Source organism: Lepisosteus platostomus, chromosome 13 (genome assembly GCF_059453375.1).
Source record: "Lepisosteus platostomus isolate fLepPlt1 chromosome 13, fLepPlt1.hap1, whole genome shotgun sequence".
Classification (NCBI taxonomy): domain Eukaryota; kingdom Metazoa; phylum Chordata; class Actinopteri; order Semionotiformes; family Lepisosteidae; genus Lepisosteus; species Lepisosteus platostomus.
In genome coordinates this window covers 25,346,744-25,418,832 of record NC_142623.1, presented here as the reverse complement: position 1 = coordinate 25,418,832, position 72,089 = coordinate 25,346,744, and the positions used below count along the sequence as shown (strand labels likewise).

At 40.6% G+C, this 72,089-nt stretch overlaps 2 protein-coding genes across 2 annotated transcripts; one reads left to right on the top strand and one right to left on the bottom strand.

Annotated features, from left to right (window-relative positions):
• The first annotated feature begins 21,011 nt into the window (after window positions 1-21,011).
• On the top strand, window positions 21,012-55,609 carry LOC148650239 (uncharacterized). The gene is made up of 7 exons (XM_088603833.1): window positions 21,012-21,665; window positions 27,539-27,618; window positions 53,972-54,101; window positions 54,285-54,335; window positions 54,442-54,588; window positions 54,717-54,803; window positions 55,197-55,609. The coding sequence occupies exons 3-7, from the start codon at window positions 53,999-54,001 to the stop codon at window positions 55,607-55,609; spliced, it is 801 nt and encodes a 266-aa protein (XP_088459959.1). The 5' UTR covers window positions 21,012-21,665; window positions 27,539-27,618; window positions 53,972-53,998.
• On the bottom strand, window positions 44,512-55,198 carry LOC148650240 (uncharacterized). The gene is made up of 4 exons (XM_088604926.1): window positions 54,850-55,198; window positions 45,385-45,532; window positions 45,190-45,303; window positions 44,512-45,081 (listed from the first exon to the last, which is right to left on the bottom strand). Exons 2-4 carry the CDS (start codon window positions 45,436-45,438, stop codon window positions 44,512-44,514), a joined length of 738 nt encoding a protein of 245 aa, XP_088461052.1. The 5' UTR covers window positions 45,439-45,532; window positions 54,850-55,198.
• Window positions 55,610-72,089: the final 16,480 nt, after the last annotated feature.

Here is a 72,089-nt window from a genome sequence, read left to right as displayed (position 1 = left end):
TCACGATACCAGGGGGACAGTGGGTGGTCAAGTCTCCCCTAAACAATGGATCTTGTCAGATTATGATGTCAGTGCATTTAATAAATGTTGTTGAACTCTCTTTAGCCCAAATACAGAGGAGCCCAGACCCAGAATGTTACACATACTGACAGAGAGTGATCTCATTATGTGTGTTTGGATTTTAACAACTATTTTTATTGTTTGCTAGAACCAAAACAATCTATGTTAGACATTTTCATCTTCAGCCAAAAATACAAACCTGTGTACGTAGTGTGGTGCAGGTTCTTGTCCCATCCTGCTCTTGGTCCAGGTTGGAGGGTTGCACCGATTCTGAATCTTGTAAGCTGGTATGGATGGGTTTGGGGGTGTTGATACCAGAGTGGTCCAGGAGGGGGATTCAGGTGTCTCGGGGGCATTCTTGTTTTTCTATGAGTTCAGGTTTATTCTGTTGGTTCTGTCATGAATCTCCCTCACGCAGGCAAGCGCTCCCGCATTCCCTCGAGCTCTCCCCATACCAAACGTGCACATGTCAATCAGTCCTCTACTTAAACCCTCATCTGTCCCCTGGTCATTGCTCACGATTGAGATTCTCTCCCGGAGCTTACCTACTAACTACGCCTTTGCCTTACTATGACTTCTCCCCTGGACCTCGACCCCGCTTTTCCGACAACTGCTTTAGCCACTCGATTTTGTACCTTCGCCTGTTTTACGCTTTCTCGGATCCTGACCCCAGCCTGTCTCTTCATTTACGCCTCTGCCTACCGACGCAACTTCTACGCCTTCCCGGACTCCGACCCCTGCCAGTCCCTCGACTACGCCTTCGCCTGTCGATTCTGTGCCTACGCCTGTACTACGCCTTCCCGGACTCGGGCCCCTGCCTGTTTACTCCGACTACGCCTGCGTCTCGCGCCAACCCTACCAAGGGCACCGCATTGGATCCCTATCCTCAGCAGTCAGCCCCTGCGTGACAGGTTCTGAGTGTCTTGGTTACATCCGTTTGTGTGTATAGATGAAAAAGCTATTGAAGAGCACCCCCACACCCCACACCCGTCTCGGTGGAAGTTGCCATGTTCAAAAAATCCTAAAAAGATAATTAAAGTTGCACACAACAAAGCATGACTGTGAAAGGTCAGGAGGCCTGCCTAGTGAGCACAACACTTGATTACAGTCAAAAAAACAATTAAAAAATAAATAAATGTTCCACAACTCAAAGCGAGGTTGTATAAGGTTAGGGGAAATGTCTGGTGTAAAACACCTGGTTGCAGCACTGTGGCTGTTGTGCTTGAAGAGCTATTGACTCATGAATAGCACCCCCCAATCCCCATGTACCGCCTGTCTAATGGTGCCATATTGAAAAACTAAAATTCTTATTAAAAAAATAAAGAAAGGGGCCACAACCACAGAAAGGTTGTATAAGGTTCTGGGGGCTGTCTGGTGTGTAAAACACTTGGTTTCAGCAGTGTGGGTGCTGTATTTGAAATGCTATTGAGCCATGAAGATGACCCACCTGTCCCAGTGTATTACCTGTAGTGTTATCTTCAAAAAATCATAAAAAAATTAAAGAAAGGGGCCACAGCCACAGCAAGGTTGTACGAGGTTCGGGGGCCTGTCTGGTGTGTAAAACACTTGGGTACAGCAGTGTGGGTGCTGTATTTGAAATGCTATTGAGCCATGAAGACGACCCACCTATCCCAGTGTATTACCTGTAGTGTTATCTTCAAAAAATCATAAAAAATTAAAGAAAGGGGCCACAGCCACAGCAAGGTTATATAAAGTTAGGGGGCCTGTCTGGTGTGTAAAACACTTGGTTTCAGCAGTGTGGGTGCTGTATTTGAAATGCTATTGAGCCATGAAGACGACCCACCTATCCCAGTGTATTACCTGTAGTGTTATCTTCAAAAAATCATAAAAAAATTAAAGAAAGGGGCCACAGCCACAGCAAGGTTGTACGAGGTTCGGGGGCCTGTCTGGTGTGTAAAACACTTGGGTACAGCAGTGTGGGTGCTGTATTTGAAATGCTATTGAGCCATGAAGACGACCCACCTATCCCAGTGTATTACCTGTAGTGTTATCTTCAAAAAATCATAAAAAATTAAAGAAAGGGGCCACAGCCACAGCAAGGTTATATAAAGTTAGGGGGCCTGTCTGGTGTGTAAAACACTTGGTTTCAGCAGTGTGGGTGCTGTATTTGAAATGCTGTTGAGCCATGAAGACGACCCACCTATCCCAGTGTATTACCTGTAGTGTTATCTTCAAAAAATCATAAAAAAAATTAAAGAAAGGGGCCACAGCCACAGCAAGGTTGTACGAGGTTCGGGGGCCTGTCTGGTGTGTAAAACACTTGGGTACAGCAGTGTGGGTGCTGTATTTGAAATGCTATTGAGCCATGAAGATGACCCACCTGTCCCAGTGTATTACCTGTAGTGTTATCTTCAGAAAATCCTAAAAAATATAAAGAAAGGTTCCACAACCCAAAACAAAGCTGGGAAAAGTCAGAGGACCTGCATAGTGTGCAAAACACTTGCAGCATTGTGGGTGCTGTGGTTTAAATGCTATTGGTTTGTGAACAGAATACCCCTATCCCAGTGCATTGTGCCACATTAAATAAAAGCAAGAGAAAAAGAGATTCAGAACACAAAGCTGTGTCAGTGTTCTGTGTAAAAAATCGGTTTGAACATCATGGGAGCTGTTTTTAATAAGCTGCTGAGTAAAGAATATTTTAATCTTCCTGCTGTCAGTAGTATTTTCAATATAGTTGACCCTTACCTGAATGAAAACAGGACGTAAAGGAAGGGTTTCAGAAATCAAACAAAGCTTTATTCCCGTGCTTACAGTCTGGGTAATGGGAGACTGCGCTGTTCTGCTTCCTATGGTCATATACGGGTTTTTCGCACGAAGCCGTATTGAACAGTATTTCTCGCATTGTGAACGTGTGCACACAGCGGTCCCCCGGGTTCCAGTTCGTGCGTAATTACGCATCGATGAAAAACCGGAGGTTTAAAAAAAGATAATTAGCTCACTGATAGTTTGATGTAAAGAGTGTGGAAATATCCACAAGTCGTGGTCTTTAAAATGCATTTGGTTTGACGGCGTTCTGTGCTTCCATTGCGAAGATATGGACAGAAGAATATTCGTGCTTGGTCAAAAAAATGTCATAAAAACGAAAAAGTAAAGGCTGAGAAAGCATCCACAATGTATTTTATACACAAAACAAGCATTCTCGCAACTCTAAGAGGTTTCGTGAAAGCGCTACAGGCGTGCCAAAATCGTTTTCGAACTTCGAGCTAACTTTACCCCGGTCAAACAAAACATTCCTGTTAGACAAGAGGAATTAAAAAAAAAAAAAATTTTGTCAATGAAAACCGGTGTGTGTGTCTCTCTCTGCTGGATGTCCCTCTCACAAACTGCTGAATGAATAAAATAATTTTATTGAAAACGCGTTTGCGATTGTCTGGTATTTAATTTGGTCCCTTTTAACTGTTTTTCGATCTACTGTATTGCTTTGAGATGCCACTTTTAAAGGCGATATGTGAAATAAAGTTTTTTATTATTGTTATAGAGAAACATGATCAGATTTTCCCTGGTTCAGAAAAAAGATCTAAAGTGCTACACATAACTTTCTTAATTCGATGTATTTAAAGCAGTGAACTACTGTAGGTGTCACATAACATTCAGAAATACAATCACGTATTTGACAAATAAAAACGATTATAATCTAATCCTTCCACGTTTGATCCCAAAAGAAATATAAATCTTGACGGGTAGAAAGCTATGCTGAAAGTTTATTAAGATACTTAGAAGACAAAGATACTGTATCAATTTATGTTGCATTAGCCTGATTATGATTAAAAAACACATATAATTAAACACGCGTTTGCGATTTAAATCAGAACACGATTTAAATCAATATAAATGTTTATATTGTAACGCATACTGTCCAGCCTCCATTTCTCTATAAAAATTTACTCTGTTGCACACACACACACAATAGAAGCAGGAAGCAGAAGCAGGGACCGTTGTCAAAAATGACTTAGAATCGATCATGTTGCGATATTTTGAAATATAAAAGTCAATTGATTGTCCATAATATCGCTATTCTATTTTTTGGAAGAAATGTTTGTTAAAAGAAAAGTCCAACACCCGCTGGATTCGAACACACAACCTGCTAGTTGGTAGTCACACACGTAGACCAGTAGGCTACAAGACAGCTCGCATGAACAGGCAGGCGAAACAGCCCTACACAGCCCTGTCGCAGCACACGAATATAATCATACAATTATTAAATTCTTTAGATACGCGATTCCATATTATATTAGCAGAAAAGCTTAAAACTACCACTTTTTCACACGCTATTTCACATGCTAGTTAAATACTTCGATGCTTAAAATCGTTAGGGAGAAATGGAATACCGGTGTGTATTTTTCCTTTAAAGTGCCGATTCCTGGAATCTGACTGGCTGACACCCCTCTGAAGTGGTTCCATAAAATCTGGTATACGGAAAAGAAAGCGTTGATAAATACAAGTGTCTTTTAATACACTCTTTGCTGTGCTCTTGAGGATCCTTGTGATATTTTAAGCTCTAGTTGAATGATAAGTGTCGCATTTTAAATCATTTTCGTAGTTAGAAATTATGAAACACCCTGTTAAAAGCAAGGAAGTTTTTATGCCCGTTGAAGTAAAACAAAATGCCTGACAAAGTATGGTTTGGACAGATTCCAAGTGTTTGTACAAATGTGCTAAAGAAATTATACTTTGAGTATACAGCTTGTCCAAAGTCATCCATTATTAATACTATTAGTAATATCATAAATAAAGGCTTTGATGCATAAATATTTCTGATAAAGGTAGGTTGTGTACTTTTGTCCAACTGAGCAATCTTGCTTTCATAAAATATACCAACATTTTAATGACTGATGATTAACATGCTGTAATACACAGTTCAAAATTAAAGGCTCAAATGCTGTACATGAGAGGTTAAGCTCCCCCTGGCGGTTTTACAAGGCGACGCCGGATAGTTTCCGGCAGAGTGTCAAATGACGCGCGATTAACCACGTGACACTGCGTGATACCGCGACACGCCCACCGGGGTATGCCGCGAAATACCTCACCCATTTTGAATGGCTGCATCTGTACATATAATAAATATTATAATAATAAACTTTATTTGATATAGCACCTTTAAAGGTGGCTTCTCAAAGTGTTTTACAGAAAAAAAACATTAACAACAACTAATAAAAAAGCACCATTTCAGTGAGAGAGGTGAGCCTGTTTAGTTGAGCAAAGCAGATGTGAATTAATTTTTCTAGCCTTGATACAATTCACAACAGAGTCTAACAGATTTTAAATCGTCAGGCATTTTCTTGATGGCAAAGCTCTCGTGGTGAATGTTGCAATGCGTATATTAATTTCTGGAGCAACCTCTCTAATTCGTGTAGCTACACCGTTATGTCGGCTTGTCATTGCTCTAGCACCGTCTGTACAAACTCAGACGCATTTTATCCAGTCGAGGCCGTTCTCTTCGATAAATTCATTCAGAAGCTGAAATATGTGCTCTCCAGTAGTTCCTGTTGGTAGCGGTTTACAGAACAGAAAGTCTTCATGGGACATGCCCTCAAACTCGTATCTAACGTAAACGAGCAAATTGGCCAAATCGACTACAGACTCATCTAATTGCAGTGAAAAACATCTGCTCATCTTAACGCGCTCTATCAGTGTACATTTGATATAATCCTTCATTTCAATAATTCTATGAATGACTGTCTTTCAGGGGGAGGGGAGCAGCAGGTCGAGCTGTTAAGCAGCTTTTTCTCTACACATAATATGTGTCAGCTCTTTTGCCAACGGTAAATAAGGTTCTTCAAAAATAGTGTAGCTTACCTGCTTTAGCAATCCGCAAGCTTGCATTTTTCCGCGTTTCCGTTTTTATTTCCGTATTTATTTAAAGTTTTTATTTCATGCGCATGGGAACGAAACACAGAGACGCTCTGTGTAATTTTCTCAAATTAGAACAGTTCTTAAATATTTTTCTGTTATCACGCTTTCGTGTGCTCACAAGATTACCTGCGTTCGTAGCACGTATTTCTATGCATTCCTGTGTTTAGAACGTTGCCATAGTTCCAAAATCACGCACATTCTCCTTTCTCCCTATTTGCTGGAGATACAGTAGCTTTTTTTTAAATACAATTGGTCACTTGCATCCGTAGCACGCATTCCCTATAGAGTGGTATAGAATTTGTGTCCACTGAAGTATTAGCGCGCACTGTATCGTAGTACGTAGGCTGCGTATTTGACACGTATTAAAATACAAAATATGAAAACCTGTCCCGATTTTTCAGCGCACACGACACAGTTCCAGGGTCATTTGGCGTACCACTTGGCGGCACTCCACGTACCACTGCCGGTACGCGTACCACAGTTTGAGAACCACTGCCCTAAGATGTTGAAGGGGACTGAGTGACATCACAACCCTGAAAAAACAAGGTACTATATCTCGGAAATGAAAGCAGCACAACCACTACTTTCAATGGCACAAATTATGAAACCCACCTCATTCGTTAGGGCTACATTTGTGCTGTCTGTAGGGGGACCAACTTAACAGAGCTCTCAAATGCTCTACACGTCCCATAAAGCTTTCTGGTAGCTCCACCTGGCTGTTTTACAAAGAACTGTAGTCACATTACTGAAAATATCTTAAATGCTGAGGACACCCACAGTCTACTGCAACCTCATGCAGTCGCTCAACTGCAAACTACTGCAGTATCCCTTGGATGGCTAACATTGAGACACACAATGGCACATACAGCAGCACCAGCAGCCATAGTTGTAAAACTATGATGTAAGGTGTGAGTGGGCTAGGCTGAAGTAATAGGTTTTTAGTCTGGATTTAAATCCTGAGATTGACTCGGCATCCCATATGTAGACTGGCAGAGTATTACATAAACTAGGGGCCCTGTAGCTAAAGGCTTTAGCACCAGCTGTTTTTTTATTAATATGTGGAATAAGAAGAAGACCTGCGTTCTGTGATCTAAGTGGGCGACTTGGATTGTACACATTAAATAGACAGGTGTCTGACCTCTGAGAGCCTTATAAGTAAGCAAAATAATTTTGAAGTCTGCACTGAACCTAACAGGAAGCCAATGGAGATAGCTAAATATAGGTGTTATGTGGTCGTACTGTACTTTCTACTCCTGGTAACAATTCTAGCTGCCACGTTTTGAATTCACTGTAAGGTGTTGAAGGTGTCATAGGTGCTTCCTGATAGTAGAGCATTACAGTAATCTAACCTGCTATATACAAGAGCGTGTATTAGTTTCACTGTGTCTTGAGTGGAAAGAAAATACCTTAGTTTTGCAATAATTCTTAACTGTAGGAAGCAGGCCTTCGTTACTGCATTAACATGACAGTTAAATGAGAGCCTTGTGTCTAAGATGATGCCTAAGTTATGTGCCAAATCTCTGAGGCAAAATGTTTAACCCTCAGAGTTGAGTGCTGGGGTTATAGCAGTCATATACGCACTGTTGTCTCCATACAACAGAACCTCAGTTTTATCAGAGTTGAGTGACAAAAAGTTTTCACACATCCAAAAACTTTACATCATTAATGCATTTAGCTAAAGTGACAATTGACGGGATGTTGTTAGGTGTAAATGAAATTTATATTTGAGTGTCATCAGCATAGGAATGAAAGTTAATATTATGCTTTCATATTATCCTACCTTCATTTATGTTATTACTTTTCTTATTAATATTATTTAAATATAGGACAAACTGTGATATATAAAATTGATTAAAATGCCAGTGTAGTGTAGGAGTTTTGTGAATTTATTGGGACAATGATTAATTATAACAGTAAATTACATGGTGGTTCTTTTGGCTATTAGGAATCAGTCGTCAGATACACACACACGGGTTCAAATACACCAAATAAATTTATTAGTACATCAAATTGTGTATATAAAACATATAGCAGTCTGCCTGGATACAGATGACAGATATTATTGTGAGGGTTACCAAGATACAGAATATATCACAATCGCGAAGTGATACAAAACAAATAAATATGCATTTAGTATACCATTCTGCTACACTGTCTCATTAATACAGATTCTACATTAGATACTCATAAGTAGATACCTTACTTGTACAGTATGAATTAAATTGATATCAACCTGTGTTTAGATAACACTTGAATTCTCGAGATTGGTAATGTAGAATGTTGGAATTATACTCATCCAGTGTGGATTTCTACCTCCCGGCACGGACAGTGAAGGAAAGCGGTATCCAATCCATGGTCTCCTGGCTCGATGCCCAACCAGTCCTGGCTCAGAGTCATGGTGAAAGTTCCTCTGTTGGCTTTGCGCTGGACAGTTGTTACTCTCCAGGGACCTGCTAGCCTCGGGCTGAACTAGTGAATCTGTGCGCAGAAGTGACTGCACGTCACTCTTTGGCAGGAAGAAACTTGGTTTGCTTCCAGCGTAGCGGCTACCTCTGAATAAAAGTATTCAGATTTCGACAAAAGTCCAACTGTATTGCTCCGTTGATCAGATGGATACGATGGTGCTTGCTAGCAGTTCACAAAGCCTTGCTGCAGTCTTGACCTTGGGCAGAATTCTGTACAGGCTCTCTCTGCATCCCAACACTCAGACTACAGAACCAGGGGCATAGCCGGGAATTGATCTGGGCTCTAACTGACCGTCCTACCTGCATAGGGGCACCCCTTCAATTTACAATCGTATCCTCAAGTGGTATAATCAAACAGCAGAATTAACGGAACCTTGTATATATATCCCACACACACACACACGCACACAGGTTAAGAAACATTTACCTAGGCTGCTGAACGCCAATATGCCATGGTGGACACACACAAAAAACAATCAGTGCCTACCTCTGTTGTGAGGTTTTGGCCTTCTAGACCAGATGCAGGCTTCAGGGTTTGGAATTGAATATGGCAATAATCTTGTCACTGTCTAGAGAGTTGGCAAATTCCAGTTCAAATAAAAGCTAGTTTGCAAAGATCTCTCATATGAGGAGCTAAAGAAAAGCTGCAAGAGTTCATTTTCACAGTTCTAAGTATTTCATATGGCTGCTTTTAGATTGTTCAGTAGTTTTACGAGTTACTCTGAAGTTAATATTTTATTGCAAAACACAATGAACACAACGCAAAACGCAAGATTCAAAATCCATATTAAAATATCATGGAGGGTTTACCTTGCCTTTAAATAATCAGCGGACTTTGGATAACATACCAGAAGAAACTGCACATACAGATGCAGCCATTCAAAATGCGCGGTACAAACCCGCGGTACGGTAACCTACCCACAAGCCACCGCGGGGCACCAGAGGGCACCGCGGTAAGTGATTGGCTGGCCAAAATGACCGACAGGGGCACTTGTGGTGCATTGGTTGGTAGTGAAAAGATTTAATCATTTAATGTCTTTACTGTGCACATTTTTATCCGCTTAGTTTTGAATATTTATATGGAATTTTACCACTAAAGGGAAATTTTAGTAGCTGAGTATAAAAAGAAGAGGAGCATAACGCATCTGAAGGTCATAAACGATATTAATTTAGGAACATAAACATTACTGTATGTACGTAAACTGTACTGTGTATGGCTGGTCTTGGTAGTTTAACGAAAAAATACACACCAGTCTTCCATTTCTCCCTAACATTTTAAGCATGAAAGTACCGCTCTGTCCAGCAAATTAATAATAAACTTTATTTTATATAGCGTTTTAAACGAATAAGTAATTAGATTGCTCATAAACCTAATAACTTATTCTACATAAACACAGCGTAATTGCTGTCTGAAAATGCTTTTTCTTTTTATTTAGGCTCAGATTTCAACTATAGATCGTATTATTATAAACTTTCTTGGAAAAATGTATTTTATGTAAACCATGTTTGCTATTGATTCATTTAGGGCTAGAATATGTTCATTGTCTTCCAATCAAGTCGAGTTGACATTAGAAGCTTGCCACTCCCGGACTGTTACACCAACACATTAGCATGTTAAAGCGATTTCATTGAGGAGCCTAGCTTTCTTAACTAGTAAGTACTGTACTCCTTGGTTTTGGAGGGGGGAGGTGTCTTTCGCTGGAAATCTCGCCCCCTTCTACCTGTGAAACCGGTTTAATTCGTCACAGCCAGCACTCCCGCAGAGAGGGGGGTTGTACTCGTTAATGTCTAAGCCGGAACACATCATTATATCTCATTTTGTATTTCTATAAAAAAATTGTTTGCCCAGCCTAACACTATTGTTCTTATTGTTTTTATACTATAAAGCGCTTTGAGGAGCACAGCTTTCTCACCACTTAGATTACTTTTTGATACCATGCTTACACAAAGCAGAAACTTCTTGTATTTTCCGATGACATACAAGTGGAAAGATTACAGATTTTAATAATCTTTTTTCTGAACCAGGGAAAATCTGATCATGTTTCTCTATAACAATAATAAAAAACTTTATTTTACATATCACCTTTAAAAGTGGCATCTCAAAGCAATACAGTAGATGTAAACCACAGATTACAAAGTAAATACCCAGACAAACGCAAACACGTTTTTAATAAAATGCTTTTATTCATTCAGCAGAGAGAGAGCGTAAAACCTGGGCATAACAGCTGTTCCTTTTTCTGATCACTCGCTCTATGGATAAACGTCTCACCTGTCCTGTTCTTTGTTTTCCTAATTTGCTGATTATGCCTTCTGCGATCCACTCCTTCCCTCACACCTAAAGAAGACTATTTTAAATTTCTTTGCGCGGTCCATTGTGCAATTAACCCTTGTATGTGCTGTCCTTAAGGTGATATCACATAAAGGTGATATGTAAAATAATGTTTTTTATTATTGTTATAGAGAAACATGATCAGATTTTCCCCGGTTCAGAAAAAAAAGATCTAAAGTATACTAGTTTGTCACTAGTATACTTTTAATACAGTCTTTGCTGTGCTCTTGAGATCCTTGTGATATTTCGAGCTCTGGTTGAATGATAAGTGTCGCAGTTTAAATCTCTCTCTCTCTCAGTTCAATTCAAGGTGCTTTATTAGCATGACAGATGGGTACAATCAGTGTTGGGTATTTACTTTGCTTTGAGATGCCACTTTTAAAGGTGATATATAAAATCAAGGCTTTAACTTGCTTAAACTACACAAGTCTGAGTTCTTGTGTCTGTCCTATCCGAACCCGAAAGTATCACAATATGTATCGTTATAGCAGGTGGTGTACAGCTTTTTAGTATAGATTACACTTTTCTACAATGTATTTAAAAAATAAAAATGATTACAATCTAATCTTTCCACGTTTGATCCCAAGATCCCAAGAAAAATAAATCTAAACGGGGAGAAAGCTATGCAGAAAGTTTATTAAGATACTTAGAAGACAAAGATATCAATTTTTGTTGCATTTGTCTGATTGTGAATCAAAAAACACATATTGTAACGCCTAGGTGACTATTCATTGTCATTAAAATGACTTAAATTCAATCATGTTGTGATATTTAGAAATATACATTTGTTTGGTGCGAGTGAAGTTATATTTAATCTCTGAGCCATACTGATTTTTACGGAAGCCAGGGAGTAAAAATAAAACACACTATGGTATTCTCTCCGATGCAGTGCAGTTAAAAACATATCTCTGATGCTGTTCCTAAATGAATATCGTTTATGACCATCAGATGCTTTATGCTCCTTTTCTTTTTTCCAGTGGATTGAACAAGGAGAGCCATTTCATTATGTACTTTTCACTGATGAAACAACAGTGGCTCTGGAACAATTTTCAACCATGTCGTTTTATAAAAAGGGGAGATATGTACGCGTTACTGAAGCTAAAAGTTTAGCCTTTGTCACTAATTTAACCACTAAATAAAGACATATAGAAATCCCTAAGTTACAGACTGTATATGGCTGGTATTGGTAGTTCAAAGAAAAAATACACACCAGTATTCCACTTTCTCCCTAAACATTTTAAGCATCAGAGTCTTACATGTGGTTATTTCGGAAACGTTTGTACGTGCTCCTTCTGACCATGTTACTGTTTACTGTTACTGACCATATTAAGTTTAAGTGCCTGTGGGCTCTTTTCCTGTCCGTGGGGGGTGGACCGTCTTTCATTAGAAGGTTAGTCTGTTCTACTCTGAGAATGTAGAGGGGGTGGAAATAATTCCGTGTCGCATTAACTAACCTCTTCAGTTTATTCCACCAGACAGTACATGAATATAATTATATCGTTATCAATTTGTTTAGATACACAATTCCATATTATATTCCCTTTTAATCAAATTCTAAAAGTATGCATTTGTTAGATAACAAGCAAATTCACAGAAAAGGTTAAAAGACTATCACTTTTCACAAAGTATATAATCCTAATATAAGTCTAAATCCTAATATAAGTCTAAACAGTATCAGCTTTATTTACGGGTTGCAATTTAAAAAAAGTCAAAAACCTCACTCTAAATGCAATTTAGAGCTTTCTGGCAAGAGGAGACACCCAAATTAATAATGTAACATGCCACTGTTTGTGCATGAACAAGGTTATACTTGTTCCCCGGCGGAACACATTCCATAAGAATCAACGCTTTTATATATTGCTTTTAAAGGTGGCTTCTCAAAACGCTTTACAGGATAAAAACAACAATAACAGCAACAACAACAACAACAGTATTGTATTTCATTGCACTTTGACAGATCGTCCTTAAATCAATTGTTGACTTTTCTCTCTTTACTACTGAACTTGTTTGGATTGACTGAGCTCCGTTCTGTACCACACAATGATCCCCCCAGAGTCTCTGCCCCGGGTGATTTGGGTTTTTTTGACAGAGGGTAAAAAACTCTCTCTCTCCCTTGCCCTCCCCCCCATGTATTGTCTGTTTTTTTGTGCTGTCCTTTGACAAAACAAGGCTCACCAGATAATGTGAATCGAAACCTGTTTTTCTAGCTTTTAAAGTCGTGCGATGTGTAAGCGGGAACACATCATTTTATCTTACATATGAAAAATACATAATATAGCTCCCAAACAAACGCAAACGTGTTTTTAATAAAATGCTTTTATTCACTCATAATCTGACAATTTCAGGAAGACTAAGGGAGGACTAAGGGAATTGTCATCTGTTGTTGAATATAGTACTAAAAATAAGATACACTCTACAGACATTCACAACAGCGACTGTCAGAAGATAGGACACAGCGTCTCAGACACCCGCTGAATGGAAAGGGGCACTTTAATGTTCTGTATGGCTAATACTAAAGCCAATACTTTAATATTCTTTTCTGTATGTTTAACAATAGTGGGTACTGGCCTAATTCGGCCCTGCTCCCGTTGTTAGGTGTTAATGTGTTGTTGTTAAGTGTGAATTTGTACCTGTTTCCCTGAGGTCTGGCTTTTTTTCTGGAAAACAATAACTCTGGTCTTGTCCAGATTGACTGTCAGAGCCCAGGTCTGACAGTGCTGCTCCAGCAGTGCCAGGTTCTGCCGCAGCCTCTGTTCTGTGGGCGACAGCAGGACCAGGTCGTTAATTAATGCAGATCAGTAAATCAGGGGACAAAACAATTATTGCGCCCGGCTCCTCAATGGGCTTTGACGTGCTAATGCATTGGTTTAACAGTCCGGGTGTGGCAATGTTTTTTATTATTGTTATAGAGAAACATGATCAGATTTTCCCCGGTTCAGAAAAAAAGATCTAAAGTATACTAGTTTGTCACTCTTCTCATCCCCTCTCTGCTAAATGGCTTTTGAATAGAGTCACATAAAGAGAGAGGTGAAACAGCCCTACACAGCCCTGTCGCAGTACATGAATATAATTATATCTTATTAATTTCTTTAGATACGCGATTCTTTTAATACAGTCTTTGCTGTGCTCTTGGGGATCCTTGTGATATTTCGGGCTCTGGTTGAATGATAAGTGTCGCAGTTTAAATAATTTTAGTAGTTAGAAATTATGGCACGCTCTGTTAAAAGCAAGGGAGTTTTTATCTCCGTTGCAGTAAATGAATATAAATGAAGTACATGAATACAATTATGTCGTTATTAATTTCTTTAGATACGCGATTCCATATTATATTCCCTTTTAATCAAATTCTAAAAGTATGCTTGTTGACTCCGGTATCACGTTAGTTAAAGACTTCGATGCTTAAAATGTTTAGGGAGAAATGGAATACTGGCGTGTATGTTTTCTTTAAAGTACCGAGACCAGCCATATACTGTATGTTTAAGTTCCAAAATTAATATCGTTTATGGCCTTCACACGCGTTACAGTATGCTCCTATTCTTTTTATGCTCAGGTACTAAGATTTCCCTTCAGTGGTAAAATTCCATATAAATATTCAATACTTAAACGGGCACAGTTAAGACATTAAATATACATATACATACTGTATACAGTACAGTTTGCATACGGTAATATGTTTATGTTCCTAAATCAATCTCTTTTATGAGCATGTGAAAGGCATGGTGAATCGATTCTCAAAAATTACTGTACTTTGCATGATTGGAAACAAATGCGTGATTGCGAAAAGTGTTACTTTTACAAAGACGGTCAATGAAAAAAAGAATGTGGACCAGGGCAATACTTTGAGTTTACAGCTTGTCCAAGGTCATTCATTATTAATACTATTAGTAATATCTTCGTTAAAGACTTTGATGGCGACAGCTCAAACATGAGAGGTTGAGCTTTATTAGCTCCATCTTGCGGAAATTCCAGATACTATTATTTTGCTTGCGGTATTATAGGAGAATTTACAGTAACTAGCGGTATTTACTGTGGTAGACTGTGTAAAGCGCACCGCAAAATAATGCGGTATCACCCGCGCATTTTGAATGGCTGCATCTGTACATATGGGTTTCAGAGGTTGGAGTAAATGCATTGCCCCAAGGGTACCATCGAGTGAGGTGACATGAGAATAGAAACTGCGAAGGTATTGAAATACTAAGTTCTGACGATCTTGTTTGATCCTTCATGATGCTTTTAAACTTGTATGAAACCCACAAAATTAGTATTCTATTTTCGATGCCAAAAGACACCTAATTTGGAAATTCATGACTTACTTGACAACTTGACACAGACTTCACACCGAATTGGTATAGTCGCATTACAGTGGTAACCAATTTATCGTACCTTTCATTGCAAGAATGGTCTGCTAATAAATGCGTCAAATTCATACTTTGGGTGTATTTTAGCTCTGTAAACGTCATTCACTTAAAAATACTGCAGGGCATTTAGAGGTGATATGAATAGTTATCTGTAAAATGCACACTCGATCTGTCCATCAATAATATCTTAATGTTATTCATGCATTCCAAAACTTAATTTTTGTAATTTGTAATTTGTTTATAGGATACATTTTAGAACCTCTTCATGCTTAACTCCTACAGGTTGAGCATGTATCTAGCTGCTACAAGCAAACGCGTGCACTGCCCCTTGTGTTCCAGAAACACATGTATTCGGGAAGCTAGGCTGTACTTCTTAAAACCCAAGATGCATGTAGCATCTCATGTGTCTTATTTCTTTTGGGACTGGTTTGGTCATCTACACACGGCTTTTTGAAAAACGTGGATATACAGTATGCGTTTGTTGTGCCATGTTGGCTAATAAACCAAAACCTAGCGCTAGATAGCTTTAAGAGCATCTGACAACAACAATAGCCAATTAGGCTATGGCCAGGCATGCACCGCCCCACCACATTTACATAATTTTCTTATTGGTCACAAAAGATACAGCGAGCTAATAGCAAATTACATACAATGAAAAAATAAAACGCATATCAGTAATATGCAAATCATGTAACACAAACAAGGAAAAAAATCTTAAATTACTTTGGACTGATTGGGTAGGCCTGGGATCAATCAGGGTGCGCCTGAGCACACCCAGGCCAACCCAGGCCCACCTGTGGCTACGCCCCTGTACAGCACTAGCAGTCACATGATTGTCAGACAGCCCAGTTGCTCAAATGAGTCTGAAGGAGTGTGAAGGTGCATGGAGGAGCAATCTCGGAGCTCGGAGCAAAGCCTTTTAACTGGAGGAAAATACGGTTGGTGATTGGTCGAGAGCTTGCTGGGTAGTTGGGGTTTCCACGCCCTGCAGGTTCCTGATTGGTTGGTCAACTTGAGGACAGATTAACCATGACTTCTGACTCTAGAACCATGATCTAGATGTGCTTAGAGTCTCACTAGACAACTAGGCGCCAAGAGTGGGCATCTATCATGATACTGTAGCTAGTTGCATCCCAATCCTGGGAACTGTTCCTTATCAGGAAGACAAACATTCCTAAAAGAGTGCGCCAACATGAATGGCTTCTCTGTGGATCGGATCACAGAGATGGGAGAGAGGGGCCTCACATGTGAGGGAATTTACTAAAAGTTTTTATTAAAAGTTCATATTATATCTTGTTAACTATGTATCTTTATACTTATATTTTAATAAATCCGTCTCAGGATATCTAGTCTCAAAAGATAACATAGCCACATGATGTCTTTACACACAGCTGACATAGTTCTCAGGGAAATGACCAAGTGACATGTCCTGGAATGGTCTATTCAGCAAAAGGGGCTGCTTGTCACGCAAGCCAGCAGTTAAGAATATATACTCTATGTAATGGTCAGCTTTTTAGAATGACCATATATAGCCATAAGGCAAACAGAGAGTCATGTGGGGAGTGTATTGTATTGTTTCTTCACTATATAAAAGAGCACTGTAAACATTGGTTTTTAAGTCTTGTGCCACACAACGCAAGACTCCAATATGCATATGAAATAAAGACGACCTTCAACACACAAACTCTCAGTGAGGGCCTTTTTCTGAGAAAAGCACAGCAACACTTAATTCTGTCTTAATAATATAAATAAGTATTGCCGCTACAGTAGTATACTTATTATTTATTTTATTATTATTATTATAGACTATTATTTTATTATATGAGAAAGAGTCTTATCCCCAAACTCCCCAAAAAAGGCTGGGAATTAAAACTGGACCCCTCAGTGTGGTTGTCGAGAACCACTGAACCAAAGCAACACTCTGCTAGGATGAGCTAAATAACAACTACAAGAGTTGCCTCTTCCATTGCATTTTAAATAAGTATTATACAATATAAATTAAAAAAACAACAATTAAAATGAATGTTGTTATAATTGCTTGCAGATGAAGAAAAACTAAAAGTACAATAATTCATTTTCATTTCCAGGTGTTTTGAAATAAAATCATATGAATAAAAATGCTGAATGAAATCTTATGTGACATTACTAACACACTAAAAATTAGCATATAATAAATCAATAAATACATCATACTTCTTCTTCTTCTTCTTCTTTTTCACAGCCTTAGTCCCAGACTGTCCTGGGGTCAGCTGCTTTGGTTGCTCTTCTCCACTTGTCTCTGTCGAGCACATCTTCCTCACTCACTTCACATACCTCCATATCTTTTCTCACACAATCTATCCATCTCTTTCTAGGCCTGCCTCTTCCTCTGTTACCTTCCACCTCAAATTCCATTACCCTCTTTGTTACTTCCTCAACGTCCCTCCTCATGATATGTCCATACCACCGTAACCTCGCCTCTCGCATCTTCTCAACCACATCCACCACCCTACATCGTCTACGGATTTCTTCATTTCTGATCTTATCCTTCATTGAAATCTGCAGAATCCATCTCAACATCCTCATTTCAGTTCTTCTCATCAAGTTTTCTTCCCTCTTTCCAACTGCCAAGCATTCAGCTCCATATAGTAGTACAGGTCTAATCACAGTCTTGTACATTTTGCACTTTAACTTTCTGGGAATTTTCCTGTCACAGATTATTCCAGTTATCTCTCTCCACTTGTTCCATCCAGCTTTCACTCTTTGTTTTACTGCCTCCAGTGTTTCTCCTCCCTTTACCAGTTTTGATCCAAGGTATTTAAAGTCATCAACTTGTTTCAGTTTTCCTCCATTTTTCTCTTCAACATTGGTCATAGTATCTCCTCTTCTCTCCATTACCATTATTTCAGATTTTCAGTCCACCCTTTTCCAGACTCCTCTGCCATTTGAACACTTTCTCCTGTAGTTCTACTTCTGAGTCTGCCATCAGTGCCACATCATCAGCAAAGATGAGTTCCCAAGGCACTTCTGTTCTTACCTCCTCTGTCAGTGTGTCAATAATGTTTATGAAAAGGAAAGGACTTAGTGCTGATCCTTGGTGTACTCCAACTGTGATTTCAAACTCTTTTGTCTCTCCCTGTTGTGTTATCATCTTCGTAGTTGCATCTCTATAGGTTGCTTGAACTAACTTCACCATGCTTTCTGGTACTCCTTTCTTCCTCAAGCACCAATACACCACCTCTCTGGGCACATGGTCATATGCCTTCTCCAAGTCCAGAAAGGCCACATACAGCTTTTTCCCTTTCTCTAGTGTCTTCTCCTGTAACTGTCTCATCACAAAAATGGCATCTGTTGTGCTTTTCCCCACTGAGAATCCAAATTGTGAGTTGTGGATCCTGATTATCTTCCTGAGTCTCTTGTCCAGAATTTTTTCCAGGATTTTCAATCCATGTTCCAGAAGTTTTATTCCTCTATAGTTTTTACACTCCATTGGGTCTCCTTTCTCCTTGTAGATGGTAACCATACTGCTTTTTGTCCATTCTTCTGGAATTCTCTCTTCCTTTGCAATATTGTTTAGCAATCTCGTCAGCCACTGAATCCCCTCTTCATCGAGGTTCTTAAAGTGTTCTGCTGCTATTCCTGATGGTCCAGTTGCTTTGCCCACTTTCATCTCTTTGATAGCTTCTGTCACTTCCTTTACTGAAATTTCTTGGATTGGTCCACACACTACATCTGCCTCCACTAGGTTCTCCCTCTCATTTTCTACATTTAACAGATTTTTGAAGTACTCCAGCCATCTTTGCTTGATCTGTTCTTCTTTAATCAAGACTCTGCCTTCTCCATCCTTGAGTACCACCACCCGGATAATATCTTTTTTCTGTCTCGCTCTATGTTTAGCAATCTTGTAGATTTGGTCCTCTCCTTCCTTTGTTTCAAGTTTCTCATACCATTCTTTCCAGGCTCTTTCCTTTGCTCTTGCTACACTTCTTTTTGCTACCTTCTTTAGTCTCTTATATTCTTGTAATTCTCCAGTGCCATCTTTCAGTGCCTTGTATGCTTTTTTCTTTTCCTTCAGTTTTTCCTGAACTTCCATATCCCACCACCACTCTTCATTTTCCCTCGGTCTGCCTCCTCTTGTCTTTCCACAAACCCTGGTAGCAGCCTCTTCTAGGATGTGGCTCATCTCAGTCCACTCTTCTTCAACTGAAGGCTCCTCTGTTTCCTCTGTGTTGTTTTTCATTTCTTTCACCAGCCTGTTGAAATCTACTTTGTTTTCTCTCAGTTTCCACACTTTTGTTCGTGCTGGGTGTTTCCTCTGCCTTATTCTTCGCTCCTTCAATATTGTGATGTCCATCACCAGTAGCCTGTGTTGTCTGGTAACAGCCTCATAGGGCAGGACTTTAGCATCTTGGACTTTCGCTCTATCAATTCTTCTCACTAATATGTAATCTATTTGGGTATCATGGCCACCACTCCTGTATGTCACCTTTTGCTCATAATTCTTCGTGAACCCTGGGTTCACTGCAAACAATTCAAGAGCTTGGAGTGTTTCTAGTAGCCTTCCTCCTTCTTCATTTCTCTCTCCTAGCCCTCTCTGACCATGTTCATCTGGATAATCTGGGCATTTCTCTCCTAAATGTGCATTGAAGTCTCCTCCAATTACCACCATTTCATTTCCTGGGATTCTGCTAATCACTTCTTCGAGATCTTCCAAAAAGCTATCCTTTTCCTCCTGTGGTCTTCCTACCTGTGGTGCATATACAGAGATGATATTCCATAACCCACTCTCAAAAGCCACCTGTACATTGATAATCCTGTCTGAGTGTCTAACCACCCTCACTATCTTGTCTGCTAGGTCTTTGCACACTATCACACCCACTCCATTCATTTTGGTACTCTTTCCAGCATATAGAATCTTGTATCCCTCTCCTAGGTGTCTTGAGCTGTTTCCTTTCCACTTGGTTTCTTGCACACACAAGATCTCCACTTTTCTCCTTGCCATAGTTTCAACCAATTCTCTCCCTCTCCCTGTCATGGTGCTAACATTCCAACTCCCCACTCTCATTGACTTAACATTCCTTCCAGGCCCCTTCACCTTGTTTCTTTTCTGTAGCCCCCACTCTACAGTTTTCCCCACAGTAGCATAATTTCCATTAGTACCCTGTTGGGACACAGCACTAATGGCGGACGTTGTTAACCCGGGCCCCGGCCGATCCGGTATGTGCTTTGTGTTCTTTGCAACCATGGTTTTGGCAAGATGGTTTTACGTCGGATGCCCTTCCTGACACAACCCTTTTAGTCGCCTCTTACGACAGGCAGGGATACCCAGGAGGTATTCTGATCCCCCTCCCGAGGGATAATAAATACATCATACAAGTACTTATATAACTAAAATAAATTTTTGTTCAAGTAAATGTTGTTTATTTCTTCGGTTTTCAAGTATTTATCGGAAATGTTTATAAAAAACATTAGTTATTTCCCAAAATATCCACAGCAAGTGAGAGAGTTGTGATAAAGAAAATGTTGATGAAGAAGGTGGAATACTGTTGTGTTTATTTTTTATTTTCAGCTACCACTGCCAGCTATACAAATCTTCATATATTTATATAAATAAATTATTATGACATTCAGAAAATTGTTTTTATTTTAGGCTACCAAATTTTCCCTCTAGTTACATTATTCCAAATTAATATTCCATAATAAACAAAGTAATTGAATCTAATGTTTTCACTAATATCTAATACCAGGTGCAACCTATTGATATTCTTTGGCCATTGAAAATGTGTTTGACTGTGTGACTGACCACACAGCAGTATGGCAAAATCACTTTACCACAACATTTTGAGATGTTTTGCACTCTAAGTGGCTGCATCAGTATATCAGGTGGATTATGCAATATTTCTAAAGAACATGGATGGAGAATGATAGTGGAATGTAAGTCAGTGAACAGGTGGCAATACAACTGCCAGACTTTAGCTTGCTTAAGATGGACGCTTTTTAGTGGGCTGTGTAAGAAACTTTTGTAACCTGGAAAAAGTAGCCCGAGGTGAAATTCACAGTTTTGGAAGTTAGATGTGTTGTAACAGAAAGAATAAGGTTCTTGATCCCGAGATGAAGTAAAACAGATGAGTTTATTGCATGCAAGGAACAATAAAGCCAAAGTCTTGTTTCCCGCAAGAAACAACAAAACCGAAGTATTGTTCGATGTGCCAGTACAAACTTTTAGGTTATATAGTCCTTGCTTGCTGCTTCAGACGTCATTCGATGTTATGGTAAGGGGGGGGTCATGGTATTTGGCCAGTTCAGAGGCCCTGGCCAAATGGTCAGTTTAAGATTATGCCCCCAGGGGGTTCCTTGCTCGCATCTGGAATCCTTATCAGTTAACCCCCTTTCCTGCCATAAACCCCTGTTGCTTAGAAGTCTAATTTTCAGGCAGAACTGACTTAAGTTATTAACCCTTTTAACATCTTGTCTCTTACTTCAGATGGAATGGGTCATAAAATTACAGCCAGCTGCAAATTGCCCAAATTGATGAAAAGGATTCCGTGAAGAACCCTACTGAAGGAGAAATATCAGCTATGTTCCTGGGTAGATGCTTGGGTAAGTAAATGAGGGCAGACTACACCAGTTGGACGCCAATGGAGGGAAGTTAAAAGGGTAAGAAACCTGGGCCAACAAAGCATTGGGGATGTGAGGGATGCAAATGAGACGCCTGAACCCAGTGCAAACGAATGCCATGCACTTGCACCATTTAGGGCATTGAAGAAATTAGTGAAGTTTGGGGTACAGTGTAAAATAAGTATTGCAGAAAGGGGAGAGATGAAACAAAGAAGATAGTTTTGAACTAGTTGCAGACTGTAGATGTTCAACCAGAAATCCAGACAAAAATGGTTAAGTGACAGGGGAGGTGACTACACATTTTCCAGAGGTCTTTGGAGAGCTGATCAGGAGGACTGGAAGAAAAGAGCAGACAACTTGGCAGGTGCAGAGAGATGTTTTTTTTTCCATTGAGAATGAATTTAAGGTAGGAGATCTGATTGTTTGAAAGGAGGTGAGAAAGCAACTCCTGTCCTGGCATGGAGGAGGCCAACGTGAAAAAGATAAGGTTTTAGCAATTCTGAGTGTGAGATATGTTCAACTGTGACTTGCATAAGTTGACTTGCATTTTGATCTCCTTTAAATTCAGATCAACAGAACCATTTGTCACAAGGAGAATATCTTCCAATTAAAGGAAACCTGGAAGCTAAGAAACATCTAAAATTTAAAATTTATAAAATTATCATTCTATGTAACCAACATCTACAATGAACAGTGTCAGACTGTTTTTCCATTCCAAACAAGTAAAAGATTATTATGCTTTTCTAAACACTTAATTCTTAGTGGGATAATAGCCTTCCTGCTATAGGGGTACGTGAGAGGTCAAATAACTCATTCACTCTTGTTGTGAACATTTAAAGACTAGAATCTGAGATTATGTGCACATAATCTGGTATAAATATTACTATAGTTCTACAAATGTCAAATATATTTTGAAAAATATTTACCTGAATATTGGTATATCTAAAAATAAAATAAAAAAAAGTTATGTATCTTATTGCTCCAGTATTTCCACACAGTGTAAAGATTGGTTTTGCATATTATTTGCATTGATTATATGTTATTGCTCTATAGTCAAAACTACAAATAGAATAAGAGCAAATTCCAAGAAGTACTCCCAAAAAGTAAGTTGGGGGTGGGGCAGCATGAGTACATATTTGCCTTTATGTTATAAACTGCTGACAAAAATAACGGGAACTGTGTGATGAAATAAAACAAGGACAATAGTTACTAATAATATACTGTATATATAACCTTGAAACACTTTTCTATTTTTTCCTACCCATTCTCAGATTATTTTTATTTTGTTCTCCTTACCCTCATATTCCTGCTCTCTCATTAAACACTACAATACTGATCACTGAACATGTCACCCAAAGCCTTTGCAAATTAATAGAGAAATTCACAAATTAAAATAAAGGGAATAGTGCTTTGGACTTGTTTTGCATTGTTAAGTGCCTTGGAGCAACCTTGTTGTGAAAGGTGCTATTTAAAAATAAATTGAATTGAATATTAATTGGGTAATTTATCCCATACACTCACAACTCCATGTTAACATATGGAGTTGTGAGTGTATGGGATCAATTGCCCAATACATTTGTTAATGCTGAAAGCTCAACTCCTTAAATTTGATACTAAAAATCCAAACTGGTGAGGAAACCTCTTTGCTTGCCGGCAACAGCATGCACAAAAATGTTTAAAAAAGTATTCAGGGGACAGATTGTGGCCTCTGTATTTTTCTGCCACTAAGCAACAGCATGCACCATAAACTATGTACAATTCAGGAATTCACAATACTCATCAATTTTAATAATTGATTAGGCATATCACATGGGCTAAAGTGAATGATAACAAGTTTAGTATTTTGGCTCAAACCCTTATTAATGTAGAGTACAGGTGTGATTAGAATTTGTTATGTTTTTGTCTCAATTACCTGACTGTAAGGACATAGATGATGGAATTTCATTTATGTTTGTGAAGAATTTGCTAGGAAACTGCTGCAAATGTGAAAACTGAAGGTGTGAATTCAGTGTTTGAGAAAAGCACCACCATGTTTAAAAAGGCACATATTTGCTTATGTGCAAATATAGTACCCAAAAAGTCTCAAGCTGTAATTGCTGCCCATTATGCTTCAACCAAACATTTACTCGGAGGATGAGGCACTAAATTTGTTTTATTTTTAACACTGTTTTTTTTTTATATTTAACTTCAGAAATAAACTTGTTAAGTTTCAGGATTCATGATTTCACTAAAACATTATCTTTAAAAATGTGTATACATCTTTTGTTATTCAACAAAATGGAAGACTGTTGAAATGGTACATTTGGAATGCACTGTATTTATACACAGGAGAGCTGAAGTTGGAGAGATTATGGTTTGACCTTCTCCTTAACTTTAGTTAAGATAACATAGACTGGTTGATAATAACAGTTAAGGAACCTAATCATTTCCTTAAGAAAAATATTACTAATAAATAAAGATAAATATACTGCATTACCACACATGGTCTGAAATTGAGAATAGTTCATTCCAGCATCTACTAGACAGATGAACTGTAAGCTGCTAACATGATCAGGAGCCGCAGAAATTGAGGTGTGTAATACCTCACCTCCTTTCTCATGCAGGGCAAACATTTTTTTAATGGTCACATCACTAGTAGAATTTGCAATTCAAATGAAATTCAGAGTTTTGTAGTCATAAATGTGTATACAATATTTCCTGTTATGGTCACTTTTGTTTTTTTTTAACCTCATTTTCCAAGACAGGGAAAGTATTAAATCTCTAGTTGATCATTTTTGCAGTTAACCCAAAAATAACACTAAATGTGTTTGTGTATATGTAAAAAATGTATTCATGCAAAGTAATTAGCTTGCACATAAAGCTTTATTGATTTTTTCCACAACTTCCTTTTTGTGTTTATGCTTTGTTCTAATGAATGAGATTGCTTTATTACGTGACTTCTCAAAAATGTATTTTGCATCCAAACACACACACAGAAACTAAAAGAAAACTTCCAAATGATACAGATAAACATTCCATGGGCATCATGGTGGTGTGGTGGTTAGCGTTGTTTTGGAGCCCTGGGTTCAGTTATGGTCCTGGAGTGCTACAGTATTTGCGTGTTCTCACTATGTTTGTGTGGGTTTCCTCTGGATGTTTTGATTTTCTACCACAGACCAAACACATACTGGTAAGGTAATTCACATCTGGGAAAAAAATTGGCCTTAGGTGGAAGTGTGTCTGTGTGTCTGCACCACGATGAACTGGCATTCAGTGTGTATCCTGCCTTGTACGTATTTCTTGCTCTAGCTCCCGAACAACTCTGAAATAGAAGGAAATGGTTAGAAAATAGATGGATTGATAACATTATATAACAGACACAAACACATATACAGTATACACAACTCATGTCATTTCCACACCTCCTTCCTGCTTGCCTAACTTTACAGGTTCCCTTCTTTCCAACTCCTCTCTTCTTGACTTTGCATTCATCAGTAAACTGGTTCCCATTCCTAGCACTTTATTTCAATCCTTTTTCACTTTTCCCTGCCCCATTGTCCTCAGTATAATAAATGAATCCTTAAGTACTGGTGTTGTACCAACAGTTCTCAAAACTACTGCCATTTTCCCATGCCAAAAAAGCCAACCATGGCTCTGGACAATCTAAACAATTTTTGCCCCTTTTCCAACTTACCCTTTCTTGCAAAATTTCTAGAATGTGCTTTTATAATTCAGTTAATCACCTCATTGCAAATAACCTTTTCAAACCCCTCAAATCTGTCTTCTGAAAACTTCACAGCACAGACACTGCCCTGGTCAAAGTCACTAACAATCTTCTAATGGCTTCTGATTCTGGTTGTCCTTCCATCCTCATTCTTTTTGGTCTCAGTGGTACGTTCAACACTGTTAACCATGATATCTTACTTTCTTGTCTTGAGACTGTGTTTGGAGTTTATAACACTGCTCTTAAATGTCTTACCTTACTTACAGTATCGCTGTCACTTGGTGGATTTAGGTCTGAAATTGGACTCGTTAAGTATGGTGTTCCTCAAGGCTTGATACGGGGCCCCCTATTTCTCAGCATTTACATGTTTCCACTTGGTCAGCTTTTAATATCACATGACCTTAACTATCACTTATATGGTGCCGATACTCAAATCTACATCCATACCAAACCTGACGCTGATGTGGTTGTTTTCTGTTCTAATTACCTTTACATCTCCAACATAAAAACATGGATGATTTCCCTCATCTAAACTGACAAGATTGAAGTCATGATTATTGGCACCCCTATCAACCTTATAAAGCCAATGCTATAACCTATCTGTGGATATTTGGGTGATATTTGGTTCAGGCCTGACATTGCTTGCTATAAAAACATCATTCTATAACAAAATTTGCAGCAAGAATTCTGACCAGGTGTAGTGCAAGTGATCACATTATTCCTATCTTAGAGTCCTTGCACTAGCTTCATCTCAGGTTTTGAGTTGACTTCAAAATCCTCATGCTCACCTATAAATCTCCACATGGGTTAGCAACTCTGTACCTGTCTTAGCTACTATAATCTTACTCCCCACCTTGCAACCTTTGCTCTTCTAATTCTGGTCTCATATCTGTTCCGTCTTCTTCTGTTATACCCCAAAGCTCTGGAACTCTATCCCTAAGGACATCAGAGAGTCACCTTCCCTAAACTCTTTCAAATCTAGACTCTAAACCATCTTCTTAGCCTTTACTTGACTGGTTCTGTTATTTACTCCTCTGCTCCTACTGAATTCAGTAACCCCATCTACTGTCTCCTCTCATTGTGTATTTTCATTATTGTTGTTGTCATTCTATAAAGTACTTTCAGAAGCCACCTTTACAGGCACTTTATAATATAAAGCTTATTTATTTTTATAGTACCTTCACACCATTCCTTTAGAAATCCCCACCGTTTATCAGAACCTGTGTTTACTCCTACTATCACCTCAAGCCTGCACGTGACCCCTTCATTTTTTAGGATAATCCAGTGATGACTCTTGTTCATAAACCTGTACTCCTTTATTGTGAACTCATTTATTTAGTTAGTTTTTTTATTGTCTGTGAAATAACAGAATTCCTCATTCTTTTCAGTCAGCATTGAGCGACTCAAAAACATCTGTTTGAAGATGTCTTCATTCAGGGATAAGAGGATAAACTAGCTAGTATAACTAGTGTAAACATACTCTTAATACAAGTAGTTTAAAACCTTTGCACAAATGGCTGCCCCAAAAACATAATAATAAGAAAACTAATCATTTATAACATGCCATTAGGTAACGTCCTTTGGTTTAACATCAGCTGTGGGACATGATTGGAGATACATATTACTCAAAGGTTTCACATATAGAGGATTCACTTTGAAACCTTTTTTCCACACTGATATTAATTATTAAATCAAATACAATATAGTGTATAATATTGATTCCATGTTCTTATTTTCTGTTATCACAGGTAGTATCATGAAACCTTTTTCATTTGTTGATATAACATGATATCATTAGATGATTTTGATAAGGAACAAGTAATAGGTTTATTCCATGCTGAAAAGAGAAGAAAGAAAACACAATGTTTTGACCGTGGAGCCTTCTTCAGGTGTCAACCTGAAGAAGGCTCCATGGCTGAAACCTTATGCTTTTTTTCCTCTCTTTTCAGCATGGAATAAACCTATTACTTGCTCCTTTGCAGCCTATGCATGCTGATTCAGCTACCCACCTGATGATTTTGATAGTTTGTTTTATGCATAAATATGTGCAGATAAAAGCCTAGCTACCGTGTGAAAGATTTGCATGAAAAACCACTTTGGTGCTGTTATGAAAACCACTGTAGAACTGTTGTACAACTCTTTTCACTTTCAGTGCATGAAAAGACCAGGACAGACTCTGGAGAGTGATGCAAATGGTCAAAATGACAGTTGGCCAATTTCCTTTGTTTTTAGGTAAGCAAATTTTCCCAATCACAATTTATCATTTTTAGTGGAATATTTTGATCAAGATTTGTCTAGTTTACAAGTCATGTGACAGTAGTAATGTGAGCATCTTCATTCATGAAAGCCTCTGTCTTCTGACAATTTTATTTTTCTTTGTTTTATACAAAGTTGTGATATCAGTTTTTATCTTTAGTTTCAAATAGATGAGTTTAAGTTCATTTTACATGTAAAATAAGTTTGATGTGTTTGAGGATGTTTATACAGTAAGAATAGTGAGTTTGCTTAACAAGCTTGGCTTGGCCAGAGGACAAGGAGGCTAAGACCCTCATGCAAAGTGAGGGGTGAACCAAGCGGTAGATGCAAAGGCAGAGATGGGCTGGATGTATGAGAAGAAATGTAAAAAGAGAGGGATTTGTGTCTGAAATTTGAATTTGTAAATGGCTTTGAAAAGTGATATTGGAAATTGTTATGATTAAGAATAGTTGGGATGAAAGTGGTTTGATTGTTGTCATCCCTCCCAAATTTCATTTCCTTTAATAGTAAAGTTATTCGTGTAAAATGTTATTCCTTTATATTGTATGTGTATATACTTTAAAATTATGGTGTTACCTGTTTAGTTATACATAAAGTATAATTAATAATTATTTCTATTGTCCTTTACATAGATCCAATGAAATTAGCTAATGATAATTTGAAAACTAAGCTAAATAAGCATATAATCACTTTAATATAATTCATCACAAAATATATTATTTGATGTACAATTAAAACATGAATAACACCCAAGTAAAATATTATTATATTAAAATGTTTTAAAGTCTATCACAATGGAGCGGTACATTAAACTTTACAGGTTATAGCAAATGAAATAAAAAAGTACAGTACACATTAATGATAAACAACTGTAGAGTTGTGATGTTTGGACTTCTCTGATATCTGTTTATTTAGCTGCAATCTTTTTTCTGCTTACATGGATTAAACAAATTTACTGTATATCATGATAATCATGTTCAATAATACCCTATACTTAGTGCATATGAGTTAATAATGTTTAAAGGTTCCTTAACAGGTTGCTAATTTGATGTTTCAATTTAAATTTACCAATATTTAGCACTGCCTTGGTAAAATTGTACTTTTCATTTGTGTCTGTATACTGTACGTGTATCTGTTTTCCTCAGAGAAAAATGATTACCTCAACAATAGTTGACCTATTAATCTTGATTTATTTTCAAACAATTAAACAATTGATTGATATCACACAATTTGAATTGCATATTTATTAATTGACATACTAACATCAGTGTAGGTGTTGACCCTCACAATCCCATCTCTTCCACACGCCTACAACAAGAGGTCAGTACCCTTCTGCCACCCTGTACATCACATGCAGGGTAAAGGCCCCTTTACTACACCCCTACTCCCTGGTTCTCACACTTTTAAAAAAATCACATTTTATATCACAATTTACAATCACAAAATGTACATTTTACATCTGCACCTCCAACCACACTGTCTTCACCACATATCTATATAGCCTCTTGATATCTCGTGTTGCCAGGGTGTGGGCTCCTCTACCACTCCCCTACACTCTGTATTCACTCACTTCATCAGCTCATAATTAAACAGGACATTTCAGGCAGCCCATAATGAGAACAGGCTGTGTTTTTAAATTCAACAGAATTGTTGCTCTTAAGTTGTCCCTTCTGTGATAATCATAAACACTCTGGGGTATTTTCACTATTGCACTTATTGTAAATACACAACCCAATACATTTTCTCCACTAGCGTGCTGTCTTTCTCACAGAAACTGCAACCTCCTGCCTTCTGATATAAATTGACTGCTATGCTACACAGTCCTACAGCTAGAGGCTTTGCACCCCTAACTATCACACCCTGCATTACATCACAGTATTCAGAAATTGCTTTTTGATTGTTCACTAAAAATGAGTATTAAAAACCTTTAAAAAATATTTAAATATAATATTATACTGAGCAACTATTTCCAAATGCCTCAATAACTTATCATTGATATATGTTGGCACCCCAAATGCCTAACACCACATGCCTACAATATATTCTTCAGTAGGTTGGTCACATTCTAATTATGACAAAACAAGCCAAAGAGACTTAAAGAGACAGTATACATTACGTGGGCAACAACTCTCCTGGCTGAGAAGAACTAAACATAAGAGCTCTCAAAACGCACCTAATTTATGAAGAATGAACCAGAACAGATGCTGCAAGGGGTGGACGGAGAGAAGCTAGAAAATATAGCATAGAGATGTGGGCAGCCTGTAAGTGTTTATAAGTAGAATATCAGAAATACACGTTTAGAATTCAACCTCCTTCAGAGCTTTTGTTTAACAACGTCTTATGGCACAAAGAATTTGTTTCCTTGATAAGCTGGGCAAATGGGCCTGATCAGTCACCACCTCGGTTCAATCAGCTTTATGACTAATGAGAAAATTTATTGCATAAGCATCAAAGTCAATCAGTTGTATCACACTCGGTCTTGAATGATTCATTTACAAAAACGCTAAAAATGTCAATCAATATCCTAAATCTACTGTATATACCTTATGTTTCTATAAAATACTGTATACACATATATAAAGTAATAATAATATATTTTATTTAATATAGTGCCATTAAAGGTAGCTTCTCAAAGCGCTTTACAGAATGACAACAACAATAAATTAAAAGAATACACAAGAAAAAAACAATTACAATATACAGAAGATACCGTGGATGGTGGTACTAAGAAAAGTTGAAGCAGAGGAGTAAAGAATTGAACCAGTTAAGTAAAGGCTCTTCTAAAGAAGAAGGTTTTAGGTCTGGATTTGAAGGAGTTTAGAGAAGGTGACTCTCTGATATCTTTGGGCAGAGAGTTCCAGAGCTTGGGGGCATAACAGGAGAAGGCCTTGTCACCCATACAATGTAGACGGGCTTGGGGGACAGTTAGGAGACCAGAATTAGAAGAGCGAAGGTTGTGAGGTAGGGAGTAGGGCGATAATAGTTCAGACAGGTACTGAAGTCCACACTGAATTTGACAGGAATGCCAATGCAAAGACTCCAGGATAGGAGTAATGTGAACACTTGCACTAGACTTGGTCAAGATTCTGGCTGCATAATTTTGGACATACTGTACTTCCAGATACCCCAGTGAGTAGAGCATTATAGTAGTCAAATCGAGAGAACATAAATGTGTTGATCAGCTTTTCAGACACAGTTAGTTATAACATAGGGCATAGTCTAGCGATATGTTAGAGGTGAAAAAAAGATGTTTTGATAATATGCTGCACATGTGGGTCGAATGTTAAGACGGAATCGAATATCACCCCAAGGTTTTACAATTTAGACTGAAAGTAATATGTTTCTTTTAATGCTCAGTGTTATTATCGACCTATCTTTATAGAGAAGATAAGTATATTTAAACTTCCTGTTTCCACTGGCATCAAATAAACAAGCCAGAACCATAAATGCAGCTTTACAGATGCAGCACACCATAAATGCAAATGCGCAAGTGACCTTTATACAGATAACACTTGAATTAAAATAAGCACAACAAGCACAACATTTCCCAAAGTTACTGCACCAACTCTGTTCTGTGTTTTCATTGTTTACATTAAGTAGGATATAGGGGCGGCCACTTAAGTATTTATATTCACAGTGAGAAACTGTAGCATGTCCAGAAGTATGTTTTTAAATTTTCAAATGTTCTCAGAGGGGACTGGTAATCAGAAACAGCATGTTTCATTTAAACATTTCTTTGTGGGAGAGTCACCTACAGTATGTAAACTTGTGAGTTACTGTCAGCTTGTTTTAAATGCATAAAAAGAGATCTATTAAATTAATATTTTATTTCAAAACATAAATGCTCAAACTGAAGATTTCTAAGTGTTCTGATCTGTTACAGTAAATGTCAGAAAAAAACTGAAACAAGTTAATTGCATAAATATTCTGACTTGTGAACTTGATATTTGGAGGAAGCACTTTTGCAAATACATTTTTGGGGCAAGTCTCAACCAGATTTGCACAACATTTGGGAGCAATATTAACTAGTTAGTTTTGTGTCAGATAAGCTTTGAATTAAGATTTTCTAAATTTATATTCAGTATAATGTAAGTGCATTGATGCAAATTGTGTGGAATTTGAGATGTTATTTTTTTCTTCCATGTAACCACCTTTTGTGGAGTGACTGAGATATTAGTGACTCATACAAATTTCTCACTGAACTTTCTAACTTTTTCAGTTCAGTTCAGTTTATTTGTCATATGCACAAGTGCAATAAAATGCTTATTTGCATGTATGCTCCAATACAAAGACGTTAAAGGAAATCACCAAAAAAACATGAACACAAAACAGCAGCAACAACAAGTTAAATAACATACAACTGACAAAAAAAGTCAGACAAGCAGTGTGAGAAAAAAACATCAGTGTGAGTCTGTGGTAGGGGTAGAGTTCAGTAATCTGACAGCTTGTTATGCTCCTATAACGCTTACCAGAAGGAAGGGGGGAGTAAAGTGAGAAACAAGGATGATTGTTGTCCTTAGCAATACTTCCAACCTTCCTGATACAGCAAATTGTAAACATTTCCACAAAAGAAGGAGAAGTACTCCAGTGATGGACTGGGGTGACCTGATCATCTCTTGTAATGTCTTCCGGTCAGACAACAAGCTGCTGAGTACCACACATAACCATACTCTTAATAGCGTGTTATGCTCTGTTGTGGGAGCGTGTTGTTTATAGTTAAGAAGATCCTGGGCAGAGTTCCAAAAAGAGAAATTCCTGGGGAAAAGTTTGGAGAATTTACCAAAGTGGTGGTTGAAAGCTGGAATTCACAAACTATAGTCAAAAGTCAAGCCAAGGAGTTAATGTAACAAAAACAGGTGAGTTATACAGACACCAAAACCAGGGGCTGAAATCCACAAATCGTAATTTAAAGATGCTAAGTCAAAAGCCTGAAAAACCAAAGTATAGAACACAAACCAGAATTGCAGGAGGTAGCTCTGAATAGGAATACACAATACTGAGTAGTGAGTGTAGTGCCAGAAGTTCCTAAAATATGGTAAAGCTGAAGGTTTGGTGCTGAACATGTAAGGTGATTGGTTATCTTTTTTGGCGAGGTCTATGGCTTCTTAAGGTAACTGCGGAGGGATTGCGTGAAGCTGAGGCTGTAAGATTACTCCCCCGAGAAATGGTTCCTGACGCCCTAGAGGGATTTTGAGGAAAATCCCGATGAAAGTCCCGAATGAGGGTTGGGTCTGGGATGTCCTTTAGGGTACCCATTCTTCTGGGCAGTAACCCTTCCAGTCAACCAGGTATTGCAGAGAGCTGCGATGCCAGAGAGTGTCCAGAATCTTATTAACAGTGTAAGCAGGAATTCCATCTATGATTCAAGGTGGGGGAGGTCAAGGTTGATGAAAGGGGAGAATGATGAAATGGCTTAAGCAAGGAAACATGAAAAGTAGGATGAAGTCTAAGAGTAGGGTGTAAAGCTAGACGGTAAGTAACAGGTGTTATTTGGGCCAAGATAAGGAAAGGACCAATGTAACTGGGACCTAGTTTATGAGAAGACTGCCTCAGTGGGATATATTGGGTAGAGAGCCACACCATTTGTCCTCGCCATACGTGGGGCATGCTTGACGAAGTCTATTGGCTGTATGAGCTTGTCGGAGGTGAGTCTGAAATTAAGGATGGTTGGTAGCTGAAGATGTTAAGGAGTTATAGGCATACTCAGCCCATGGAAGTAAAAGGCCCACTCATCGTGTGTGGAAGAGATGTAAGCTTGAAGGAAGGTTTGTAAATCTTGATTAATTCGCTCCACCTGGCCATCAGCTTCTGGGTGATATGCCGAAGTCAAAGAAACAGAGGCTCCAAGGGATTTATAAAACACTTTCCAAAACCTAAAGATAAATTGTGGACCCTGGTCTGAGACAGTCCTTAGGGAAGCCATGAAGTCTAAAAACATGTTGGATAAAGAGATCTGCCAGTTTTTAAGCCAAAGGAAGTGAGGTGAGAAGGATGAAAGAATCAGATTTAGAGAATCAATTCATGATGACTAATATGGTAGCAGATCCCTGACTCTCTGGGAGATCTTTAATAAAATCCACCAAGATATGGGACCACGGATGTTCAGGAATGGGTAAAGGGTGTAAGAGACCAGTAGTCTTCTGGCTGGGAGATTTGACTTGGGCACATATGGGGCATATTTTGTAGTATCCTCTTTTAAGGTAGGCCACCAGAAGTCTCTGGAAATTATTTTGAGGGTTCTTTGGATTCCGGGGTGTCCAGCAAAGCAGGAATCATGACCCCAATGGAGGACTGCAGATCTGACCAGATTGACAATAAAGAGTTTGTCAGGAGGACATTGTGGAGGAATCAGGTGGACAAACAAAGCATGCCTGACCTCTTCTTTGATGTTCCATCCAATAACTGCTACTGTATAAACCTATTAGACGGGATAATAGGGTCTTTATCCTTTTCTATTTCAGATGGGTCATATAGATGAGGATGAGCATTCAGCCTTGACATTCTTGGAACCAGATGTAATAAATGTAATAGATAGATGTAATATGTAATGAAAAAATAAAAACAGGAAAAAAATAAGGACCATCTGGCTTTGGCGAGAATTTAGTTGTTTCACAGACTGTAGATATTCCAGGTTTTTATGGTCAGTATACTGTACAGTATATAACAAAATGGTGCTGAGCCCCCTCTAGCCAGTGTCTCCACTCTTTGAGAGCTAGTTTGACAGCAAGAAGTTCCTGATTCCCTACATCATAATTAATTTCAGCTGGTGAAAGCTTTCTAGAAAATAAAGCTCGTCGATGGAGTATAACCTTCTATCTGACATTGAGAAAGTACTGCCCTCACTTCATAGGCTGACGCATCTACCTCCACAACGAGGGGTAAAGAAGGATCGGGGTGCTGTAGTAGTGGGGCTGTTGTAAAAGGTGTTTCAGACTAATAAAGGCTGTTTCCGCCTGGGGAGTCCATTTGCCTTGTTTCCGGCCCTTGTGGGTAAGTGCAGTTATGGGAGTGACATCCGAGCTGAAATCCCTGATGAACCGTTTATAAAAATTGGCAAGCCGCAGAAAATGCTGGACTTGTTTAAGATTCTTCAGTGATGGCCATTCTTTGATCTCGACTATCTTGCTCAGATCCATTTCGATCCCCTGAGGAGAAAGAACATATCCTAGGAAATGAGTCATGGAAACATGAAAATACACTTTTCCAGTTTAACATATAATTTGTTCTCAATAATAATAATAGTTGCTTACACTTATATAGCACTTTTCTGGAGACTCCACTCAAAGCGCTTTACAGGTAATGGGGATTCCCCTCCACCACCATCAATGTGCATCCCCACCGGGGTGATGCGACAGCAGCCATAGTGCACCAGAATGCCCACCACACATCAGTGATCAGTGGGAAGGAGAGCAGAATAATAAAGCCAATTAATAGATGGAGGTTATTAGGAAGCCATGATTGGTAAATGCCAATGGAAATTTTGGGCAGGACACCGGGGTTACACCCCTACTCTTTTCAAGAAACACCCTGGGATTTTTAATGACCACAGTCATGACCTCAGTTTATATCTCATCTGAAGGACGGCGCCTGTTTATAGTATAGTGTCCCCATCACTATACTGGGGCATTAGGACCAACATGGACCACAGGGTGAGTGCCCCCTGCTGGCCCCACTAACACCACTTCTAGCAGCAACCTTAGTTTTTCCCAGGATGTCTCCTGCTTAACTTCAGTGGGTTGCTAGTTGTGAGTTGCAGAGTGATATGGCTGCTGGCAATAAGATGTGAAAGTACCTCTCTAACATGAACAAAGTGATATTAGACTTAGAAAAAATTAGAATGTCGTCTAAATAAACTAACACACATTTCTGTATGACATCACGAAAAACATAGTTCATAAAATTTTGAAAGACTGCAGGAGTGTTAACCAAGGATATGCAAAGCCATAACCAGATATTCATAGTGTCCATGGGTTGTTATAAAAGCAGTTTTCCATTCGTCATCTTCCATGATACAAATTAGATTATATGCTCCATGTAAATCTAATTTAGAGACGATAGTGGCACTGTGTATAGATTCAAGTGCTGCTGTAATTAAAGGCAATGGGTATCTATTTTAATAGTTATTTCGTTGAGACCACGGACCACACAATGCGAGCATTGTCTGCTGGCAGTTTCAGCAGCAGTACGGGTGGCAGATCTGAAATAATCTCTCAGATGGACCAGTCTGATGCGTTGGTCCTGCTCTGGTGTGGTCACTAGAGGGCCACCGGATCTTGGTCATCTGTCCTGCCGGTCTGCTGAAACCTTCTCTGCAGTCGGGACACAGTGGAGCAGCTTGCTCAATATTGTCTGGCAATGCTGGCATGTGCCAGCATACTCCTTGCTTCTGGTGACATTCAAGACATTATGGAATGCACAGAAAACTGTGTGGCCTTTTTCTTGCAGTGACCTAAGCTTTGAATTAAGGCCTTTTTAAAGGTGACCTGATCAGGCATTGTCCCCCTTGGACCTCATTGGGTAAAAGTGCACCCAACGAGCTTTTGTGTGATTGGCAAGTTGCAATGCTTCACTGCACAAGCTGTATTACTGGTCAGAGGACTTAACACAAATTGACAACTTTAACAAACGTGAATACTGTCATAGGTGGGAGTACAAAATCAGTTCAACAGGTTTAATTCAATTCAAATCAAAATACTTTATTCATCCCATTGGGGCAATTTAAGACAAGCCTTTACAACAAGCTTAAAACGAAATCATATATTTTAAAATTAAATAGATGATTGAGAATAATAAAGTGGTATTAAAAACTGAAAACCAAAGTATAATAACATCTCTGATCATTATTAACTATTAATTTATAAATAATACATTTCAAAATGTTTGTATTTTGTTCAGGGTCATTTGTCTCTGTTTTCACAACCTTCCTTTCTTATTAAAATGTCAATTTTCGAGACATACTGTTTCAGAATAACTTTGTGAACAAATGGCACAGAGCTTTCAAACCACAGGCATTTTAAAGAACATGATTTGTGAAAAATTTCACAACTATTATTTAAAAACATCTAGTACCTGGTTGCATTTTTAGAAATAGTTTAAATAAAGCAGATCCCAGGTGTAAGTGACTTCATAACTTACATAAGTTCATGATGCGAAAATTACTATTCAAAACACCTGACCATATAATGTAGAATAACTCATTGGTTTCAACCTCTCTTTAACTTTTGAAACTCTTTCTGTATTTTCTGTTTTTAGTCAGATAACAATAAACTACTATAATATTCTTTTGACAGGAGGAAAGATGTTCTGTGCTCAATAGGTTTTTCACCACAGTTTCCATTATGTTACATTCGGAAAACTGTCAAAAATGTAACAAATGTAACATAATATTGTAGGTTGCACCCCTAACTGTCATAGAAAATATGGTTAGAAAATAGATGGACAGGGGGATTTATACTTGTAAAAGCAGTCAAATTAAAATGCAATTAATAATATTAATAATGAATGACCATGAACGAGCTGTAAGCTAAAGGGTTATAGAGAAGACATGTTGTGTCTCGTCTCTTTGCCTTTACGTAACCTTTACGTTTTTCATCGCAGCCAATTTATGCAACACAGCTCTGTACTCGTATTTCTTTAACAACCATTTTGTTTGTTATAAAGGAGTGGTGGTTTTACATTCCGCTGTGTTTGTTATGTGGAATATATAACTGTGATGGGGGATGGAGATGAATTTTCAGTATCCTGCCTCATTGTTTGTCGCACTTTAACATAAGGCAATCAGTGATTAAATGGGCTGTTTTATAAAAACACTAATTTTTCCATAGTGTGTATACTTTAGTTTTAAAACGTGAACAAAGATTTAAAGGCACAGATTGTGTGAAATATATTTATTTGTACTCTACGAAAGCGTACCTTGGTCCTACATTATGAGTGTTTCATTGTCTGTTGCAACAGAATCGTCAACATGTACTGTAGTTGAAATGAACATGTCAAAATGTTTCCAAAATAAAACCAAGTGAAAGAGTTGAGGAATTTGATTTATTATTCATTATTATTATTGAGAAATTGGTGGCCTTCTTGAGCAGCTGTAAAGTGCTTGGTGCCAGGGGCAACATCTGGATGCTGGCTGCTCCCTGCCAGCATTGGTGGCTCAGTGGTAGAATTCTGTGCTATTATGCAAAAGTGTCCGGGTGTGGTTCCAGCTTTGACCAGAGTTTCTTTCGCAAATCATCCTTTGGGCATGTTAAACACTTTCTGAATAATAACTAATAACATGAATGACCCTCCACACCAACAGACCAAACATATTAAGGTGCCTTGGAAACAGAAAGATAATTTAAAGATGTCTTTAAACTGAAATTTTAATTTATTTTTTAGGTGTATACAGCATTTTAGTTTTATTTAAAATCTAAATTCTCATTTTTATACATGTTTTTTGTTGCCCTTTTTTCTTCCTAGTTCATACAGTATGTAGTCTTTGTTTTAAAACTACAGTACAGGAAAAACTTTGCAGCCTACATGTGCAATGCAGCTCCCTACTTCATTAACAAACATTATGTCTGTTACAAAGGGTGGGGATGATACATCCCTGAGTTTGTTATTTTGAATAGTAGTAGAGTAGAGTAGTAGTAGAAAAGTTTGTTGTCATATGTTCACGTACATTGGAATTGTTAGTCGTGCTGATCTCTCGGGTCATACACAGTACAACAGACAACACCACACAATGTAGACAACAGGAACAATAAATATGTTGGGGAAAAATAAATAAATATGTATGTGTATTGATATAAACTATAATACAGTAGACATTTATTTATTGTATTTTATGATAGAGAAAGATTATTTATGGTACCCCATTGTGGAATTTGTTAAAAGTACAGCTTAAGCTTTGGCTAGGAATCAAACCCAGACTTTTCACTTGGCAGGCAAGAATTCTATTGCTGAACCACCAATGTGTTACTCTGCTTGGATGAGTTATATTCAAACTACAAGCATTTCATTTTCCATTACACTGCAGTGTGAAATGAAATTTTTAACCTGTCGTCAAATTAACCATTTATGGAAAAGCTGACCTGATGTAGAAATAGCTGTCTGTAAATTCTGACCATTCGGAAGTTTAGGGTAGGATTGTAGGCGTTCTGAGAACACTCTAGCACAATTCTCTAGCACTGCCTAGATGCAGCCATTCAAAATGCACGGTACAACACCGTACAGCGCAAAATTATCTACAGTTCTCTATGTTATCCACCGCAGTACGTGATTGGCTGGTCAAAATGACTGTCAGGCGGCACTAGTGGTGCATTGGTTGTTAGTGAAAATATTGCTTCATTTAATCTCTCTATTGTGCATGTTTAAATCCGCTTAATATTGAATATTGATATGGAATTTTACAACTAAAGGGAAATTTTTGTAGCTGAGCATGAAGAGCATAATGTGTCTAGAGGTCATAAATGATATTAATTTAGGAACCTCTGTACGTGGTTGCATTTTTAGAAACCTTAGTTTGAATAAAGCAGATCCCAGGTGCAAGTGACTTCATAACACGAGAAGGCATTATGCTGTATTTTTAGGCATCAGTTGAAGCCTTCTGAAGTCTTTTAAAAACATAAAAATGTAACATTTTACATTTACATTTTACAACAATGGGTAACTGATTCTTTTAATTTTAAAGAAAATAAAAAATAGGAAACAATAACGTGTTTGCCTCAAATACTGTAGACATTGCATGATTTTAAAACCCATAAAACGGGTTTAGTTAAAAACACGAAATTCTATTTTCTATATTCTATATTCAAATAAAATATTTGTGTAAGCTGTGTTTTTTAACTTTTTAATTAAATATTTGGAACACTTTAATTTTGTAAACGCAACACGCATTTTGTACAGATGCAGTATAATCACATTCTCCTGTCTTCCCGTGGTGTAAAACGAATTAGCAGGTTAAAGAGAAAGTGCACCACCCACTGAGCTCAGTCAGAGAAGAGGCAGCGCCTTAAGGACACCGTTCTGCAGCGCAGTGTTTATGGCACTGAGCGTGTCTGCCTTTAAAACTTAATAATGGAATGTAAATCATTTCTTTTAACTTGAAATCTTTTAATTATCATTAAACATAGCACTCTCACCAGTTAGTTTTATATTTGAAACCATCGTTAACCTGTTATTCCCAGTGACACATTTAGCCAATGTCCGCCTTGAATTTCCTCCCCTTAAACATTTGTTCTATCTCAGCAGCAGAACATAGCAGGAGCCTGGTTCAGGTCTTAAATTGAAGCTAACACCCTTGGCTTTGAGTGTGAACAGTCAAAAAGCTTATATTTCTTAATGTGTCCACTCAGCAGACAAACATATGAACCCCCCCCCCAAAAAAAAAACAGCAGGCAAAAAAGTTTTTTTGGTCTTCAGAGGTCAGATTTTTCAACTATATGCATGTAAAAAGGCCTGGGAATGATTTGAAAACCTTGTTCTAGGTGACTACTAGCTTGGATAAAACTCTGGGACTAATTGATCAATTAGAAAAAATTCTACATCATGTTTTGTGAAGATTGGACCTGGAATGAAATTTCACACCTATAATAAAAAATCATAAAAATATTGAAAATAATAAGAATAAAAACCATTGCAATTGCTATAAAAATCTTTAAACACTGCTAGAGAGCCTTTATCTGCTGTTATGCAATGAAAAAAAACCTCAGAGTTGCCTTCTGGTGTGAAAAAAAGGAGCACTGATAAGAAACTGATAAAAAAACTGATCGATTACCCCTTCTGAGTCAATGATTGACAGCTAAAAGGCAGGTGGAACAGGAGGCTTCTAGAGGAAGTCTTAACCCCTAAGGGCTCTGAATGGCTGAAAATACAATGAATGACGGAGCTTTTTACCAATCAGATCTGCGGTCCTGCTTCAAACATTTACTACTATTTACAACACAGGCAATAACGGTCAGTAGCCTCCAGGTCTGAAGATAAACTAGTTTGGGTTACTTTGGATATATATCATGCTTCAGAATAAGGTAAAACATGGGATATATATTTTTTTTGCTGGTTTTTGCTTTTGCGGTTTTGTTGGTAAAAATGTATGATATTGACATGCTGTGCTGGCCCGGTGTTTTTATTGGGGTTCTGCTAGTTCATAAATGTATTGGTTTACTGCACAATAGTGTCACATCTGTGGAAACAAACTTTATGGTTTTGTTGTAATGATATTGGAGAATACGTGCATGTGAGAAAATTTGTGGAGTGGTTTGAAAAAAAAAAGTTGTTTATCTTGCGTTTATCTTTTAAAAAAAGTGGAGGCTGGGGAGACCGGCGTGGTCGTCGGGGACCACAATCCGGACTAAGTGGTACAAAGCAGGGGCTTCTTGAACTTTCTAATGACATTACACATGGAAAGATTATGCATTTTAATCGATTTATGAACAATCGAATTTCTTATTCGTTTAAACAGTGAAATTTCAGCTGCAAAAGATCGCACTGGAGACAGCACTATCTCTGCTTGTCATAGAGGTTCAGGAAAGGGTGAATGAAAGAAGTCATGTCAAGTGCAATAATTTGGTGATCAATAATAACAGTTGTAGGACAAGAAACAAAAGATAGAGAAAACATAAGCTTTTTAAGGCTTAAACTAAAATTCAGTCTACAAATTGAGGCAAATGAAAATTTAGGACGTTATAGTGCTAGAGGTGTCAATAAATTTAACAATACAAAAATGGACATGAGCAAAAAGTTTTAGAAATGGAGCAGGTGTTACTTTGAAATAAGCCAACAGAAAAAAGCCATGACTAGACATAGAGCAGAAGAGGGATGCAGGAACACTTGCAAAAGATTAGACATACCAAAAAAAATCACAGAAAGGTGTGTGTTAAAAAAGAATATGGAAACATAAAAAAGATTTGGTAGAGAGTGAGGGCGTGAATAATCAGGTGCATTTCTGGCATGAGTATGAAGGTTTGATGGGATAGTCAGAAAATTAGCACACATAAAAAACAGCAGTTTTGTCAGAGAGCCTTATATGAATTAATAGCAAACACGGTTTCATTGAGAGCTTCTCAAATAGTTGGGCATTCAGGTAGATTGCCAGGCGAAAGGATTTGTAAATATATTTTGTTAAAGCCAGTCAGTTTTTTGCAACACATAAAATACATTTTTCCAAGAAAGTTTAGCCTTTGTCACTAATGAAACCACTAAAGACATAAACATAGATATTTTGTTATATTTAGATATTTGTAGATATTTATATAGCACCTTTAAAAGTAGCATCTTAAAGCAATACAGTAGCTGTAAAAACAGTTATAAGGACCACATATTGCAAAGTAAATACATATAAGAAAGACAAGCAGTTAGAAGAGCTCCCGAAATTAGAAAATGAAGCAGATACAGACACTAAATAAGTCTTCTGAAAAGAAAGGTTCTGAGGTTAGATTTAAATGCACTCAGGGTAGGTGACTCTGGTATCACTATGGAAACAAATCCAGAGCTCTGGGGTGCAGCTAGAGAAGACCCTGTCACCCACAGAATGTAGATGTTCTTGAGGACATCTAGACCTGTCAGATGGACGAAGGTTGCAAGGTGGGGAATAGACAAATAATAAGCCAGATAGGTACTGAATGAGAATTTTGAAGTTGACTGGAAACCTCATAGGAAGCCAGTGTGAGGACTTGAAGACAGGCATAATGCAGTCTGATCAGGATTCTGGCTCTCAAGTTCTGAACATATTGGAGATTGCTCAGTGTGGATTTAATTACGCCAGTGAACAGGATGTGCATTTATTAATTCTAGAAGAAAAGCCTTTATTGATTTATCTAGTTCCTAGTTTCTCTAGTTCCCCTTTAAAATAAACTATTATTACACAATGCAGAGTACTACAGTACATGGCAGTAGTATAAAGCAACACCTTTCGTCAAACTTTTGACAGGTACCACGCCCCCCTTTTCCAGCCAATGGTCATCCGCGGTGTTTGGTTGTCCCGCCCCCTTGCCATCCAATGGCGTGTTGTTATTTGTGCATGTCCCGCCCCCTCAGGAGCCAATGGTGTGGGTCGGAACTCCCGCCTCCCCCTGGCCGGTCGGTCCGGCGCCTCAGGGTCCCAAAGCGGCGCATCCCTCGCTTTAGGTGTGTGCAAGTGTGTATTGGTTTGGAAGGGGACCATGTCTGCCGCGGGGTTGAGTGCGCTCTATTATAACCCTAGGAAATCGGGTAGTTACGGCGGCGCGGGGAGTCTGTTGCGGGCCGCGAGATCCCGGGGTGTGAGCGGCGCCAGCCGCGGCCGGGTGGCCGAGTGGTTGTCCGGCCAGGCTGCTTATATGCTGCACAAGCCATGTCTCCAAAGCAGCAGGGGTGCAAGCACACACACACACTGACTGCGTAAAGTCTCACGGAAAGAATTCGCAGGACAAACACCACGTGAAATGTGAACCGCTTTATTTCAACAGTGGGTTTTCAAACACCGAAACAGCGCAACAGCACTTTTTACACAAGTTACAGACTCCAGTTTGCAAGTATGTGAAATGTGAACCGCTTTATTTCAACAGGGGGTTTTCAAACAGTGAAACAACACAGCACACATGCGTTACTGGCTCCTGTTTGCATTCAACAATTAAATGTTGGTGCGGAAAATTAGTTCGCTACACGTAACCACCACCGTCTTACGCAGGCAAAAAAAAATGTGCCTGCGTAATCAGCGGGATGGTGTTACCACAGGTTCTGTGCAAAACACGCTGTATTTTGGAATACACACTGTCGAACCCCCCAGGCTTCCTTTTCTGATGGCAGACGGAAGATGGCCCACATGGGAAGAATTGACAGGACACCTCTTTAACTCAAGGCTCTAAGGTCCCTAAGATTGGACCAAGCCATACTGATGAGGCACATGGTGTACCCTGCATCAGGAGAAGGGCTCTGGTAAATAGGTTTGCCTGCTGTCTTAAGACTCTGGCTTCTGGAAGTTTATCATGGCCCTTGTGGAGAAGGTCACTGCAGAGTCACTAAAATGCTCTGGCACCTTCATTAGGGTTTGCACGTGAGCTGATGTACCAGACACCTGCACCACTGTGACACCTGTATTGCATAGAAAGGGCATTTGGAGCAGTGCCGAATACCCCCTTCAGCCGTTCTGGGTCACTGCACCAATGGACCGGTTGGTCGTCATCATTGCACTATGATAACCTCCATCATCTGAGAGTATTTGGATGAGTGCTGTTGCAAGCTCTCATAACATTGCAGCTAGTGGGCAATCATCAGATCAATCACCATTCTGCCTATTAGATCAATCACCATTCTGCCAGCAGCCATATCACCCTGCAACTCACAACTGGCAACCCACTGAAGCTAAGCAGGTGTGAGCCTGGTAAGTACCTGGATGGGAGACCTCCTGGGAAAAACTAAGGTTACTGCTGGAAGAGGTGTTAGTGGGATCAGCAGGGGGCGCTCACCCTGCAGTCCATGTGGGTCCTAATGCCCCAGTATAGTGACGGGGACACTATACTGTAAACAGACGCCGTCCTTCGGATGAGACGTAAAACCGAGGTCCTGACTCTCTGTGGTCATTAAAAATCCCAGGGCGTTTCTCGAAAAGAGTAGGGGTGTAACCCCGGCATCCTGGCCAAATTTCCAATTGGCCCTTACTAATCATGGGCTCCTAATAATCCCCCTCTATGAATTGGCTACATTACTCTGCTCTCCTCCCCACTTATAGCTGATATGTGGTGAGCGTTTTGGCGCACTATGGCTGCTGTCGCATCATCCAGGTGGATGCTGCACATTGGTGGTGGTGGAGGGGAGTCCCCATTACCTGTAAAGCGCTTTGAGTGGAGTGTCCAGAAAAGCGCTATATAAGTGTAAGCAATTATTATAATTATTATTATTATTATTAATTATTCACATTTTACATAGATCTTTTTTTTTGCGTCTGTAAAAATAAGAATAGTGATTCTTTTGCAACTCATCAAAAGTCACGTCTACTAATTTTCCATCCAGCTGTTCAAGTGTGGTGTGTACATGCTCGTATGGGGAGCTGTCCTCAATTATATTTTTTAGCAACTGTTTTATGCGCCGCTCAGTGTCATTTGTAATGGTGTACGAACCCAGGCACCGGGCGGTGTACAGAACAGCCGATAAAATTCGGGCTAAACTGAGAGACTTATAAATTTCTAAAGCGGCAAACGTCACGTCTTCAGACCCATCTGTGTAGCCGCCAGACAGGCATGTGTGACCCCGCTGCCCGGGATGGTCAATCAGACAGGCCGGGCAGTCATCAACCAGGACCCCCTTTAAACAGTGTTTGAAAATGCAATAAACTACTGCTTTCACAATCTGGGGCATAACATCGGGCTCATTAGGGACATAGGCATCAGCTTTATTAACATTTGGGGGAACACAAAAGCATAGACACGAGACATTCACATGTGCCGGTAGGCTGAAGATTGACCCGTCCACATCCTCTTTATTCTATTAAAGGAAAAAGAAAAGGAAGGCTGAACAAAATAGACATGCTTTGTACCTAAAATATCGAGCATTTAACGCGCTTGTGAGCTAAGGTTTTTCGTTAATATTTACCATTTGTAGCGTGGCATCATCGCTAGCACCCGGCAGTTCTTCAACATCTGGTACCCCAGCTGAACTCACACCCCCGCCGCTGTCACAGGGTGTAGAGGGTGGGGTCGGGTTTTGCTAAAAAGAAGACCAAGTATTAAAATGACATACGCTAAGCACCGATACAAGCACGATCAGAAAAATATTTTAGCCGCCTACCTCTTCACTTTGTAGAGTAGCGGACCCCGTTGTTTCTTCACACAAAGAAGCCATCTCAGCACCTCTGCGGTGTCTGACAGCTCCAAGCACGCACTGCGACCCTGTCAGGCCGGAGCGTTTAAGAATATGCGCCAATGGTGTAACACGCCTACATAACACAAGACATTTTTCAATTGGTTGTGATGACCCCCCCCCCCCCCCGATTTATCGAGCGCGAAAAGTATTCACACATCTGTTTATAAGTTTTAAAGTATTAACACGCAACGCAAACACAAATGTTGTGTTTCCCCAGAAAATAAATTTTAAGTTTTCTAATTTACAAGCACACCATGTATTTCACGTGTAGTGATTCATAGCCGTTCAGGGACGCCAAATATGTAAGAAAACTGGCTCTCTGAAAGGCACCAGTTCTGTAGGGTTTGGGCATTTACTGAGACAATTATTAATTGTAGCAGTAAATCACAAAGTTGATTCTTTTGATGGCTTTAGAATCCAACCATGCGACATAACTCAAACAACGCGCACACACAGGTACTAATACACGAGGATACATTTATTAATACATAGAATATGCATTAAACCTAACAGATCTTATCGAGAGGGTTATCAGAATACAAAAGGTATATATTCAGTCAGTTACAAAGAGTTACACATATCAAGAGGACATACGTTCCGTATATCATTCATTTAGACCGTTTCATAAATTAACTTGGTTATAACTTCTACATTAGATACTCGAAACAAGTACATAACCCTTAGGAATTAAATTGATATCAACTGGTTGGGATAACAATTGAATTCTCGAGCTGTAATGCATTGAAGTTGAATACTCATCCAATCTCTGGGGATTCAGATCTCCTGCGGGCACAAAGAAACAGTTGCAGGCTGTTGCTGTCCAATCCGCGCTCTCTGGCTCGGTGCCAGGCTGTGCTGTGCGGCTTGCGACAGTGTGCTGCTGATGCTCACTGGCCTGCTAGTTAAGTTTGTGCACAGGAGAAAAGATGACTGTGGGTCCCAGCAAGTCAGGAAGAGGACCGGTTCGTTCCTGATGAAGAGCTAGTTCTGAATAGCGATTCAGCTGTCCACAGTTCTGACCTGTTCACGAGGCCTGCTGCTGGTTACTCTCTGGCAACCTCCACTCTAGACTCTTAGAACAAAGGAAAGTTCTGGCACTCAGACACACTGGCCGTTCCGTGGTTGTCCGGGCTGAGTCTCAGGATGGTCAGGAGGCGCGCTGCGAGGATGTCCTGCCCTTGGGAGCCTTCTGCTCCTGGGCCGTCCTGCCCTGGAATTCTCCTTTGAATTCCCTTTAGAACAGTCCACAGAATCCTCTCCAGAATCTTACTGAATCTTGTTGAATCTCTGTGTTGCCTGTTTTTACCTGGAGGAACTTCAGCTCATTGATTGGCTGAAAGTTCCATGGGCATCAGAGTCCCACGTGGGTTACTCGGCCTTACCAGTCCCTGATTGGTTGATCAAGGTGAGATATGAGTCACTTACTCCTGACACTTAGGAATGCAATCCAGATGTCCAACTCGCACTCCCTAGACAGATAGGCGCCAATGGATGACCATTGATCATGATAGCCAGGCTTAGCTAAGTGCATCCCCCTTTGGGAGCTGGTTTCTTATCACAAGAAAACATCTTAAATCAGCTTGCATGAATTCTTTCTCTGTGGCTGCACCACAGAGATGAACAGAGAAATTAGGCCTAATTTGGGAAAGCTCAGAAACACTTAATTCTGCCTTATTAATAAGCCTCACCGCTACATATCCCCCCTTTTTGAAGGCCACGAGGTCCCGAGGCATTGTTGCCTTCAAAACAAAACAGAGTTAAGTGATGTCCCTTGCCATTAGAACATTAATCTTAAATGTCTGCATTACTCCTCGAGAATTCATACCGGAACCAGCATTGGATACAAACAGGATGAATAACATCTGGAGTATGTATAAACACGGTAGGAGACATTATCTAAGTCTAGGAATTACACATCAGGAAGTTCACTGTCAATATCTGATACCTCTGTAGTAGATATTTGGGGAGAAGTCACTTCCTTTCTTTTGACATGCTACAGTACCTTTGACTCATTCATGCTACCCAGAGTACATCTTGATGCGAGAGTACAGCATTCAGAGTACACTGTCAGTCATGATCCAACTACCCGGCAGTAGTGTTACAATAACAACGGTTCCTGTTCCCAGCCCTCCGATAAACCACAACACCTGTGTTGGGTATCTGCTAGGGTGGTTTGGAGGTTTGTTCCATTAAAGCAAACTAACTACCTGTACCTCTTCAGGGCTTACTGTTTCTTGGATTTCTATCCAATTCAATAGTGTGGCACCTGAAGGCATCCAAGACCTCAAGTTTGGTCTTATATCGTCTGGTTCCAGACCGTACAGTGTTAAGTTACCATGCTGTACTATGGCCTCCTCGGGAACTTACAGGAAAACTGTTTGATTAGGTAGCTGCATTGCGGTAGCTGTATCATGCCCGTCACAAGTCATAGTGTCAGTTAAATGTGGTGTGCTGACCAGCCATTTACTTCCCACCTGCTCTTCATGGGGTCCATTAACCTCCCTCTGCTCGTTAGTAGCTTTACACCCTTCATTGGTGAATCGTTTAGACACAGCCAATGGATAGCTTTGGTAGCCATACCCATCTCAAGACTTGGAACTGAATTCAATCTTGGATTGCCTTCTGGGTGAGCTATGAGCGATGGGGTTAATGTCACATACTCCTCTACTGAGAAGAGTGGAATCAAGTGGGTTGGGAATTGTGCCATGGCTAGACTGGCCACAGTGGCACTAAACTCCCTTAACAGGTCTTGTGTCAACATTCTGGCCTGTTGCACACAAGCATAAACCCACTGTATAACACCAACAATCATGTCCACTGTTTGGGGAATAAGGTTTAACCCTGTTGCATAGGAAGTTGCCTGTAGGGTTTTCCCTAAGCTTTCCAACTTTTGCTGCTGTCGATACAGTCTGTCACTACCCTCTGGCCTCTCTGACACCTGCCTTCTTGGGGCAGTCAGGGTGAGAGTGCCAGTAGCACACAAACCTACCAGAAAAAGCAAACGTGCAACAGTGGCGGCAGCAATCAGTCCTCCCAAAAGTCTTTTCGGGTGGCTGATCCCAGTCATCTCCTTCTGAGTGACTGTTGCCTTTCTAAGCTGGTGCAGCGTGTACATGGTGTCTTTCTCAGTATGCCATGTGGCATCTTGGGCACCAACATCCTGGAAATCTGGGGAGATCTGACGCAGCTGCTGATGCTGCTCCTCCTTTTCCAGGGCATTTGCTTTTTCGATTTGTTCATGCCTGTGCTCTAGGAACCCTGCAGGGGGTGGTGCAGTGGTGGAGCATGCCTGACCCTCGGCTGAGTGGTCATCTGGAGCACCTGAGTGATCTGGGATTGTTATCCTATTCTCACTGTTCAGGTCCACCCTGCACACTTCCTGATTGAGGAATCCCTCTATCGGCATGTTTCCAATCGTTTGCTGGGGGTAGGTGTAGGACACCTGCTCGCTCCCCCCTTCCCTCGCTAGGGGTTCAGGGAGCTGCCCCAGCACTGGGATAGCTAGTTCACTGTCTTTGAACTTACTATCACTCACCAGGCCCATGTCAGTGCAGGCGGGGATTCTGACACCTCTCTTTGCGATGTCCTGCACTGGCAGGCGGGTGACTTGACCATCCAGCTCCAGTCTGGCTGAACCACTGTTGGTCAGACTCAGACTGACAGACTGAGCTGGTGGCTGTAAGAAAACCGGCTCGGCTTTCATTCCCTGTCCCTTCTGGGGGACTGAGTGTGTTGGAAACCCTGCCGTTGAGGCAGGAACAATCAGGTCAGTCTCACTCACTACCTGGTAGTCGTGAGAAATAATGTTACCTGACTGCAGGTTCCCTGGGTCAAAGCAGAGGGAATCAGCATCTGGGATCAGGTGTGTCCACAGCGCAGTAGTCTCAGCGTCCAGCTGGACCTCCTGTCTAACCTGTGAATGTTGCACCAGGGGCACCTGGCGGTGGCCCTGTGACAGCTGCTCAAGCAGATCCTCACTAATAGAGGACCTCTCAGGGCTAAGGGTGGGGGCTACATCACCAACCTGCTCTCCTGCCATCTGGATCCTTTCCACCACTGCGGGGTGGTGGTCCTGACCCCTCTTGGGTGCCAGGGTGCACAGGGAAAGCTCCTTTTCATCGCCAGGTGGGGAGATCTGCTCCTCTTTAGGGATGTAAAAGGTGTGTGCTTTACCTGGTGGATCAGGCGGCTGCTTGGAGCACCGCTCCTGTGGCAGGGAGGCTGTTGAGACCTCGGCCGGGACACGACTTCCCTGTATATTCGGGGAACAAGAAAATATTTTTATTTCTTGTCCAGAGGGAACAGAAGGAATCTCCGCATGGGCTTCTGTGTTCGGTGGGCACTGTGTGAGCACAGTCTGCCTCTTGGCCCCCCTTTCCTTCTGTACAGAAGACTTAGGAGCCTTGACCTGTTTCCACACTTTGCCTTTCTGGTGATCCACCAAAGGTTCCTCTCTGAGTCGCATGCCCTTTTCTTTTTCTACCCGTTTGAGCTTGCCGTGTGACATCAAACACCTTTCAACCTCAGTGTCAATCAGTGTCTCACTGGGTAAGACATCTCCCATGGCAGCCTTGAGGTAAAAGCTTCCTGCTTTTCCTCTCTGTTTTACTGCCTGCTCTGTGACTTCAGGGGTGGAGTCAGCACTCGCTTGGGAGTGGCTGACCTTATCCAGGCAGGAACTCTTCCGCTCAATCAGATAGACTGAGGGAGGGAGAGGGGGCGGGTCTCCGCCTCCTCCAGTGGAGAGTATCAGCTCATTCACGTTTCCGGCAGCCTTGGGGAGCGGTTGTCCCTGTCTTAATAAAGCTTGTTCAAGCCTGGCCAGGCGGGTGGCTACTGAATCCTTTTGTTCAGCTTTATCTAGCCCTTTCCCTCCCCCCGTGTTCTCATGGCACTTAGGACGCTGGGTGCGGTCCTGTGTGAGTGCTTTGGAACGGGGCTTAGCCAGCTCAGGAACCTGTGCTCCTTCGAGCAGGAGGGAGTTAACCCTGCCGGCTCTGACGGCGAACACAGTCGCTTTAACAGCTTTTTTCTCAGAGCGACTTTGGACATCATACTCCCAGGCTTTCTGCACGAATCTCTTAATATCAGTCATTTTCATGGTGTGTGCATCTGTATGCATTAAGATCATATTTCTGACTGATGGGTGGAGATTCGCAATGAATAAACCCTTGAAATGTGTGTTCTCTTCGCAACCCTCATCATTTCGCCCTGCAAAATAAGTTCGTCTAAGTCTCTCGTAATATTCGCGAGGGGACTCTGCTCTCTCGTGCTTAATGTTAAGAGCGGCGGCTATCGCGGCAGTCGGGTCAATAAACGCACTGTATTCTTCGATAAGTGCTTGACATAGCTGCTCAAAGTCATTACAGACTTCTTTCATCTGCCTAGCCATCCACTCATGTACAGCTCTGCTGGTAGTTTTCCTGACCAGAAACACTTTCTCCTGTTCTGTGGCGTTTGGCAGGTACTGCAGGTTATACCTGAGGTCCTGAATATAACTATTGATATTATTCTCTGACACTGCCGGGTCAAATCTCTCTATGTCCTTCGCTAGCTCTCTCAGAGAATGGAGATTTATCCTTCTAGCTTCTCCGCTGACGGAGATATGGAAGAGATCGTGGTCAGACCTGTCGCTGCTAGAGAGAGTGCTTAATAGCGACTCGAATTCAGACCTTTTAGCAACCATCGTTAAACTTAAAGAGTATTACTTTTAAGTACGAAATCACAGTTTTACCACAGAAAACCACAAGATCAAGTATGCAATCAACCCGGTAGATTGCAAAAGATCACAAAACAATCAAGCACTGCTTAAAGAGCAAGGGGAACTTTTTTTCCTTTCGGCTTTCAGCACACTGTATTGTCATGTATGAAACCCGCGGCGTTTTATATGAATTATTCCGCTTGGTTGACTCATTTCAGTCTTGCCACGCCCACCCAGGGACGCCGAATAATGTAGTGATTCATAGCCGTTCAGGGACGCCAAATATGTAAGAAAACTGGCTCTCTGAAGGCACCAGTTCTGTAGGGTTTGGGCATTTACTGAGACAATTATTAATTGTAGCAGTAAATCACAAAGTTGATTCTTTTGATGGCTTTAGAATCCAACCATGCGACATAACTCAAACAACGCGCACACACAGGTACTAATACACGAGGATACATTTATTAATACATAGAATATGCATTAAACCTAACAGATCTTATCGAGAGGGTTATCAGAATACAAAAGGTATATATTCAGTCAGTTACAAAGAGTTACACATATCAAGAGGACATACGTTCCGTATATCATTCATTTAGACCGTTTCGTAAATGAACTTGGTTATAACTTCTACATTAGATACTCGAACAAGTACATAACCCTTAGGAATTAAATTGATATCAACTGGTTGGGATAACAATTGAATTCTCGAGCTGTAATGTATTGAAGTTGAATACTCATCCAATCTCTGGGGATTCAGATCTCCTGCGGGCACAAAGAAACAGTTGCAGGCTGTTGCTGTCCAATCCGCGCTCTCTGGCTCGGTGCCAGGCTGTGCTGTGCGGCTTGCGACGGTGTGCTGCTGATGCTCACTGGCCTGCTAGTTAAGTTTGTGCACAGGAGAAAAGATGACTGTGGGTCCCAGCAAGTCAGGAAGAGGACCGGTTCGTTCCTGATGAAGAGCTAGTTCTGAATAGCGATTCAGCTGTCCACAGTTCTGACCTGTTCACGAGGCCTGCTGCTGGTTACTCTCTGGCAACCTCCACTCTAGACTCTTAGAACAAAGGAAAGTTCTGGCACTCAGACACACTGGCCGTTCCGTGGTTGTCCGGGCTGAGTCTCAGGATGGTCAGGAGGCGCGCTGCGAGGATGTCCTGCCCTTGGGAGCCTTCTGCTCCTGGGCCGTCCTGCCCTGGAATTCTCCTTTGAATTCCCTTTAGAACAGTCCACAGAATCCTCTCCAGAATCTTACTGAATCTTGTTGAATCTCTGTGTTGCCTGTTTTTACCTGGAGGAACTTCAGCTCATTGATTGGCTGAAAGTTCCATGGGCATCAGAGTCCCACGTGGGTTACTCGGCCCTACCAGTCCCTGATTGGTTGATCAAGGTGAGATATGAGTCACTTACTCCTGACACTTAGGAATGCAATCCAGATGTCCACTCCCTAGACAGATAGGCGCCAATGGATGACCATTGATTATGATAGCCAGGCTTAGCTAAGTGCATCCCCCTTTGGGAGCTGGTTTCTTATCACAAGAAAACATCTTAAATCAGCTTGCATGAATTCTTTCTCTGTGGCTGCACCACAGAGATGAACAGAGAAATTAGGCCTAATTTGGGAAAGCTCAGAAACACTTAATTCTGCCTTATTAATAAGCCTCACCGCTACACACGCAAAAATGTTCTTAACATTATTAAAAAATAAAACCTCAAAACGTCAAGCTTGGTTTGTGAACACGTCCCTATAAAGAACAGATACATTTACTTATAGCGTTAATAAAAAACATTTTGTTTGATAATATTCTTAGCGGTCTGTTGGTGAATCAAACACAGACACCGCGACACATTTTCACCACGTTTAACAGCTATGAAATTTAGACACCGTTGTATGTCTTAAAATAATATAGATTTTAACATTATAACGGTCTTTATTTACTTATCAGTTTATAAGTTTTAAAGTATTAACACGTAACGCAAACACAAATGATGTGTTTCCCCAGAAAATAAATTTTAAACACGCGGGGTTGGTCTTAAAGTTGTTAAAATAACGTAATAAGACACATTTTATTTTTAATATCACATTCGCGACAGCTTTTTCGAAAGTTTGAGATAAATTTCCACACAGCGCAAGCGTAAAAGTCTTTAAGGTATTAACAGACAACAAATGATGGGGTGTTGTTTTTCATACTTTAACGGATTGGTCCTAATGTTCTAAAATTGTTTCCCAGTAGAGATAATTTGTGATGTTGTTGGAGACGGTCGGTGTGTAGGGGTTACTTAAAGGCTCTGGAATGCAGAGTGGTGGGAGAAACCCCCAGGGAAAAGTTTACAAACATTTTGAATTCATGTAAAGTTTTCTAATTTACAAGCACACCATGTATTTCACGCAAAAATGTTCTTAACATTATTAAAAAATAAAACCTCAAAACGTCAAGCTTGGTTTGTGAACACATGCCTATAAAGAACAGATACATTTTCTTATAGCGTTAATAAAAAACATTTTGTTTGATAATATTATTAGCGGTCTGTTGGTGAATCAAACACAGACACCGCGACACATTTTCACCACGTTTAACAGCTATGAAATTTAGACACCGTTGTATGTCTTAAAATAATATAGATTTTAACATTATAACGGACTAAAACGTTTTCTAAAATGTTTCTTAATTTCTACAGCCCAGTACGTGCACACCCAACGATACCGAAGATTAATGGTTTTATGTGGGGGGTTTCTTAGAAGAGTTTATCGGTTTGTGTATAAGTACCAGCGGTTTAACAGGCGAAGTTTTGGCTGCATTCCATTTCTTACAGTCTCACGTTATCGCCTAACTCGTCAGAATGGATCACGCCAATCAATTTCAACAGTCTGAAGATATTCTATTTACAGACTTAACACTGCTCGACTTGGTAGACGAAGGCCAGGACTCCACGAATTTCAGCGGTATGTATATCCGGCTTTTTGTGAGACAATTACAACGTCACGGTGCATGTCTCATGTTTGCTATAGTTAAAAAACGTTGTATAATATTTGTATACTAGACAATATTGAATTATTATAATGGAATTACCAGGGAGTTGCTCCATAATGTGGTCGTGACTGTGTGTATCCATTCATTTCCATTAGCCCCGAAAACCACAGCTGTAAAAAGGCCAGTTACCGCACAGCCCAACACTGGTGAGTATTTACGACAATGTTTTGAATAACGCTTTACGACCATGTGAGTCTTAAAGACACCGGGGTATATACTCCACACCAAAACTCGTATGTGTCTATTCCACAGACGCGGGCGAAGGGACAAGTCGCTACACATTTAAAAAACCTCGTTTGGGGTTTACAATCCCACCGCAAAACCTTGTGGAGACACATGCAGATGTTCACGCCATACCAGAGGGTGCGGGGCATATTATCAGATCGCCTGAGAGAAGAGGTCGGTATTATATAAAACATTCTTTTAGCATGGCCATTTAAACGTGTCTATAATAAAACCCCCTACCGTTTTTTGGTAATTTGCGGTGTTGAGTTCTTTCACTAATGGTATTTTCCCACTCCGTGCAGACCCCGGACCTTCAAAAAATAAACTGCGACACGCCAACACGTTAACTGGGTCAACGAGCTCAAAACGTCTGAAATCAACAAGCAAAGGTTAATATAATTTAAGCGTGGTCAAGATGTGTTATGATCCACTTACGGCAAACGTTACTTCTTTTGTTAGGATGTTAATTCGCTGAAAGATCCTACTTCGCGTAGTTTTCTGTTTGGGAGTGTTAAAAAAGTGTTAGCGCCACCACAGCCGTAAAGGAAACCGGTGTAACAACATGTCCGGGTAACTTGTTCCATTCACCCGCAGCCCTGTGTGTAAGGATGCGCCACATGTGTGGCGTTTTTATCATAGTTATCGTAGTTTTCTGATTTTGACAGTTTAGATTTCATTGATTGTTGTGTTGAAAAGTCTTTTATTTTTATCACCGCGTAGTTTTCTGATTTGAGATGTGGAGCATTGGCGTGGTAATAAAAAGTCTTTTATTTTTCACACAGCCGCTGTATCGACGAGCGGCGAAAGAAATGTGGCGGAAACGTCGGACCCTAAGGTGGTGACTGCATCGGAGATGGCTGTTAAGACGCTGACCAAAGCCAGACGTGTCAAGCCTGCGGAGAGAAATCATAACGCGCCTAAAGACTTGGTGTTGGATGATGTGCTAGATTCAGTGCGCGGTATAACACAGTCACTATCAACGGCGATTACTAATGAGATGTCCAAAAAACGAGCTTTAGAGCGTCTAAGAGCGGTTTTAGCCGGTGTACAGACCTTGTTTCCAAAACAGATCCAGGTTCTCACCGCTAACCTCTTAGATATAATTTCTACAGAAGATGCCGCTCTAAGCTCAGGATTTCAGACCATGATGATGATATTTCATGCTTCATTGGTGCAAATCCCCGGTGATAAATGACTAAACATGCAGTCTAAAAAGTGTTTAAAAGACCAAGCGCTTGCCAACAGCAAGCGTTTGTACATAAATAAAAGAATTAAACTGGCAAAAGCATGTTTGTTGTGTCGTCAAAGATTCAGAGATAGGCATCAGATTTCCCAAGGGCCGCCCGAACCACGCAATGAGAATGCCGTGGTAGAAAATAACTTAAGGCCCGAGGTTGTTGTAGCAGAACAGGATGTCGGTAACCGAGAACCGGTTGTACTGAACGATCTGAATCAGGTTGGTGGCGGTGCAGGGGCGAATAGAGACCCCTTAGTTTTCCTGGAGCGTATACGTAGTTATAACAGGTCTTATAATAATTTTAGAGCAACAGAGCACCATGAAGAATTTCGTTTTGTTAATCTCGACAGAATAACCTCGTATGTACAGGCTATAGACGCTGTGCATGGTGCAGTCCAGAGAATATTGGATGAACTTTCTCCAAACATCGGGGTGAATGATTTTGTTCAGCTGCGTTTGACTGCGGGTGGTTTTAACAAACCCTTGTTCTCACGCAGGAGACACCCCGGAGAATTAAATGCTGCCGATTTTTTTAGCCACATCTCGGACCTCTTACAGAGCCACACAGAGGTTCTCACCGATAACAGCCTCCGCTTAGTGGTGACGATAGTTAGGAATATGCAGGGGGGTGCCCGCCGAAGATTTAAATCCGTTCTGTACAGCCGGGTAATTGCTCAGAAAAAAGCGCACCTTATCGACTTACATTACACGGGCGGTAATCTGTGTTTCGCCGGGTGTGTGTACGGTTTGTTGAATGAGGGTTGTACCGATGGGGAAATGTTACAGGGCGCTAAACGAATGCACAAAGAGTTGGGTTTTCCAGAGAATCGGAAAATTAGTTTGTCAGACATTACCGCTTTTGAAAAACATTTAAAGGTGGTCATTAAAATTTTGTACCACGACCAGGGTGATTGGAAATATTTTACAATGGGGCCCACACCACCAAATTCTAAAATACTTTTTGTTCTACTGCATGAAGAGCATTTTTATGGGGTTTTAAATATTAAAGCTTTTGTGGGGGCGGCGTATTTTTGCACTAACTGCCATGCGGCGTATAGCCACAAGAACGCACACGCCTGTGTTAAAGCTTGTAAAACCTGTTTAGATCCCCAGTGTTGTGAAATTGATGCAGAAATTCAGAATTGCCCGGCCTGTAAGGTCTTTTGTCGTAGCTCTCAGTGTTTGGCGAGACACTTGCGGAATGTGGCAACAGGTGTGTGTAAGTGTGAGCGCAGGGTCTTTTGTGAGAAATGTGGGGTTTATAACCTCGCAAGTCACAAATGTAAAGAGAAACTGTGCTTGCGTTGTAACAACATGATCGACACCCCAGACACACATTTGTGCTACATACCGCCTTTGGAAAACCCCAAAATTTCAAACAAGTACATTTTTTTCGACTTTGAATGCATGCAAGAAACGGGGACACACATACCAAATTACGTCCATGCCCTTCATATTAACAATAAACGAAGCTGGGAATTTTATGGTGAAACTTGTCTAAAGGATTTTGTGTGTAAATTTATCGATAGACGTTTCAAAAACCATATGTTCATATCGCACAATGGCAAGGGATATGACAATTACCTACTGATCAGACAGTTGTTAGCTGAAAAGATGGACGTTGAACTAATTAATCAGGGTGGCAAGATAATGTGTATGACCGTAAAAGCTCTGAACATCAGATTTATCCATTCTTTAAACTTTCTGCCTATGAAATTAAGCAAACTGCCGGCTGCCATGGGGTTCCCCGGGTGTAAGGGTCATTTTCCACACTTGATGAACACTTCAGAAAACCAAAATTATGTCGGACCGATGCCGCCGCCAGAACTTAACGGCGTTAACTACATGCTGCCGAGCGAGAAAGCCAAGTTTTTGGTTTGGTATGAAGAATGCAGGGGAAGTGTGTTTAACTTACAGAGAGAGTTGAAAGGTTACTGCCAGTTGGATGTGGCAATTCTAAGAGAAGGCTGTATCAGGTTTCGGGACGAGGTCATGAATATGACCAGACAGACACGCGTGACTGAGTCAGGGGCCGCCTGCGTTGTCTGCATCGACCCCTTTCAGTTTGTGACCATCGCTAGTGTCTGCATGGCCATGTTCAGACTTATGTTTTTACAGGAAGAGACGATTGCGTTGCTACCCCATGACAATTACCACCGCCAGCAAAAACGATTTTCTACACCCAGCATTCAATGGCTTATGTACATCGAACACACAGAGCGCGTTAAAATCCAACACGCGTTAACCACGGCCGGTGAGTTCAAGGTTGGCCCAAATTTTCTGGATGGTTAGGCTGTAATTGACGGCGTGCCGACAGCCTTTGAGTTCAACGGTTGCTTTTTTCACGGTTGTAGCGTTTGTTATTGTGAGAACGATTTTAATCCGCTGACAAACACTACTTTTGGCTGTTTGTACAGAAAGGCGATGGTGAAATTTAATTTTCTCAAAATGAGAGGTTTTAACGTGCGTGTTTTGTGGGAGCACGAGTTCAGAGACACGCTTGTTAAAAATGGGGGTTTGGCTAAATTTCTAACAGCTGCGCAGTTACCAGAGCCTCTGCAACCTCGCGAGTCGCTTTTTGGGAGGAGAACAAATGCGATTTGTTTGCATTACACAGCGCAGCCCGGTGAAAAAAATCATTACTTTGATTTCACCAGTCTGTATCCGTTTGTGAACAAAACTAAAAAATACCCACTGGGGCACCCCCGAATAATATATAACAACTTTGGAGATTTAAAACGATATTTCGGTTTAGCGAAGGTGAAAGTTTACCCACCCAGACGTTTGTACTTTCCAGTTCTTCCAACCAAAATTGACAAAAAACTGTTTTTCACACTGTGTCGTACGTGTGCTGAAACAAAACAGACCACCCCCTGTGAGCATGGTGATGAAGATCGCGCCTTGACTGGTGTCTGGTGCACCCCCGAATTACAGATGGCCTTAGATCTGGGGTATAGAGTGTGTAAAATTTACGAAATTTGGCATTTCGAAAAGGCCTCACACGATCTTTTAACCGACTACATCAAACTGCATCTGAAAGGGAAACAGGAAGCTTCAGGGTTTCCAGAGTGGTGTACAGATGTTGTGAAACAACAAAGATATATCCGCGAATATTATGAAAAAGAGGGTGTCCGGCTGGACCCCGGCAACATTAAAAAGAATCCGGCCAAAAGACAGCTTTCAAAAATTGCCTTGAACAGTTTGTGGGGCAAGTATGGGCAAAGAGACAATTTACCACAGACCACCATTGTGAGAAACCCCGATGAATTGTTCAGGTACTTATTTACGCCATATCATGAGGTGTCAGCCTGCGAGTTTATTGATGAAAACACAGCCTGTGTTACGTGGAAACACACTAAACACCACTATACAGGCCACTCAAACACGAACATTTTCATCACTAGCTTTACAACCGCCTATGTCCCCTTGGAGTTATACAATCTGCTAAATGCTTTGCAAGGCCGCTGTCTCTACCACGACACAGATTCCGTTATCTTTGTGAGCCGGGAGGGTGAGTGGAATCCGGAACTGTGTGACTACTTGGGTGAGCTGACCAGAGAAATCGCTGCTGGACAACACATCACCGAGTTTGTGTCAACAGGACCCAAGTCGTACGGGTACAAACTGTCTGGAGGGAAAGCCTGTTTAAAGGTAAAAGGCATTACGCTCAATGTGAACAATTGTGAAAAAGTTAACTTTGAGAGTCTGCGGGACTTTTTTGACTATGGTGTTTACCCTTATGCAGAGTGCTGGGGATTTAAACACATTTCTATTCAACAGCCGATGATCGTGCGTGTTAAAAAGGATTGGCGCATTGAGACCCGGACCTTAAAGAAAACCCAGAAGGTGGTGTACGACAAGCGGGTGCTGCAAGAAAATTTGACATCGTTGCCCTACGGATATTAACACGATGGATGTCAGGTTAAAACACCCTTTTTCATGCATTTTGTCCGGACCCTCGAATTGCGGTAAAAGTTATTTTATAAAACAGCTCTTGGAGAATGGTTATACCGTTATGACTCGTAAACCCGAAAACATAGTCTGGTGTTACAGCTGCTGGCAACCTCTATACGCTGAGTTGCTTGTGAAATGTCCATACATTCAGTTTATAGAAGGACTACCGACGTCGTTTTCCGACGATCAGCTACTGCCGCCGGGTAGAGTAAATTTGATTATAGTCGATGATTTGATGGAGTCTGCGTGTGAAAATAATGAGATAGAAAAAGCTTTTACCAAATACATACACCACCGAAACCTCAGCATCATGTATATCGTCCAAAATGTGTTTTGTCAAGGCCGGAAAAGTAGAACCATCGCGTTAAATACAAAGTACATGTTGCTGTTTAAAAACCCTAGAGATAAACTACAGATTACAACCCTGTCCCGTCAGATGTACCCCGGTAAAGCCAAATTTTTTTTGGAAGCGTTCGATGACGCTACTAAAAAACCTTTCGGTTACTTGTTGGTGGATTTAAATGCCGACACCCCAGATGACTATCGCTTGCGAACACGTCTTTTCCCCCCAGATGTACCCACGGCTTATGTATTTAAAAAATCTAAAAGTCGGTGATCTCGCAACCACAGACTCAGTCGAAAAAACACGTTCGGGGCGTCGTCATGTCTTCACGCGTTCGGAGAAACATGACTCTCTTAAATTTTCTGGTAAAAGCACCTCCCAAGCAGCGGAAAGCTATTCTCTGCGGGGCTACAAATGATCTTGTACAGGCCATAGCTGAAATCGCCTTGAATACCTTGAAAGGGAACATACCGTTATCTGCTAAGCAGTTTGGGACCCTGAAGAGAAAGCGTAAGCTTATAAAGACTTTGAGTCGAAAGGGTCTTTCTCTTAAAAGAAAGAGACTCTTGGTGAACCAGTCCGGTGGTTTTATCGGGACCCTGTTGAGTATTGCAGTACCATTGATTACGGGGCTTCTACAACGTCGATAATGGAGCACGCTGAAAAAATGTACCTGGTACCTCAGAAACAGCTCGATCGACTCCGAGAGCGGTCTGGGTTCGAAAGCGATGTAAGAAAAATAACAACCCGTCGGCTGGATGATGAAATGCGTGACATTCTTCAGAACTCGCATCTGGCCGAATATGAAAAAGTGAAATTGTACAGCCAGGTGTTACAACGGTATTTGACATTAGTACGCCAGGAGACTTCCGAAAAGGGGACTTTAACCATTGTACTACCGGAAAATGCACCCACCGAACTATCACCCACGTTAGCACAACCTCCATCATCGAGCGACGCTGACTTTGGGTATATTTTGGACAGCGTGTCTCAGCGTTTCCGGAGAAATGCCGAGATATTGTTAAAGACCATGGCCCGCAATGAACCATTAATAGCGTGGAATGAAAAGGGGGAATTTGTGTACAAGGGGGTACCCGTTGAGGGCTCTCACATGATTGATCTTGTCAGGGCTCTCATGCAGCAGCAAGCAGTTGCTGTCGGTAAGATGCCAAAAGGTTGGGATGTGTTCATGGAGGCTATGGCAGAAATCAACGTGCCGGGCACCTTGCTAGCCAATGCTGGTAACCGAGAGCTACTTGAAAAACTCAAGGCTGCCCCGCTGGGGTGTGCCGCGTCGGTCAAAACTTTAAAACAACCGGTAGAGTTGTCGCTGGTCGACCCGGTCTCTAAGATAACCGCTGAAAGGAGACGATCATTAATACCTAGACCCACATGGTTGTCTTTGTAACATTTTTTCTCTGGGTATGTGTGTTTGTGTTAAATGGCTTGAAATGTATATTAAAAAGCGAGCGCAATATGGTTAAAAATGGCTTGGCTGTAACATGTATTAAAAAAAGCTTGAGCGGTATAACAGCGAATGTATAATAAAAATATTGTGTTGATTTTAATTCATGTTTTGTGTTCTTTTTAAATAATAACCACACAGACGTCGAAATGGTTCGATTTCATTTTTATTTTAGATGGTCGATTAACATTTATGACATGTTTTAAATTGTCGTAAACACCCGCATAATTGAACATTCGTATTTTCAAAGGGCTTGAAAGGGTACAGGGGTCTCCGTCTCACACGACGTCGGTTTTTCAGAAACATTTCCACCAGGCAGTCATTCTGGATTGCATTCGTAGAATAAAGTTCTAAAATGTTTCTAAAAGATAAGCCTTTACATCTATGGTATAGGAAAAAGACGCAATGTAGACCGCAGGTCACTGCAAAAGAATCCTGCAATTGTCTGTTGTTGTAAAATATGGAGTTAGCATTTCTGTTTAAGAAATCAATAATGTTCTTGGGAAAGAAAAAGGCTTCGGGTGAAAATCCGTAGGAGTCGAAAAATTCTGCGCCCTCGTCGTCGGGTAAGTAAATAGCCAGCTAGTGTTCAACGGGGCGGTCGTGTGGGTGAGTATTAACTATTAAACACAACGTGCGCCGCGCCAGTCCCTCGCGTGGTAGGGCATCACTGGGGAACACGCCTAGAAAACTGTCTCGGGTGTAGCGGTCTCGGGTTAGAATGTCTTCCAGCTGTTTGGTGTTCATCTTTATATGCAGGTTGTGTGGTCTCCCAGTGCTTTTTAGCTGAAGTCGTAAATGACTTGACGTCTCATATCCAGCTCTATCACGTTGTCGAACAGCGCGTACACAACCATGTTAACTGTAGTGGGTAGCGGTAGCGCGAAGCGTATTTCAGCTCTCAGATTACCCGTATGATAAGTGAATAATGTCCTGTGCACTCGTCGTCGGGGCTGAGGTTGAAAGCGAACAATGTGTAACCGCGCGCGTACTCCTCGCGGTCCACCAAGTGGTTTGTCTTTCAGACACTTCCCAGCTGTTTCCACCAGATTAAAATATTCACGGACGCAATGTCCATTCTGGAAGTCTGGTTGAAGCGGTTTAGTGGGGATTTGTTCACCATCCGCGTAGAGAGCCAGAAAGTTAACGTTGTAGCGTTTAAAATTGAAGGGGTTTTGGGTAAAACTGCCGCTGAATGCCACGTTGTCCACAAACCCCAAAATGACCACTTCGGGTAACTGTCCGAGAAAGAGGTTTTCTTGGTTACACACACGGCTCCCTGCAGGCAGGCTGAAGACTTTCATCTGTACGCGGTCTATGGGGTATTTAGCGTTGGCCGTCAGGAGTGCTTCGGCGTGTCCCAGTCTGACCCCGGGTGACACTCTGACTCTTTTCACAAACAAAGATGCAGAGAGTACGCTCAGTTTGTGTTCTCCGGCGTTGTTCATTAAGCAGAAAGCATCTCTGTTGCTCGTGAGTTTTATTTTAAGGTCTACACCATTCAGTAGTAGTTTGTCCTGAAAAAACAGGTCGGCGTGAATGTGACCCAGGAGCTCCATTTTTCAGCTTTGGGTCGTGTATGATGCTCTTTTTCGGAACCCCTGATTGGGACCATCCAAAATTGTGGACTCGTGTTCCCCGGCTGTGTCTTTGTAAAAGAGCCCTGTTGAATACTGCGTCTTCAGCGTCTTTTCACTGTAGTTCAGGACAGACTCTATAAAGGCTCTGTAAGGATAGCAGTTGTTGCTCTGGCTAATCAATCGGTCTCCTACGGTGATGTCAACCTGGCTGAAGATGGCAGCGATGGGGTAATTCACCAGGCTCACGCGGGCTGCCGCATCAATGTCCCGACCGTCTGCTTCCGTTATTTTACAGGTCAAATAGAGCAGGGTGTTGTTTAAATCTAAATAATCTTCTCCGTTGCCTGCGACGTAGAACTCCAGAGGTGCGTTTTCCGTTAGTGCCGTGAGGGGTGGAACTTCTATGTAAAAGCTTTTCTCGACGCTTGTTTGGGTAGGCGCTAATTGAAATATGTCCAGCTCCGACTTGGCGCATTCTGCAGACCCGCCGTGAACAAAAGCCATGTTTAAAATATGTCTCGTTGATTGCGGTGTGTCACGCCCTTCTTGGTCGACCTGAAGCTTCTATGAGTTGCCTGTCTGCGCTTAGCCGTTCTTTTATCAGGTTTCGGCGGCCCCCGACGGTGTGATGATGACGTCTGTCTTTTTCTCCTGACACCCCTGCGGATGTATGCTAGACCTGAACCTTCCTGCTGATGTGCAGCCACCTTAGACATGACCGCGCTTGTAACGTTGCCGACCACGTCTTTGGCGATGTTTTTAGCTGCCGATGTCATGTGCGGCTTAGCTATTTCAAACCTGCGTTTCAGAAAAGGCACGGCTTTTCTAAATAGCGCTCTGAAAATACCCCCGATACCAGCGCCATACTGAACCGGTAGCCCTGAAAATCCTGGTAATCCATAACCAGCCTGTTGTTTGTAGTAGTGCGTATACAGAGAAGGATCCCCGTAGCTCTTGATGACCGTCATCCTTTTAGATGTTTGTCGCTTTCACAGGTCTGAAATGCAGCTTGACGATGACCTTTCCAAATGCAAATGACACGTGTTCGTTTTGATCCGTCTTTATTTCAATAGTGATGTTGTTAAAATGGTTGATGCTCACTGGCACGTAATGGGGTTTGTCGTACAATACTGTGACGAATTCACCATCCACGCCTCTGAAGGGCACACAACGCAAAAGCGGTGCGTAGACGTCGCCTATTAACTGGTGTTCTATGATATCGGTGTATATATACATGGTGTTAAATCCGCCAGTCATATCGACGGGGTGCGGTGATTTTACACCCGCGACACCCGAATTGAAACCCAACATCCTCGCCAGGCGGTTACGCACCTGCATAACAAACCGTTTATCACTAACAATCCTTACCGACCGGCTAATTGGGTTGTATTTAAGACTTACAGCCGTTAACTTGGATTTTTCCGCAGCCCGTTTCATTTCATGCATGAGCTGCTCGATGTTGCTGTAGTACCCTCTCGTTAAAGTACAGCTCCATATAGTCTTGAGCTCCTCGCTGACGAACAGAAAAACTTCGTCTTCATCAAAAGTGTTTAGTGTATGCGGATAGTGCAGCTCGACCAGGCCCACTTCCCAGCTCCCGTCCAGGTCAATCGCCTTTGCCAGATGCTCTGTGAAGCACGTGTTAGTGTTCTTTGGAAACATCTTTGAGGATGAATTACTGGCCAGCGTCACATAGAAACCATTGGGGTTCATTTTTCATCATCTCTATATGTCTCGCACCTCGGAAGCCTTTACCCAACTATTGAATTTATCGCTCCAGCCGCGCCACTTTACCAAAAGCTGTTTGTTTTTACCACGACCCCTGGCTGCTGAAATCGTTTGGATGCGGTAGACGTTCTCAACATCAGGGTTTATCTTCTGTAGCTCTTCGGCATAGAAGGAGCCCTTAATGTCGTCGCCTGCGTAGTCCTGCAGTTTGTAATAGGGTCTCAGAGCCGCGGTCCGCTCTTTGACAATGAAAATTTCATCTGTGAATGTCTGTTCATATCCCTTCTCAAACACTCCCTTTATTTTGGACACCCGCACGCGATCACCCACATTAAATGAAAACTTTGACGGTTTTCTCTTAAAGTGCTCGTCATAGACCGTTCTCCACACCTCAAGGGAGTTGTTGGACGTAACAGAAGCCAGGGTTCATTTAATAGTCGTGTGGTAACTATGGTTATAAGCGTAAATAAGATCTGAAAGGACGTCGATATAACGAAAGGTGTTTTTGTGTGTCAGGTACCTCCACATTTTTGTTTTAATAGTTCTGTTAAACCTCTCGACCACACTAGCCTTCACATCGCTGGCCGTAACGAAATGTTCAATATTCTCACGTTTGAGAAAATTTTGGAAGGTCCTGTTAAGAAATTCTTTACCCTCGTCCGTTTGTAGCTTTTTAGGAGCACGCCCCTCTTGCAGTATATTTCGGAAGGCGCCTGTCACGGCCCCTCCAGTCTTGGTTTTCAGCGGCACGGCCCAAGCGTATTTAGACAGCATGTCTATACACATTAAGATGTAACAGAAACCGTCGTTGAACTCACAGTGTTCTCTCATGTCCACCAAGTCGGCCTGCCACTGCCAGTCCATTTCGGACACCAGCGTCCTGTTTCTCTTAAAACGTACGCGCGCCGGCTTGTGCAGCGTATAAGCAGCCTGGCCGGACAACCACTCGGCCACCCGGCCGCGGCTGGCGCCGCTCACACCCCTGGATCTCGCGGCCCGCAACAGACTCCCTGCGCCGCTGTAACTACCCAATTTCCTAGGGTTATAATAGAGCGCACTCAACCCCGTGGCAGACATGGTCCCCTTCCAAACCAATACACACTTGCACACACCTAAAGCGAGCGATGCGCCGCCTTGGGGCTTTGGGACCCTGAGGCGCCGGACCGACCGGCCGGGGGGAGGCAGGAGTTCCGACCCACACCATTGGCTCCTGAGGGGGCGGGACATGCACAAATAACAACACGCCATTGGATGGCAAGGGGGCGGGACAACCAAACACCGCGGACGGCCATTGGCTGGAAAAGGGGGGCGTGGTACCTGTCAAAAGTTTGACGAAAGGTGTCGCTTTATTCTACTCATGGCCAATATTTACATATGATATTTGTGATTTAAACAAATTAACACAAGCAGTTTTTGAGGATTTAAATGTTGGCTGAGTTACTGCAGGATGTAAGGCTAAAAAGATAATTTGGGGAAAGTTTAGGAATACACTGATAACAAAAACACTTCCTAATAGAGTTAGGCATACTTTTGACAAAATGACAGGAGATGTTAAAGACTGCAGGGGAACATTATGAAGTTAACAGACTGTATGTTTACATAGATACTGAAATGAGGATTGTATTTTAGATTTTGTGTAGTTGCTAGCATTGAACTATGTGTTGGATGCACCTAAATTGAAGTAATGGGTAAACACAGCTGATGCTGATCCACAGAGCTACCATCTTAAGATGTTTATATTTAGAATTTGTTTAAATATCTAACTAGGTATGGATACTGATGTGCAAGAGAGGTGGAAAGGCTGTTTCCTTAAGCCAGCACTATAAAATAATTTATCCTCAGTGAGATGCTGCCATCTCACAATGGGTTTCTAATACTGTGTATACAGTAGTTCCAACCACACAGTGCCTTTACTTCCATCCATTTCCTAATCTTTTTATCCACAACAGAGGATTTGGAGCCTTTGCCAAATTAAGCAAAGCAAGCAATGGATGCGAGGCAGAATACACCTTGGACATAGCACCAGTCCATAGCAGGACAGACAAACAGACACAAACACACACCAGGGCAGTTTTCCAATAAGCCAATTAACCTACCAGTATGTTTTGGACTGCGAGAGGAAATCATATCACACATATGGAACCCATGAAACCCAGAGAGAACATGCAAACTCCACTTCGCCACCATTAGAAATGGATGGATATTTTAGTTATCTTTCTAGTTCACAGGTTTGTATGTATAATTTAATTTTGAAAGCCACTGAGACATCTGGTACTACTGTTGTATTTATGAAAAAAAACATACAAAAAGCATGCGAACAACTGTGCCATCCTATTCCTTAGTTAATAAATATTATTTTTATAAACAGTTAACAGTGTTTACAAAATATTTTGAATTATATTTTACCCTAATTTTTCTTTAATTTTGGATTTAACTTATTTTCTGATAGTCAGATTTAATGTATATTTGAACAATGAAAATATATTTTTACAAGATGCTGGGAAAATTACAATTTATTACAGTGCTAAATTTAATATTATTGATGACCTGTTAGTCCGTATCGCGGTCATCGAGGGGCACTCCTGTCTCCCCAGATGACACTTTTTATTTTTAAGATAAACGCGAGATAAACAACTCCACAAATTTTCTCACATGCACGTATTCTCCAATATCACCACAACAAAACCATAAAGTTTGTTTCCACAGACATGACACTATTATGCAATAAACCAATAAATTAATGAACTAGCAGAATCCCAATAAAAACACGCGGCAACCCGGCAAGCACAGCATGTCAATATCATACATTTTTACCAACAAAACCGCAAAAGCAAAAACCAGCAAATATATATATATATATATCCCATGTTTTTACCTTATTCTGGAGCATGATATATATCCAAAATAACCCAGACTAGTTTATCTCAAGAGCTAGAGACTAGTAAACATTATTGATTACGTAGTAAATGTTTGAAGAACGACCCCCAGAAATAAGGCAATTTGATTGGTAAAAACCGCTGTCATTCATTGTATTTTCAGCCATTCAGAGCCCTTAGGGGGTGAGATGTACTCTAGAAGCTTCAGGCTGCATTTTTAGCTGTCAATCATTGACTCAGAAGGGGTAATCAATCAGTTTTTTATCAGTTTCTTATCAGTGCTCCTTTTTTTCCACACCAAAAGGCAACTCTGAGGTTTTTTTTCATTGCATAACAGCAGATAAAGGCTCTCTAGCAGTGTCTAAAGGTTTTTATAGCAATTGCAATGGTTATTATTCTTATTTTCTATATTTTAATGATTTTTTATTAATTTATTAATTTCATTCCAGGTCGAGTCTTCACAAAACATGATGTAGAATTTTTTCTAATGGATCAATTAGTCCCAGATTTTTATCCAAGCTAGTAGTCACCTAGAACAAGGTTTTCTAATCATTCCCAGGCCTTTGACATGCATATAGTTGAAAAATCTGACCTCTGAAGACCAAAAAAACATGTTCGCCAGCTGTTTTTTGGGTTTTTTTTTCATATGTTTGTCTGCTGAGTGGACACATTAAGAAATATAAGAAACTTGACTATTCACACTCAAAGCCAAGGTAGTTAGCTTCAATTTAAGACCTGAACCAGGCTCCTGCTATGTTCTGCTGCAGAGATATAACAAATGTTTAAGGGGGAGGAAATTCCAGGCGGACATTGGCTAAATATGTCACTGGGAGTAAAAGGTTAATAGTTTATGCTAACACCTAACTTTCTTAATTAAATGTATTTTAAAAAATGAACTGTGTGACATAACATTCAGAAAAACAATCGAGAATAGTTTTATGGTGTTTGTATTGTAGTGATTCATAGCCGTTCAGGGACGCCAAATATGTAGTGATTCATAGCCGTTCAGGGGTGCCAAATATGTAACGTTGCCATAGCCAAAATGTAATGTAGTGGCTCTCTGAAGGCACCAGTTCTGTAGGGTTTGGGCATTTACTGAGACAATTATTAATTGTAGCAGTAAATCACAAAGTTGATTCTTTTGATGGCTTTAGAGTCCAACCATGCGACATAACTCAAACAACGCGCACACACAGGTACTAATACACGAGGATACATTTATTAATACATAGAATATGCATTAAACCTAACAGATCTTATCGAGAGGGTTATCAGAATACAAAAGGTATATATTCAGTCAGTTACAAAGAGTTACATATATCAAGAGGACATACGTTCAGTATATCATTCATTAAGACCGTTTCATAAATGAACTTGGTTATAACTTCTACATTAGATACTCAAACAAGTACATAACTCTTAGGAATTAAATTGATATCAACTGGTTTGGATAACAATTGAATTCTCGAGCTGTAATGCATTGAAGTTGAATACTCATCCAATCTCTGGGGATTCAGATCTCCTGCGGGCTCAAAGAAACAGTTGCAGGCTGTTGCTGTCCAATCCGTGCTCTCTGGCTCGGTGCCAGGCTGTGCTGTGCGGCTTGTGACGGTGCGCTGCTGATGCTCACTGACCGGCTAGTTAGTGTTGGCTTTAACTAGCAAAGTTTGTGCACAGCAGAAAAGATGACTGTGGGTCCCAGCAAGTCAGGAAGAGGACCGGTTCGTTCCTGATGAAGAGCTAGTTCTGAATAGTGATTCAGCTGTCCACAGTTCTGACCTGTTCACGAGGCCTGCTGCTGGTGCTAACCTCGGGCAACCTCCACTCTAGACTCTTTGAACAAAGGAAAGTTCTGGCACTCAGACACACTGGCCGTTCCGTGGTTGTCCGGGCTGAGTCTCAGGATGGTCAGGAGGTGCGCTGCGAGAATGTCCTGCCCTTGGGAGCCTTCTGCTCCTGGGCCGTCCTGCCCTGGAATTCTCCTTTGAATTCCCTTTAGAATTCTCCTCAGAATTTTACTGAATCTCTCTGAATCTTGTTGAATCTCTGTGTTGCCTGTTTTTACCTGGAGGAACTTCAGCTCATTGATTGGCTGAAAGTTCCATGGGCATCAGAGTCCCACGTGGGTTACTCCGCCCTACCAGTCCCTGATTGGTTGATAAAGGTGAGATATGAGTCACTTACTCCTGACACTTAGTAATGCAGTCCAGATGTCCAACTGGCGCTCCCTAGACAGATAGGCGCCAATGGATGACCATTGATAATGATAGCCAGGCTTAGCTAAGTGCATCCCCCTTTGGGAGCTGTCCTAGGACCTTAAATCACCCTGGGAATAGTCTCTCTGTGGCTGCACCACAGAGATGAACAGAGAAATGGGGCCTCATTTGGGAAGCTCAGAAACACTTAATTCTGCCTTATTAATAAGCCTCGCCGCTACAGTATACATGAAACTTTTCTAAAATGTATAACAAAATTAAAGACAATTAAAATCTGTAATCTTTCCACGTGTATTGTCTTTAGAAAGTTCCTGCTTTGTATAACGATGGTATCAAAAATAATTTAAGTGGTGAGAAAGCTGTGCTTAATTATAATTAAGGGACTTAGAAGTCAAAGAAAATGATTTTCGTTATTTAGTTTTAAACACTAAGTTATGAATGCAGGCGCAATTGGTGCCATTCGCACTCTATAGAACGGCTATTGTGTAATTCTGAGCTCCGCGCCTCCTCCCTCTCTCGGTGCCTCTGAGGGAGCGCAGTGGGCGGTACGCTATGTCCTACATAACAGGAAGAGATGAGAATTAGATTTTTTCTGTACGAAACGCATGTTGAGTTTATGAAATTCAAGTATTTTAAACGTCTAATTAAGAAGTAAAAAGCTTACAGCGTACACAAAGATTCTAAGCTGATCACGGGGAAGAAAAATCACCTGTTTTCCACGAATAAAAAGTGGTTATTAACTATTTAAACCTATTTTATAGCTTGAAGCCATACAAGCAGGAACACATCATTGTATCTTATTTTTTATTTATTTTTAATAATTGTTTGCCCAGCCTAAGTGTTAATAAAGTGCAAGTTCATCACTACAAAGCTGTGTCGTTTAACGACCGCCAATAAGAACACTAATAGAGAATATAACAAAAACTATCCATCTTGGTAATCTCACTGTACGCCCCAATTCTCACTCAATGTTCATACTCCCATTAAAATAAAATAAAACGTTTTCTGCATTGTCACCTCGCTCCAGGGGGAAGGAAAAGTGCCAGCAGTCATTTTGTCACTGACAAAGTTGATTTAAAATCATTCAAAGGGGTGTGGTGTGTTTAACAGAGCTGCTTATAAGAGCAAGGTGACTTTCTGCTCAATTAAATAAAGCTACAGTACAGACAGATTTTAAATTATTCTTGCAAATATGCTATTTGTCAAGCAGTTCACGACTTCTCTCATGCAAACTAAGCAAATGTTAAGACGGTATGCTTTAGGGACTCATTATAGTATTATAGCAAATACGGTTCGCACAGGAAAATCTAACTACCGCCCCCCTTCCCAGCCCGCTGTTCCAAAGCCGTATGATTTCAAAGTACGTGTGAAATATCTTTTCGTTTTCCAGTTATTAATCCAATCTATTTTTACTCGTCCGGCTATGTAAAAAATATAGCCAAAAGGATCGCTCTAAAGGTCAAATTCCAAGCTGAAAACACAAGACTCAAAGTGTCTTATCTAACTCTTCAGTTTACAGCCCGTCCATGGTCATTCATTATTGATATTGTATCTGAATTCTTTAATAATTATTAATAATATATTCCGTATTGCATTTAAATTTGAATGTTTTTACAAGTATAAGAAGAGGCGATACACAAACTGTAAATATAACCCTTTTCCCTCCTTTAACTTAAGAATTGCGTCAAGAAATCCTAACCACGAAACCATCACATATAATAATTCATCCAGATACATACACTCACACTGTAGCCAACAACAAGCTATAATAGTGGACTATTTTTATATATTCTGCTATGTAAGAAACAAAGTAATTCTCTGCTCGGGCTTTGAACTGGCTGGGTGCAGCTGGCTACATTACAGTGCTCTACCACTACACGGACAATGGAAGTTTTTTTTTTAAATAAACGAATGTCAAAATGTTTCCAGAATGTCCACATGTAATACTTTATGCTCATCAAAGTGATTTGCAGGTTCTGGGAGGAAGAGCTGACAGAGTTCAAACAAGTTGCAACAATTTTATTAACAGGCTGTTTTGTGTTCTTCCTAAGATTGTTGAGCGCAGTGGGTGACATTCGGGAATGTGATTTCACAGATGCTTTTGTTCTGTCTTGCATTGTCAGATTGTGAATCAATAAAAGCATTTAATTAAACAAATTTTTGTGATTTTAATAAAAAATAAATGAAAATAGTATGAAGATGTCTTCTCACCTCCTTATCCCCTGGGGGTAATGGGAACTCTCCATTATTAACGTAAATGCAAAGCCCCAAAATAA

Excerpts from the sequence above, each read along its gene's own strand:
- LOC148650240 (XM_088604926.1), bottom strand. The coding sequence starts at position 45,438 with ATGGCTTCTTTGTGTGAAGAAACAACGGGGTCCGCTACTCTACAAAGT. Across the intron at positions 45,304-45,384 it reads CTACTCTACAAAGTGAAGAG|CAAAACCCGACCCCACCCTC; the intron begins GTAGGCGGCTAA and ends TCTTCTTTTTAG. Across the intron at positions 45,082-45,189 it reads ATGATGCCACGCTACAAATG|AATAAAGAGGATGTGGACGG; the intron begins GTAAATATTAAC and ends TTCCTTTAATAG.
- LOC148650239 (XM_088603833.1), top strand. The coding sequence starts at position 53,999 with ATGGATCACGCCAATCAATTTCAACAGTCTGAAGATATTCTATTTACA. Across the intron at positions 54,336-54,441 it reads TACCGCACAGCCCAACACTG|ACGCGGGCGAAGGGACAAGT; the intron begins GTGAGTATTTAC and ends TCTATTCCACAG. Across the intron at positions 54,804-55,196 it reads TCTGAAATCAACAAGCAAAG|CCGCTGTATCGACGAGCGGC; the intron begins GTTAATATAATT and ends TTTTTCACACAG.